This window comes from Phoxinus phoxinus, assembly GCF_949152265.1.
Source record: "Phoxinus phoxinus genome assembly, chromosome: 21".
In the NCBI taxonomy this organism is placed as follows: domain Eukaryota; kingdom Metazoa; phylum Chordata; class Actinopteri; order Cypriniformes; family Leuciscidae; genus Phoxinus; species Phoxinus phoxinus.
In genome coordinates, this window is record NC_136896.1 from 23,439,214 (window position 1) to 23,511,302 (window position 72,089).

A 72,089-nucleotide genomic window follows, 5' to 3' on the forward strand; every position below is an offset into this window, starting at 1 on the left:
TCTCTTTGGCTGACAAGATTATAAACACAAAGAATTGTGAAAGTGAATCCTACGATATTAATCCTCTGTGTAGTTTTTGTTATAGTTGTGGCATGGACTTTCCTATTCTCATAGAATTAGAATGATTATTACAATTTTGACACTTTCAATGAACATACACTAACAAAAACATATCATGGTATTGTCATTCATTCTTTTTTTGGACATTCTTACTGTTGTGGTTATACCATGATGTACTTTGACTTATTTAGCGGTTTAAAATCTACAATGGATGTCTTGGCAAATGTTTACCTTATTAGCTATAAATAACTATACCTGCCCTGTGCTGCAATACATCTCAAATTGAACTTGGTATAATACAGTATACAGAAGTGTTTAACTGCAAATGTTTTACTCAAAACTCCAATACTATAGCACCAGGCTTATAGTCACACAGTCGAAGTCTGGTTTTGGGGTTTGAAGTGCTAATTCACTATAAAAACAGCGGCTGGATGTTGAGAGGCAGCAACTCATATTGTGAAAAAAATAACGAATACTGTGGAAAAACATCAACCACCACAGGAAGGCTGGGCGAGGCCCAAAATTGTTAAACCAAACATTCAGACACAAACAGGCTCATGCACCCTGTATTTGTACACCAATAAATGGTCTTCGTAAACTACAATTAAAACCCTGGGCACTAATTTAGTGGAAATGGCAGCCTGTAAAAAGATAAATATTAGAGAGAGATGCAAGGCAGAGGAATAAAGCACAACAGTCACACAAAAATCATGTTTAAAACTCCCAGACAAATAGATTTTTTACAACAGCGTATAAATTTTTCAATGCAGACCTACCAGAAGTTCAGAAGTTGTTCAGCAATGATATTCATCATTTATACATTTAATCCACAATCCATGTCACTATATTGATGCTCTCAATGTGCTGGTGTTATATACCATGGATGAATTGTGGATAAATGTCAGTGAATGGTAGATATGGTATAATCTGCAGTGAATAAATATATTGCAGTAAAACCAACCTTAGTACTTCCCAGTGACGTACTTTCCTATTCACAAAGCATGTAGAAGTGGAAAGTGGCAACATTTTGTAATATTGTGCAGTAACATGGCCGTGCACAAATTGTGAGTCACGGCTTAAAGGCACACTATGTAGAAATTGTACCTTAATATTACAGCTTCAAAGTCTAATATTACAGCTTAAAACTCCAAGTTAGAGAGGAGCATTACATTACGTCACATACATAACCAACATATGATGCACCGCTCTGTAAGCACGAAGACAATTGCGCGCATTTCAGACGTGATACTCGACAATGGAAAAAGCTAAGAAAACGCGGTCGGAAGAGACTAGGAATAGGAAAATAGAATCTGACCGTGTGAGGAACCGGAGAAGAGTCCCACTCAGTCAGGCTTTCACTCGTTGGCGCGAGTTAAAAAGCAGCACTGGATGCAACAGCGATGCTGACCTGGCGATCTTGTTGATGGACTAGTAAATAAATCTCTTATTTGTAAACTTGTTTGCGTTCTATGTTGTTGCGCTTGCTTGTAGTATGACATTTTTTTAACGTTCATTCATCCATTATATCAGACGACGCTGTTGACGTTGATTCCTGCGATTATCATGAGAACAGTTGTCAATATCTCACATAATTATCAGGACATAAATAAGCTAGAGGTTGTAAATAGTGTAAACGAGCACAATTTGCAAACTATTTTTCTGTCGGTCTTAGTACACAATGTAACTACAGAAGAGTCAAGTTTTAAATAGGAATAATATTGAAACTCTTTGGTCATATTTTTTTTGAGAGATGCTTACGGTCTAATCAGATTCAGTGATCTATGCTAAGCTATGCTAAAAGTGCTACCGACCGGAGATCGGCTGAATGGATTCGAAAACAGTAAAACTTAACCGTTTAACTCTAGGAGAGTTGGAAAATGAGCCTATTTCCAAAAAAAGGGGAGTGTTCCTTTAATATCCAAATTTGTTTAATTAGTTTAATTATTTAAAAATATTGGACCCACTTTATATTAAGTGTCTTTCATTACTATGTAATTAAAAAGCATAAAAAACCTGCATGCAATGGCATCTGTAAATGCATCTCTAATTACACTGTTGACCTTTCACTTACCCCTTACCCATCCTTAAACCTCACCAAACCACCTGTTCCTAACCTTACCCGTGTTTTTTTTTTTTTTTTTTTTTACGTAAGCAGTTAAAGACACCTAATATAAAGAAGGACCAAAAATTATGATGTTTAAAGGGGTCATGCATTTTTCTTTCACTTATAATGTTCTCTGTGGTCCACTTACAATGTTATCAAGATTTTAACATAAAAAAAATTAGATACAATAGACATGTTCCTGTTTTTGACCATCTCTTTGAAACACAATGTTTTGATGGACGTACCAGAGGCTACAGTTTCAGGACCCTTTTTTTGCAGCCATATCACCCTGTAGCCCAAGACTGGTTGCCCACTAAAGCTAAGCAGGGCTGAGCCTGCTAGTACCCGGATGGGAGACCTCCTGGATTGCTGCTGGAAGAGGTGTTAGTGAGGCCAGCAGGGGGTGCTCAACCTGTGGGTCCTAATGCCTTAGTGACGGGTACACAATACTGTAACAAGCACCATCCTTCAGATGAGACATTAAACTGAGGTCCTGACTCTCTGTAGTCGTTACAAATCCCATGGTACTTCTCGTAAAAAGAGTAGGGATGTAACCCCAGTGTACTGACCAAATTCCCTCCATTGGCGTTTATCAATCATCGTCTCCTTATAATATTCCCCATGCTTTCAATTCGGCTCTATCTCTCCTCTCCACCTAGCCGGTGTAAGGTGAGCGCTCTGGCGCCATTGTACTGTGGCTGTCGTTGCATCATCCAAGTGAATGCTGAATGTGAATGGTGGTGGTTGAGGAGAGATCTCCTGATATGATTGTAAAGCGCTTTGGGTGTACAGTAGTGCATAGTAAAGCACTATATAAATAAAGCACCTCATTTAAAAAAAAAAGGGATGTATTAGCAGTTTATTATGGTGGCAGAGAAAGCTCAACGCACTGCAACTGAAGAAAACACATGCAAACACTTGGCCACCGTAGTTTATACTATTTTATAGCACTTCCTATTCAATTCTGTATTTTATTTTTATTTTTTTTCAGGAATGATTTAGTTGTTTAATTATAAAATGTATTGATATATTGTGCTAACCAACCCCTAACCCTAAACATACCCATTGGTAACCCTCTTGAAATATTCAGCCTCATTTGTTTATGTATATATATATTTATATTCAGTTTTCTTGGAAAGAGACTATTTTCTGTGTGAGAGACTTCGGTTCATTAGCTTCACAATTAACATACAAATTGCGATACAAACAAGTGTTTATTGGTATATTAATAAAAATAAAATAATTTGAAAACAAATACCAGTTTACAACATCCAGCAGCACAATTAATTGTTTTTGCACAGCTAAAATAACTGGAGACTGCTGACACCCGAAAGCCTCGCACATAAGTTTAAAAGGTTGAAAGATAATTTAAAAAATGAATAATTTCCTTGGGTCTAGTCTTTGCCAGTTTTAATCAGGTTTCCTCTGTTGGAGTAAAATAGGCTAGGTGACACTGTTGCAAAAATCTAGGGTCCAAAAAATGAAAATGACTGAAACTGCAGTCTCCGGTATTGCAGGAATATAATATTGGGACTTGGAAGTAAAGGCCCACTGCTATGGTTGGGTAACAGTTTTGCATATTAAAATAATTTTTCAACGGCCCTACCATTACATCTTGAAAACTTCCGATGTTGAAAAATATCTTGTTACATACGTAGTTTGTATAGGATACGAAAATTGCTCTTTAGCAGACATCTTAGAGAAGTACCCGTGCTGTCTGATGACAAAAACAGAAAATGTCGCTCAGCTTTTATTCAGGATTACAGAGTATCCCTTAGATCAAAACAATAACAACAGCGTACTTTCTTCCGTATCCTATAATCCAACACATTTAGTTCATAAATGGCGAAGCAAAGGAAAGAATAGCAAATCACAGCAGCAAAGCACAACTATTCAGTTTGACAGTATAAATACTCAAACGATCTGTAACAGACAAAGCAATTGTGACACATGGTAAAAATATTGTTACTCAAACTTGTGAGTTGCGACATTGCTGTTGGATCCAATATAGTTGGCACTGCATCATCTTTTATTTTCAGTCTCTCTGAAAAGCCTGTGTTGATCTGACTGGAACTTTGTTAAATATAAAGTCTATTCAGGCTTTCTGAATGTTAGGATAACAAGGATGGCAATGTTTTGTAATCCTCAGAGGTATCTCTATAATTTTGTTGCTGGAGTAATCCTATGTTTGCATCTGTCGTATCTACCACTACATGACGTGTGAATCGGTGGAAGGGGCTGAAGAAGCAATGATGTAGAAGTAGGCATTGATCTTCTGCAGAGGAGGTCTTTCGTCGCACTATGACGTAATTAATGTGACAAAATCCAAAACGAGTAATTTTCTGAGCTTGGTTTCAATAAAAGCTGTTTTGCGACTAACAATGAAGTTTTGAGTTCTTAACATTACAGGATATATGTATAGTTCACCTCTTATATGTTGAAAGGTCAAAATCTTTAAATCAAGGTCTAATAACACAGGCCAAAAAAAATCACAATTTTAAGGGATGATTTTTAATGTGTTTAAACCAATGGCATATTAATTGTATAATAGTCTAACTTAATAGTAAAAAAAAAAAAAAAAAGCAATGCTGATTAATGCAATAGGCTGTTGATTAAGTTTCGTTTCGTTTAGTTTATTAAGATCCCCGTTAGCTACTGCAAAAACAGTAGCTATTCTTCCTGGGGTCTATAGACTTCAACACCAAAAAAATATTCTTATAACATAAAACCATACATTATGTAGACAAAAATGGAGTGTACACATTCATACATAACAATACAACAACGTACTAAATAATAATAAATAAATAAAAAAACAATAAAACAACAGCTCTACATTATTCATTATCACAATACACAGTTACAGCAATACTACTATAGGGTTCATCATTTTCACAATGTTTATCCTCTTTTCAACCATTCATATCAAAAAAGCAACATATAAATAATAACAACTATTCAAATGTAAATAAATAAAGTCTTAATCTTTTACGAAAATTCATTGCATTCATTCCCAAAATCAAAAACTGCGGAAGAGAATTCCATGCCACCATTGCTCTACAGCACCGTCCTTTGTATAAGGTTAGTTCGACACGGAGGTAACAAAAAACGACTCTCTGTTGACTGACGAGTGGAATATTGATGCACAGCACTAAAAAAAGACACTCTGCTGTATAGTATTTCTGGCATTTTTGTAACAATAATTTTTCTAACAAAGTTAACAATACAATAATTAATCCTACTTTTTACACTTAGCCAAACTAACCTAATATTCAAGTCTCTAACACTAGTCCTGAAAGGGCAACTTAAAACTACCCGAGCTGCTTTATTTTGAGCAACTTGCAATTTTCTTAAATTCATTTCAGTTGTACTTGACCAAATAATTGAACAATAATCCAAATGTGATAAAACTAATGATTCTACTAATATTTTCATCACTCGATTTGGAATAAATTTTCTACAATGCTTAACAACTGCCAGACTCCTGCCCATTTTCAATAATATTTGATTTATATGACTATTCCAATTTAACAAGCTGTCAACAGTCACACCGAGTAGCTTTACCTCCGTAACCTGTTCTATCGCAATATCCCCCACAGTCAGACTCAACACAAGTGGATCTTTTAACAAATACTTGGATCCCAGCACCATACATTTACTTTTCTCTGCATTAATCACCATTTTATTGTCCCTAATCCAATTTTCAATTAGTTTTAGTTCAACTTGTAAAATTGTATTAAGTTCAACAAGGGTTTGCTTGCCTGCATGTCAAACTGGACATGAACGCTTCCAGAACAGCCTCTGGGGGCCCAAAATCTCCTGACTCAAGAACACTTGCAGTAATATCTAACTACATTGCTGATGAAACTCACAGCAAGTGGAAGCAATAATCCTGTTGTGTCTCAGAACCGAGATTGCTTTTGAATTCTTAGCACTGGCTCTCTCTTTGCTTTGTGTGGTGTCAGTAAATCACTGAATCACTGAGTCTTAAATTCAACAACAAAAAATAAAGATTTTGCCTTTGCACTTGTTTCTTGGGTCTTTTTAGAGAAGATCATCAAGTCAAAAACATATTTGTTTGTACACTCTAAAAAATGCTGGGTTGTTTTAACCCAATTTTGGGTCAAATATGGACAAACCCAGCCATTGGGTAAAATTTTTCAATTGCATTTTTGATCCAACTTTTGGGTTTGTCCGTATTTTACCCAAAATTGGGTTAAAACAACCCAGCATTTTTTAGAGTGTATAGTGGTTTTCACAATACATATTGTGTTATGTTAATTAATATCTTGATAACTTCAGGCCTTAGTCACATTTAGAAGTGAACTGGGTGGCAATATATGACATAAGCAATCAAGCAATTGAGATTTGCTATATAGTACAGTACATATTGCTTAAAGTGAATATATTATGCAGATGAAGATAAAGTTAGATATATATTAATCCAAATATAAAGAGCTGGGCAATAAGAAGTTTACATTTTGCAATGACATTTACAGACAAAATTTACCATAATAGTACATTTTGGTTTACCTGACTGTGCTGCATGTATGCGGGTAAGTTGTGTGTATATATCTAACTTTTAATGTATCTCTGGGTGATAATACAGTTTACATTTTGTGACGATATAAACATCAAGTAGTTGATTTGCTATGTGTGATGTATTTCAACTCAGAAGCCTTATATAATACTTAATGGGTAAGAAAACTTTTATTAAAGTCCCTCCTTTTCTAAGGTGATAGTCACGTCAGATAAACCTTAAGAAATACATGTCAAACTCAATGACCTTGTTCGGTGGTTTAACACTTCAAACAGAAAACCGAAAGAGAGGAAGAGGTCAAAGAGAAAGGGAGGTAGTGTGCTTTTTCATAAGCAACTCTGAACATTCATGTTTGTTCTGAAGGTGTTAGAATAACACCAGTGCTGTGCGTCTTTGTGGTTTTGGTGTTTTGAATCAAGGGTTATGTCTTTCATATCCGTGCTTCCAGAGTGATTGCCACACCCTACATTTACAGCAAAAGCCTTCTCAACTAGAAGTTATTTCTCTATAAAGCTTCCTGTTGTGGTGTGTATTTCTGTCAAGAGATATTTTAGTATCATTGAGATCATTCATATTTTCTGTTTTTGTTAACTATAATAACCCTGTTGCTGTTGACAGCCATGCAGAAATACAGTCTCATTAACCTATCTATTTTTTTAGGATTAGGTTTTGTGGTCCACAGTTTAGTTAGTTATGCGGTCATGGAATTCTTTCATGCTATACTCTTTCCACTGATTTTACAAAATCGACACTGTTATTGAACTGATTTGTATCAACATTGAACATGACGTGTCATGAAACTGCTCCGAGACTCGAAGGTGAGATCCAAATGCAGCTTTATTCATGGGCAATCCAAAAGTGTAATCCAGGCAATGGGTAAAAACACAGGTAGGCAGTCCAAACAAACAAACAAAACAAAACAAAACAGGCAGGGAGTAAGAGAGTAATCCATGGAACAGGCAAGAAATCCAAAAACCAAGCGAGAGAAAACCAGGGAAAATGCTCAGAGATGCAGTATGACACAAACAAAACTTCACGATGAGTGAATAAGTGAACAAGGTATAAATAGGCTGAGACTAATAGGGTCATGAGACACAGGTGAATGCAATCAGTGAGGATGAGTCCGGGCAGTGAGTTATGGGAAATGTAGTTTGTGAGGGAATGAATAATAGTCTGATGTGGAGTGTCCTCTGGTGGCTCTCAAGGGCACTCCAGCTGGTGACCGTTACATAGCCCCCCCTTATAGAGCGGCTTCCAGACGCTCCTAAAATTGTCCAGGAGGGAGGCGGATGGAGGGCCAGGCCCGTGGAGCGGAAGAGGACCTGGAGACTGCGGCAAGACGGGACGCCAGGGCGGAGCAGGCAGTGCAGGCAACCAGGGCGGAGCAGGCAGTGCAGGCGACCAGGGCGGAGACAACCCTTCAGGCGGCCAGGGCGGAGACGACCCTTCAGGCGGCCATGGCGGAGACGACCCTCTGGCTCGGCAGGACTGGCGTGAAGCTCTGGCTCGGCAGGACTGGCGTGAAGCTCTGGCTCGGCAGGACTGACGTGAAGCTCTGGCTCGGCAGGACTGACGTGAAGCTCTGGCTCGGCAGGACTGACGTGAAGCTCTGGCTCGGCAGGACTGACGTGAAGCTCTGGCTCGGCAGGACTGACGTGAAGCTCTGGCTCGGCAGACGTGACGAGACCCTGGCTCTGCCCAGTATATTGAAGGCCATTCAGACATGAGATCACAGATTAGTGTCTAGAAGAGCTGGTATCTGAACATACTCTCCGGATTAAAGCGAATGCAGGTATGACCCTGGCACGGTAGCACCACACGGACTGGCATGGATGTTGGTACACAGCTGACACAAGCAGATATAGTGAGGACCGAGGAGGCTCCTGGCTTAAGGAGTGGCACCTGAGCATGACTGAGGGTGAGATTGAGACATGAGAAGGGTGCCGGGTACACCATAAAGTCACGTTTCAGGAATCAGGAGGTTGACAGATGGCACAAGCCAAGCCAAGCCAGGTGAGTGAGTGAGTGAGTGTGTGTGTGTGTGTGTGTGTGTGTGTGTGTGTGTGTGTGTGTGTGTGTGTACTAACATTTACATCGGTGTGGGTTCCCATCGGTGGGAGCACATCCACCTAAGGAGGTCCAAAATCGGAGTGGGGCCCAAAATGGTGGACCCCACTTCGATTTCAATTAAAATAGGCTCAGCAGCCTCCCCTGATCCTACCATTGCTTTTTTTTTCATCTCTAAAAAGTGGCCCGTAAGGTAGCAAAAAGTGGGTAAGTGTGTGAAGGTGTGTATCGTCGAGCCTTTTTGTACCGGAAGTCAGGATATACACTTCCCGCGAAATCGAATACACACCGCGGGAATCTGAAACCTTTGGCCAATGAAATTACTGCACTGTACAATCAGCCGCGAATGTAAGGAAAACCGCGGATATTGCACAAGAAGAAGAAGTAGAAGAAGAAGACTTAAACGATAGAAGATTGAAGACAGAAGAAGACGGAAGAAGAGTGGTATTTTACAAATACCGACCTCTGCATGCAACAGGTAAGCTAGGCATGGTTTTCATTGTGAGTTTATTTTGGCGTTACAGTATATCGTGATTTTTGCTACCTCTTTTGGCTGCCATGTAGCTAACGTTAGCGACATAATATTACTATTAGCAGTTGGCTTAACCTAATAACATGTCACCACGGACATGACAGCGGGGCAGAGACGGGGTGCAGTGAAGTCGTGTCGTTAAAAGTGGAGTTGGTTGTGAATTGTGAGGTTTTTATGGTGAGTTCATATTTTGGCGTTATATCGTGATGTTTGCTACCTCGTTTAGCTGCCATGTAGCTAACGTTAGCGTCATAATATTACTATTAGCAGTTGGCTTAACCTAATAACGTCACCACGGACATGACTGCGGGGCAGAGACGGGGTGCAGTGAAGTCGTGTCGTTAAAGGTGGAATCGGTTGTGAATTGTGAGCAAGACAGGGCAGGACTCGCTGATGGAGGTTAGCCAGAAGCTAACGCGCAGGACTGAAGCTACGGTGCCAAAATGCAGTCGTACAGAACATTTAGACGTCACGTCATTGACCCATATATATATATATATATAAACACATTTTTTAACAAATAAAAACACATTCTTAGCAGGACAGTTGAGAGAAAATAATAGAAAAGACCGCCTTCAAGTTTTTCCAAATTTACATTGCAATTACAGCAATATAGCTGTAGCAATTCAGTTGTGGATGTTTTGGTCACATAATTTTTCAATAAAATGCGCAAAGTATTTAGTGAAAAATCTTTCCTGTTCTCAGTTGTCCATGTCCGTGACAATGTGAAGTGATGCTTGCCATTTTAGCATCTTATCTCAACTTAATTTTATATATATGTAAGGGTCAATGACGAATGAGGATTTTTGACATTATTATTTTTAGTATTTTAAAATTGGCCTGTCGAAAATCCTTATACGTCATTGACCCATATATATATATATATATATATATATATATATATATATATATATATATATATATATATATATATATATATATTTCTGCAACTGCGGGCACTTTTATGTCCCAGCAGTGAAATTTTTTATTTATGTTAAAATTTGTCATATGATGCTTTATAAATATATGCAGAGTGCCAATACACACCTTGACAAAAAATAGAATAACTGATTAATGTGATTTAATATAATATTATGAAGCAGTTATAGCTCAAAACACCATTTTTGTTAACGTCCCACACCTGTGGTCTCAATGTTAAGATACATAAAATAAGCTAATTTAATGTCTTTACCGCAGCAAATTTAGGTGTTGCGGTAAAGACCTTGTGTTGCGGTAGAGACAAATTAAAGGTTTACTGTATATTCAATTACAAATATTCAGTATATTATTAGTACTGAAGTATATATTCTATATTAGTATATATATAAACATGCCATTGTTGAACCCTAGATGAGACTTATTTTTATAGAAGTTTAGAAAGAAAAATGTATAAAATGAACGTTATTGTAAGGACACTTTTTAAGAAGATGACCTGAAAAACATAAAAAATAAACATGTTCCGGATTAAATTCTTAATGACTACATTCAATTTTGTGTACATTTTTATATGTATTACAGACTATGATGATTCAAATTGAAATTCATAGAGGTTGATTTTTTTTAAAATTGGGATAGTCAATAGTGCCCATAGTTGCAGAAACACCCATATATATAACACATTTTTAACAAATAAAAACACATTCTTAAATTTCAGAACATCTCACTGTGACTGATCAACTGATCGACAAATGTAGCAAGATGTGAAACCTTAGCTTGTTTAGACTGAATACTTCTAAGGGAAGTTTTCACCTAGCTTTTTGTCTGGGTGGTACCGGCCTACCCTGGACCCCCCCAAAACCATCCATGCGTGTATGTATGAGGAAGGATGTGATGCTGCATATGTCAGTCAATGGTCATGTGGCAACGCCGCCATGCTGCTGTACCAGAAGTTAGGTTTGACAGCCCTAGTTTAAATTGATTACTGAGTGTCTGTGCAGCACAACATGGTTATCATCTAACAAGTTAACTTCTCGGCTTCAACAGGCTCGGTCAGCTTTCAGTGTGCACATTTCAGAATTTGCATATTTCATTAGCTCGCGTTTGATGTTAAACAATGTGCATCCTGCAATAGCAAAGCTCAGTACACAGCTGTTGCAGCGTCTATGTGTTTGTATTAATGTCTGTTTATTTATTTATTTTACATAATAGATTTTTTTTGTGACTTGCTATTTTTCAAAAACCTTTTTGTGAGATTTGCCTTGACTAAGTACGAATTACAATTATTTTCACAGAGCCATTATGTCCGCAAGGAGGAGGAGAAAGAAGCCTATAGACGATGCAAAGACATACATTCTGTCTTGCACTGACAAGGATGGGTTTATGCAGAGATTCATTGACACTTACAAAGGTAAGTTGCAGAAGATTTTTTTATTTTTTTTGCCTTTGTCAAAGACAGACAGTGATCGAAGTGAGTGTGATACTTTACAGCCCAGGCAAGATTGTCAGAGTGCTTTGTCAGAATATTCTACTGAAGTGTCCAGAGAAGTAGAGCCTATTGCTGTGGTAGACTAGCTGCAGTTTAGAGTTTAAGGCAAATTTTCATCTTGATTGATCCCAAATAAGTGACATGGAAAGGAAAGGGCGAAGTTAATAGGGATAAAACATCTGCATTATAAAACATTAAAAGTAGATGTTATCATTCACATGTATGAATTTCAGTTATTTTCTTGTTGTTTCCCTTGGCCTGTTGGGTCTTATTTTTCATTTACTGAGCTCCTAAGGTTTTTGAAAAGCATTCGTTTTGATTTTTAAAATGATGCAGGAACCATGAAGTAGCACTTTCTTCTTCTCTGTTTCTGCTTCAGCATACAGTTTTTTCCTCACAGTCTCTGGGTGTCAAACCCCAATTATTACAAATTTGTAATTAATAAAGTTATTGCACTTGAGAATCCGAATTTCAATGCACCTTTCGTTCACTGCAACTTAAAGTCCCACTCCGATCATCTTTTGAGCTATTTTAAAGTGTTCTCAGTGGTCTTTAAATTATGATTATGCAGTTTTTAGCCCAAATCAAAAAACATGTGCTCTTTTCCAGGACTTTGCTTCTGCAGAGCGGCAGTAGCTCATTAGCAATTCGCCTCTGCGTTGTGGGCGGAGCCAGCGCTGCGGTAAATTATGAAAGCTAATACCAATATCTCTCTTCTTAGCACTGCATCCCACTAAAGCACACAGGTGTTGATCCGCCATCGTCTTCTCTACTCCTCAGAACCTGAGTGGAGTGGGGCAGGAGCTTGTGGCCCCCCCCCCAGAGTTATTACATCACAACTCCAGTCTGTTTTAGGCTGCCTTATAGTGACTGCCATTGGTTCACAGCCATTTGAATGCAGAAATACTCAAAAATGCAATTTTGGGCTTAATTTTCTAAAGATATGTCCTCTAGCTTTAGAAAAATGCCACAAGAACATGTTAACAACACGAAAAACATGATTTTCATCGGAGTGGGTCTTTAAAGGAACACTCCGACTTTTTGGGACTTTAGCCTATTCACCTTATCCCCCAGAGTTAGATAAGTCCATACATACCTTTTTCATCTCCGTGCGTGCTATAAGTCTGTTTGACGCACCCACCGCTAGCCTAGCTTAGCACAAAGACTGGATGTAAATGGTTGCAGCTAGCATACTAATCCAAATAAGTGACACAATAAAGCAAACATTTTCCTATTTACATGTTGTGACTTGTATAGTCACAGAGTGTACAAAAAACAAAGTCACATGAGACACAGACATATTTTAACCATATAAATACTGGGAACTATATTCTCTGAAGGCGAAGCACTGCTACTTGGGCGGAGTGATAACCGCAGCACATGAGACGCGCTCTGAACGAACTCTCTGCTCCTCACCACGGCGCGTCTCAGGTGCTGCGGTTATCACTCCGCCCAAGCAGCAGTGCTTCGCCTTCAGAGAATATAGTTTACAAATACAAATTTTGCTGGACGATAAATTGTCCAAGAAATTATCGCGATAAACGATAATATCGTCGATCTGAGACCATTTTCATCTATGTGCAGGTGCATGTGCATGTTTACTGTGTTACCGGCCGTGTTGTGCCAGTTCATACTTAAAAAGAACTAGCTCAAAGTTCAGTTCACACACAGATGATAATGAACTAGTTCATGTTCATAGTTCTTTTTTAATTTTTTATAAACTAAGTTCACACATCTAAAAATGAACTAGTTTACGTTCATTTGTTAAATTATTTTAACAAAGATGTAGGCTATTATTAATAATAATGTTATTTCAACACAATATCTCGTTATTTCGAAATAATATGTGTGCGTGCATCTGTAAATCCGGTGACGCGCGTATTGATTTTTATTAATAAACAAGTGTTTTCTCTAAAAGTGTCGACTCGGCTGCAAAGATGAAGTTGACGATCGCCATCTCCGTGAGAACGTGCTTATAGAGAGAAATGCACATAAGCCTAATAATGGATTACATAATCAGAGAGTAGCCTTTTTCTTTTTTCGTTTTGAATTATTTCGTTTAAAGACATTTCAAGCTTTGTGTATTTGATGTATTTGTCATGTCTGTGTGAGGCATACACTGAGTTTCGTTAAGTTAGGATGTGCTCTAGTTCACGTGCAATAGCGCGCGGGCGCCTCCGTTATATTTGTTTCGTCGGCCTATTCATTAAATACAGGCAATTGGTTGATGAAAAATTTATTAAAATTAAGATACAATTTATACAAAACGAAATTCACTTTGTAAAAAACGAAATTCACTTTAAAGAAAGGCTTTCTATAACAACTTCAACTTCAACGGTCAAAATCATGTCTGACCCGCTCCATGTGTCTCATATTGCGCATCCTATCTTACTCGGTCGTGCTGTTCACTTTTCATAAATCAACATAAATGGAAAAATAAAATAACATTATAATATTTTAACAAATATGAAAAGCGCTTTTTTTTTAATGGCTACAACAGTATAGTAGGCCTACATAGCCTACTCTCTATTTGTACAAGTTTCTGCACATTAATTTAATTCTGAATTTTAAACACACAAGTTGAAAGGCATTTGTTCAAAAATCAAGTTCACGGATAATTGTGCGTGCATTTATTAGCCTAATCATTATGATAGGCTACTAAAATCCTAACAAATAGGCTATGCTATGTACAAAAAATCTGATGAGTTCTCTCGAAAAATCTCTCGTTCACGATCATTGTATGAAAAGTGATTCGTTCAGTTCAGCGTTCGGCGAAAATATGAACGTCGTTCATTGAATGCGTTCATGCACAACACTGGGTTTTAGTCGATACTGTTTTACAACAAATGCGACATACCGGCTCGCTCAGGTTAAGTGGTTCACCACGGTCATTCGGTTTGAATCCGAAGTGCTCCCACACTGCAGCTGTCGCGTTTGGCTTTAAAACCAATTCCATGTCACAACTTGCGTCTCGTCTTTTCGCTCTTCTCGGCAGTCGCCTCAAGCACTCCCTCTTCCCACACAAAGTCCATGTGACTGACAAGCGCCGCCTCCCCACACAAAAGACAATGCAACTGACAAGAGGGTTCACTTCTCCTACGCTAAGGAAACGAGAGTTGTCATTCAGTCGCGGATAAAAAACAAGTAGGCTATGCAAATTAAATTATCGCGGCTAGAAAAATTATCGAGGTCATTTTTTTTATCGTGCGATTAATCGATTTATCGACTATCGCGACAGGCCTACCATTTACATCCAGTCTTTGTGCTAAGCTAGGCTAGCGGTGGGTGCGTCAAACAGACTTATAGCACGCACGGAGATGAAAAAGGTATGTATGGACTTATCTAACTCTGGGGGATAAGGTGAATAGGCTAAAGTCCCAAAAAGTCGGAGTGTTCCTTTAAAGCTCATTTGCACAATACATTATTTAACCAGTCTCTCTATTTGTTGTATATACGTTTATTATATTGCTTTTCTGTGTCCTATATTTATTTTGTAAATCAGGATTACTTTCTGTTTTTTATATTGCTATTTAATATTTAGTTTCATGCCTTGCTGCGGCTACAATGTAATTTTCCAGTTTTGGATCAATATAGTACATCTGTCTGTCTGTCTATGTCAAAAGTCTGAGTTGCATGATGTTCTTACGCTTCACTGGTGTTACCTGCACTAAATGGTACACGGCACTCTCAGTTTAAAGGAGTCATAACCTAGTATTACCTTGGATACCCACGCTCTATTATAGTCTTTTCAGGCTCTTCTAAAAAAATTAACACAGAGCTCCTCTGACCCTTATTTCTGAAGGCATTATTGTCTCGCGAGATCTGATGCGATATTTTGGCTGTCGTGGACGGTCATTTTAATAATTCAAATGAGGGGCGCGTTGATTGGTGGCAGGAAGGAGGGGGGTTGACACCGCAGGTAACTTCAGCATATCATTCCAAAATGACATCATGGCGCAAGTTGTGAATGAACCCGACCTGGCCGCAACCTACGGGATTCAACCGTAAATGCACGAGCCAGACTCTGAACCTGAGCTGGAAAGGTAAGATGTAGAGTCGATGGAAGTGAGATCAACGTTTGCTATCATGTGGTGTTTTTGCCTTGTTTCACGTTGTGGTTTTTTAGACATTCAAATTTGTGAACGATTCCGGCGTAAAATGATTAGCACAGACACAGACACCTAACGTTAAGCCAGTGGGAAGGGTTGTAGGAACCGCGTCATTAAAAATTAATTTAATCCACTGGTCCCTGACAGCTTGGTCCGTTCTTGGGAGAGAAAACACATTTAAGTTACATGTTGATTCTGGCAGTCAACAACAGAGCAACTCACGTGTGCGTAACTACGTTTCTGCATCTTTCGCGACTAAATATGAGGGGGAGAGGGCGGGCTTCCTGCAGCATAGGTCTGCGGTGTCCATATATGGTGTATCCAGAAATTAAAATCTCGTGTTTGAGTGCGCGTGCACGTGGCTGGTTTACGAACCCTGGGGTAAACAAACGCTTCACTTTTAAATATCAGGTTCCCGGCCAGTGTATAATCGTTAGGCAATCATAACATACATTGATTCTCGTGGAAAAGTGAAAATTACAGGTAATGACTCCTTTAAGGGAACCGAACAGAGCATAGACAGGACCTCAGTAATGCATTAATGTGGATGGGTCTGCATCAAAAACATTTTTTGGCCACATAAAGTCTGATCAAAAAAGCACTTTACCTGTAGAGTGTGTATCACAACTGGGAGAGTGTTGAGCATTGTCTGCAGGTAATACACTGACTAGACGCAAGAACCTCAACCTCACTTTGAAAATACTGTAGTATCTCTTTTTGAGTCCCAGAATGAAATGTTTAATTATTATATATTATTGTAGGAAGAGGAGTGTTTGCCGCACACCCCATTGAACCCGGGGACTTCGTGTTGGAGTACAGGGGTAAACTCCTCACACAGGAGGAATGCAAGTCAAGAAAATACTCCGAGATTGAAAGCACATTTCTCTTTGACTTTCAGTGGCAGAATCATCACTTATGGTAAACATTGAAAGATGGATGTTTTGTATTGATTTAGAGAAATTATGAGTTAACCCTGAAACAAGGGTTTAATACTTGATGAATGAATGAAGCACAAATACTCTTAAATTCTTTTGAAAATAACTCTTTCAATAAAACTTTTAAAAGAATGTAAAACTATTACCATTTTTCTGATACTTTTCAGCCTGGATGCATCGGAAGAAGATCGATCTCTCGGAAGATTGGTCAATGACAACCAGAAAAATCCAAATTGCGTTATGAAAAAAATCATAGTTGACAACAAACCCCATTTGTGCCTTTTTTCTCTGAAGAAAATAGAAATAGGAGATGAAATTGATTATAACTATGGTGATTCAAAATGGCCTTGGCGCAGTAAGGTGAGTTGGTTAGATGAAGTATAGAGATTTCTTTATTTAAATTTTTTGTTGCAAAAGCAAATTTTGTATTTCTCCAATATTAACCATGTTTCTAATATTACTCTTGACTGTCTATGGAAATGCATTTAATCTTTGATCTGTGATGTGTGTTAAAATGAGTTCTTCTTTATCTGCAATCCAGTTGAAAAAAACCCAAGCTCCAGCCGCAGCAGTAGAGAATGAGACCAGCCCTGTTCCTCAGACGCTAAATGATGGACCAAACCCAGATCAGACCTGCACACAGGTAAAAGTACATTCAAACGCATTCATCTATGCTGACATGTGGTGGTGTTCTATTACTAAAGTGGACCAATGCTTATGTGGCTTTATATTGGCTGCTAAAGGCCAGGTAATGTCACACACACCGGCATGTTTCCAGTCATGTTCTTATGGGGTCCTTCCATCTTCCAAGTACATTTGTTTCTCTAGTCTCTCCTTTACACACTCATGTGTCTGTAGTCTGACCCATGTGGGGCCCTTCCGTCTAGTTCTTACTGTAATTGTTTTTAATGCACTATGGCAACACCTGACATGACCTCAACTGTGATTTTCACATTCGTAATTGTATACTGTATCTGAGCCGTTCGATGTTTTAAAGCAATATTTTGATTTGATCCACTGCAAACTCCTGGAATAGACGTGAGCTGCTTTTTAGTCCATGCTCTCAGTTGAAGTTCAGTGCTGTTTCACCATTAGATGACCTTATTAGCCTGTGAATGTCTCTTCAGACAGTTCTGAGACTCTTCTTGTCTGTCTATTTCAGGTGAAAGGCCTTCAGACTCCTGCCGCAGCAGTAGAGAATGAGACCAGCCCTGTTCCTCAGACGCTAAATGATGGACCAAACCCAGATCAGACCTGCACACAGGTAAAAGTACATTCAAACGCATTCATCTATGCTGACATGTGGTGGTGTTCTATTACTAAAGTGGACCAATGCTTATGTGGCTTTATATTGGCTGTTAAAGGCCAGGTAATGTCACACACACCGGCATGTTTCCAGTCATGTTCTTATGGGGTCCTTCCATCTTTCAAGTACATTTGTTTCTCTAGTCTCTCCTTTACACACTCATGTGTCTGTAGTCTGACCCATGTGGGGCCCTTCCGTCTAGTTCTTACTGTAATTGTTTTTAATGCACTATGGCAACACCTGACATGACCTCAACTGTGATTTTCACATTCGTAATTGTATACTGTATCTGAGCCGTTCGATGTTTTAAAGCAATATTTTGATTTGATCCACTGCAAACTCCTGGAATAGATGTGAGCTGCTTTTTAGTCCATGCTCTCAGTTGAAGTTCAGTGCTGTTTCACCATTAGATGACCTTATTAGCCTGTGAATGTCTCTTCAGACAGTTCTGAGACTCTTCTTGTCTGTCTATTTCAGGTGAAAGGCCTTCAGACTCCTGCCGCAGCAGTAGAGAATGAGACCAGCCCTGTTCCTCAGACGCTAAATGATGGACCAAACCCAGATCAGACCTGCACACAGGTAAAAGTACATTCAAACGCATTCATCTATGCTGACATGTGGTGGTGTTCTATTACTAAAGTGGACCAATGCTTATGTGGCTTTATATTGGCTGCTAAAGGCCAGGTAATGTCACACACACCGGCATGTTTCCAGTCATGTTCTTATGGGGTCCTTCCATCTTTCAAGTACATTTGTTTCTCTAGTCTCTCCTTTACACACTCATGTGTCTGTAGTCTGACCCATGTGGGGCCCTTCCGTCTAGTTCTTACTGTAATTGTTTTTAATGCACTATGGCAACACCTGACATGACCTCAACTGTGATTTTCACATTCGTAATTGTATACTGTATCTGAGCCGTTCGATGTTTTAAAGCAATATTTTGATTTGATCCACTGCAAACTCCTGGAATAGATGTGAGCTGCTTTTTAGTCCATGCTCTCAGTTGAAGTTCAGTGCTGTTTCACCATTAGATGACCTTATTAGCCTGTGAATGTCTCTTCAGACAGTTCTGAGACTCTTCTTGTCTGTCTATTTCAGGTGAAAGGCCTTCAGACTCCTGCCGCAGCAGTAGAGAATGAGACCAGCCCTGTTCCTCAGACGCTAAATGATGGACCAAACCCAGATCAGACCTGCACACAGGTAAAAGTACATTCAAACGCATTCATCTATGCTGACATGTGGTGGTGTTCTATTACTAAAGTGGACCAATGCTTATGTGGCTTTATATTGGCTGTTAAAGGCCAGGTAATGTCACACACACCGGCATGTTTCCAGTCATGTTCTTATGGGGTCCTTCCATCTTCCAAGTACATTTGTTTCTCTAGTCTCTCCTTTACACACTCATGTGTCTGTAGTCTGACCCATGTGGGGCCCTTCCGTCTAGTTCTTACTGTAATTGTTTTTAATGCACTATGGCAACACCTGACATGACCTCAACTGTGATTTTCACATTCGTAATTGTATACTGTATCTGAGCCGTTCGATGTTTTAAAGCAATATTTTGATTTGATCCACTGCAAACTCCTGGAATAGACGTGAGCTGCTTTTTAGTCCATGCTCTCAGTTAAAGTTCAGTGCTGTTTCACCATTAGATGACCTTATTAGCCTGTGAATGTCTCTTCAGACAGTTCTGAGACTCTTCTTGTCTGTCTATTTCAGGTGAAAGGCCTTCAGACTCCTGCCGCAGCAGTAGAGAATGAGACCAGCCCTGTTCCTCAGACGCTAAATGATGGACCAAACCCAGATCAGACCTGCACACAGGTAAAAGTACATTCAAACGCATTCATATATGCTGACATGTGATGGTGTTCTATTACTAAAGTGGACCAATGCTTATGTGGCTTTATATTGGCTGTTAAAGGCCAGGTAATGTCACACACACCGGCATGTTTCCAGTCATGTTCTTATGGGGTCCTTCCATCTTCCATATACATTTGTTTCTCTAGTCTCTCCTTTACACACTCATGTGTCTGTAGTCTGACCCATGTGGGGCCCTTCCGTCTAGTTCTTACTGTAATTGTTTTTAATGCACTATGGCAACACCTGACATGACCTCAACTGTGATTTTCACATTCGTAATTGTATACTGTATCTGAGCCGTTCGATGTTTTAAAGCAATATTTTGATTTGATCCACTGCAAACTCCTGGAATAGATGTGAGCTGCTTTTTAGTCCATGCTCTCAGTTGAAGTTCAGTGCTGTTTCACCATTAGATGACCTTATTAGCCTGTGAATGTCTCTTCAGACAGTTCTGAGACTCTTCTTGTCTGTCTATTTCAGGTGAAAGGCCTTCAGACTCCTGCCGCAGCAGTAGAGAATGAGACCAGCCCTGTTCCTCAGACGCTAAATGATGGACCAAACCCAGATCAGACCTGCACACAGGTAAAAGTACATTCAAACGCATTCATCTATGCTGACATGTGGTGGTGTTCTATTACTAAAGTGGACCAATGCTTATGTGGCTTTATATTGGCTGTTAAAGGCCAGGTAATGTCACACACACCGGCATGTTTCCAGTCATGTTCTTATGGGGTCCTTCCATCTTCCAAGTACATTTGTTTCTCTAGTCTCTCCTTTACACACTCATGTGTCTGTAGTCTGACCCATGTGGGGCCCTTCCGTCTAGTTCTTACTGTAATTGTTTTTAATGCACTATGGCAACACCTGACATGACCTCAACTGTGATTTTCACATTCGTAATTGTATACTGTATCTGAGCCGTTCGATGTTTTAAAGCAATATTTTGATTTGATCCACTGCAAACTCCTGGAATAGACGTGAGCTGCTTTTTAGTCCATGCTCTCAGTTAAAGTTCAGTGCTGTTTCACCATTAGATGACCTTATTAGCCTGTGAATGTCTCTTCAGACAGTTCTGAGACTCTTCTTGTCTGTCTATTTCAGGTGAAAGGCCTTCAGACTCCTGCCGCAGCAGTAGAGAATGAGACCAGCCCTGTTCCTCAGACGCTAAATGATGGACCAAACCCAGATCAGACCTGCACACAGGTAAAAGTACATTCAAACGCATTCATATATGCTGACATGTGATGGTGTTCTATTACTAAAGTGGACCAATGCTTATGTGGCTTTATATTGGCTGTTAAAGGCCAGGTAATGTCACACACACCGGCATGTTTCCAGTCATGTTCTTATGGGGTCCTTCCATCTTCCAAGTACATTTGTTTCTCTAGTCTCTCCTTTACACACTCATGTGTCTGTAGTCTGACCCATGTGGGGCCCTTCCGTCTAGTTCTTACTGTAATTGTTTTTAATGCACTATGGCAACACCTGACATGACCTCAACTGTGATTTTCACATTCGTAATTGTATACTGTATCTGAGCCGTTCGATGTTTTAAAGCAATATTTTGATTTGATCCACTGCAAACTCCTGGAATAGACGTGAGCTGCTTTTTAGTCCATGCTCTCAGTTGAAGTTCAGTGCTGTTTCACCATTAGATGACCTTATTAGTTCCTGTGAATGTCTCTTCAGACAGTTCTGAGACTCTTCTTGTCTGTCTATTTCAGGTGAAAGGCCTTCAGACTCCTGCCGCAGCAGTAGAGAATGAGACCAGCCATGTTCCTCAGACGCTAAATGATGGACCAAACCCAGATCAGACCTGCACACAGGTAAAAGTACATTCAAACGCATTCATATATGCTGACATGTGGTGGTGTTCTATTACTAAAGTGGACCAATGCTTATGTGGCTTTATATTGGCTGTTAAAGGCCAGGTAATGTCACACACACCGGCATGTTTCCAGTCATGTTCTTATGGGGTCCTTCCATCTTTCAAGTACATTTGTTTCTCTAGTCTCTCCTTTACACACTCATGTGTCTGTAGTCTGACCCATGTGTGGCCCTTCCGTCTAGTTCTTACTGTAATTGTTTTTAATGCACTATGGCAACACCTGACATGACCTCAACTGTGATTTTCACATTCGTAATTGTATACTGTATCTGAGCCGTTCGATGTTTTAAAGCAATATTTTGATTTGATCCACTGCAAACTCCTGGAATAGATGTGAGCTGCTTTTTAGTCCATGCTCTCAGTTGAAGTTCAGTGCTGTTTCACCATTAGATGACCTTATTAGCCTGTGAATGTCTCTTCAGACAGTTCTGAGACTCTTCTTGTCTGTCTATTTCAGGTGAAAGGCCTTCAGACTCCTGCCGCAGCAGTAGAGAATGAGACCAGCCCTGTTCCTCAGACGCTAAATGATGGACCAAACCCAGATCAGACCTGCACACAGGTAAAAGTACATTCAAACGCATTCATCTATGCTGACATGTGGTGGTGTTCTATTACTAAAGTGGACCAATGCTTATGTGGCTTTATATTGGCTGTTAAAGGCCAGGTAATGTCACACACACCGGCATGTTTCCAGTCATGTTCTTATGGGGTCCTTCCATCTTCCAAGTACATTTGTTTCTCTAGTCTCTCCTTTACACACTCATGTGTCTGTAGTCTGACCCATGTGGGGCCCTTCCGTCTAGTTCTTACTGTAATTGTTTTTAATGCACTATGGCAACACCTGACATGACCTCAACTGTGATTTTAACATTCGTAATTGTATACTGTATCTGAGCCGTTCGATGTTTTAAAGCAATATTTTGATTTGATCCACTGCAAACTCCTGGAATAGATGTGAGCTGCTTTTTAGTCCATGCTCTCAGTTGAAGTTCAGTGCTGTTTCACCATTAGATGACCTTATTAGTTCCTGTTCGATGTTTTAAAGCATCTTTTTGATTTGAATTTTGATTTTAAATATTTTGATTTGATGCACTGAAAACCCCTGTAATGGTCAATTGGACCATGGACCAATGCTCATGGGGCTTTAAAGTAGTCAGGTGACCTTATTGGGTTGTAAAGGCCAGGTAATGTAACACACACTGGCATCTTTCCAGTGCCATTCTTGTGGGGCACCTTTTAATGCATTATGGTAACATCTGTGGAGAAAAAAGAAGAAAATCTGCATACTGGGTTAAAGCTCACAGTTACCTTTTTTATTGACTAAAAAACAAACGTTTCGATCCAAATGGTCTTCCTCAGGCAACTATATGATAGTATTGTAATACTATAGTATAGCTGTACACTGATTTTAACATTTATAATTGTACACTGTCTAAAAGGGCTGATGTTCACATTTCTGGATTTAGATTTTTAGTCAGACCATGCCATGTTTCTTTGGCCAAACTTTCTAATTCCATACTTACTGAATTTTTGTTTATTTTTAGGTATTTACTGTCCAAGGATTTTCACTGGTTGATTATCCAGATAGTGATGAAACTGATGAGGATGGTATGGAAAACGAACCTCCCACCCCACACCTGGATGTTATTATAGGGCAGAATGATATTGGCCCAGATGTTTCAGATCATTTGTACGATTCAGATGAAACTGTTGTGAAAGAAACTTGTGATGAGGCTTCTCCAAGCAACCATTCCAACAATCAATCGGATGATGAACTTGTTCCACCATTGAGACGCACAAAAAGCATTCTGGTAAGCCCCAAAACACATTTTAACAATATAATTAACTTGTTTATGTGATCAATTTTGTGCCACTAGTAAGTGAATTTGAATTATTTTATATTTGAATGGGAATCATTCACTTTGAACCTGAATCGATTGTTTTGAACAATTGCTTTTAAAATCTGAATCTAAATGGACTCATTTGAAATTGAATCTATTGGATTGGCATAAACACCTTTAGGAGTGATGTCCAGAGATCAGCGCTCAGGTGTGTTCTTAAAAAAAAAAAAAAAAAAAAAAGATACAACGTGCCCAGTGGTGTAGGCTACTGGTCAGCCAGCATACCGGGACAAACCCCGGTAGGCCGACGCTATCACTCCCGGACGCCGCGGCCGGTCTCTGTTGCCAAAATCCGGTCGCGTCCTCCTCCTCGCCTGGTGCATTAATTATCAATTAAATAGAGATCACCAACAATCAATCAGTAATCATTTATTAGAGAGCTCAACTCTTCTTTTCTGACTGATTGCTGATTTTTTATTGATAGGGAGACAATTGTGAGGTGAGGAAGACACTTCGGAAAATTGACTAATCTCTCCCTCTCTCTTGAGTAGTTCCATGTCTACAGGAATGACACCATATCATTATGATGAATCATTTGCTGTGAAGTCATTCAATTTAACAATCAAATGCATTAAAACTGAAACGTTACTCTTTTTTTAATAATTTTGTCAACGTTTACTCCACCTGAAAGGCAGTTTGGACATGGGCCTCAGCAGGTGGATGGAGGGGTAATATTGGTCAATAATTTTCATAGGTGTCTAGCTCACCTGACAACCTCTGAATGGTCTCCCTATCAATTAAAAATACAGCAAAATATCTCCATGTCTCCCTTTTTGCAGATGGACAGAGTACGAGATTTTACCCACAGTCTCTATGATTCAAGTAGCGACGATGCAGAGGAGACTCCTTTTTTTAAGCCTGAAAGGGATTCAAAGAAGCTGAGAAGAAGGTCTTGCCGTCCCGTAAGTCGGGGGGAAATGGTCCATACACATTTTTCTTAATTTAGTATCCTGAGCCTGTTCAATCAGTATACTCAGGTTTTTTATATTTAATGTTGCAAAAATAGTTATTAAAAGATGTGTGTTTGTTTTTAAAGATTCAGATGAATCTCTTGGAATCGGATGACTCAAACTTAGGTAGCGAAGAGGAGTATATTCCAAATCCCATGGATGAAAGCGCAGAAAGTGATAGCAGTATGGAATTAACCCTGGAAAAGGAAAAAAAGAACAAAGGTGCATCATCCAGTCAGAGCAAGTTTAAGCCCAGAGAGAGAAGTAGATCCTCCCGAGAGAGTGGAAGCGAGTCCTCCAGACAGAGCAAGTCCAAGCCCAGAGAGAGAAGAAGTAGATCCTCCCGAGAGAGTGGAAGCGAGTCCTCCAGACAGAGCAAGTCTAAGCCCAGGGAGAGTGGAAGTAGATCCTCCAGAGAGAGTGGAAGCGAGTCCTCCAGTCAGAGCAAGTCTAAGCCCAGGGAGAGTGGAAGTAGATCCTCCCGAGAGAGTGGAAGCGAGTCCTCCAGTCAGAGCAAGTCTAAGCCCAGGGAGAGTGGAAGTAGATCCTCCCGAGAGAGTGGAAGCAAGTCCTCCAGACAGAGCAAGTCTAAGCCCAGGGAGAGTGGAAGTAGATCCTCCCGAGAGAGTGGAAGCGTGTCGTCCAGACAGAGCAAGTCTAAGCCCAGGGAGAGTGGAAGTAGATCCTCCCGAGAGAGTGGAAGCGTGTCCTCCAGACAGAGCAAGTCTAAGCCCAGGGAGAGTGGAAGTAGATCCTCCCGAGAGAGTGGAAGCAAGTCCTCCAGACAGAGCAAGTCTAAGCCCAGGGAGAGTGGAAGTAGATCCTCCCGAGAGAGTGGAAGCGAGTCCTCCAGACAGAGCAAGTCTAAGCCCAGGGAGAGTGGAAGTAGATCCTCCCGAGAGAGTGGAAGCAAGTCCTCCAGACAGAGCAAGTCTAAGCCCAGGGAGAGTGGAAGTGAATCCTCTAGTCATAGCCAATTTGACTTTAGCCAGAGAAGACTTTTGGAAAGATGTCATGATCCCACACAAAGATTTCCAAATAGCAGAGTTGATGGGAATGAAAAGGAAATAGCAACATATTCTGAAAACAATGTTTCAGTGCCCCTGGAAGAAGAGCAGTATATATTTGTCAGTCCAACTTTAAAGAAAGATGATGGATCCAGAAGCTATAACAAGAAACATTTCTGCTTTTATTGCAGGAAGTTTGTCCAGAAAATGTCAAGACACTTGTGGCGTAAACACCAAGATCAATTGGATGTTGCGAAAGCATTCAGTTTTCCAAAAAACTCAAAGGAAAGAAAACTACAATTGGACTACATACGAAATAAGGGAAACTTCGAGCACAACAGTCATGTTTTGGAAACACAAAAAGGAAAACTAATCCCATGTAAACAACCGGGGAAAAAATCAGATGGACATAAATTTGCACATTGCATTCACTGCTATGGGTTGTTCTCAAGAAGAGCGATGTGGCGGCATTTCAAGGTCTGCAGTTTCAAACCCCAAAGTACTAAACCAGGTAAAAATAGAGTTCAGGCATTGTGTGCTTTCGCTGAACCTTCTCCATCGGAATATACAGACGCGTATTGGAAGTTCTTGAGTGTAATGATTCAGGACAAGATTGCAGTTGCAATTAAAGGAGACAACTGCATCCTCAATTATGGGTTCAGGTTGTTCAAAAAGAATGAGAAGATAGTTAGTCAACACCAGTATATACGCCAAAAACTGAGAGAACTTGGCAGGCTTTTATTGGAAGCTAAAAAAATCACGCATGTGAAGACCATTCAAGAACTCATCAAACCTGAACAGTACTCCCAGGTTGTCAGAGCTGCAAAGAACCTATCTGGATTCAGTGAGGAAACTGGCATATACCAATGTCCCTCTCTTGCACGCAAGGTAGGACACAGCCTGCATTCGTTGGCTATGTTTATCAAGTCCGAAGGACTGAAAAAGAAAGATAAAGAAACCATTAAAGATGCTGAGGAGTTCGCACAGTTGTATTTAGAGAGTTGGAGGTTTGATATTGCAGGCCAGGCATTAACCCAGCTTAACCGGGCCAAATGGAATGCACCGCAACTTTTACCTCTTACACAAGATATCCAAAGGCTACATTGCTATCTAGAAGAAAAACAGCAGCAACATCTCAAAGATTTAAAAGAACATCGTTCATCCACAAATTGGAAGGAACTTGCAAAAGTAACGCTGACTCAAGTTATGCTTTTTAATCGGCGGAGAGCAGGTGAAGTGTCCCGAATGCGCCTGTCTGCATACTTATCGAAGGACACATCAGAGGAACAAGGAGATGTAAATTTGGCCCTCACAGCGCTTGAGCAGAAGCTCTGCAGGCATTTTGTGCGAATAGCAATTGTTGGAAAAAGAGGAAGGAAGGTTCCTGTTCTTCTAACCCCATTAATGAGACAATCACTTGATGCTCTTACTGAGAGCAGAGAAGAATGTGGGGTGCTGAAGGACAATGAATATCTGTTTGCATTGCCAAAATCTGCCCATTACCTCAGGGCTTGTGACTGCATGAGGCAATTTGTCAGTGAATGTGCTGACATAAAAAATCCTCAAGCGCTAACATCAATTCAACTGAGGAAACATATTGCTACCCTGTCTACTGTATTGAACCTCAAAACCACTGAGCTTGACCAGTTGGCAGACTTCCTTGGTCATAATATCGCTGTTCACAGGAAACACTACAGGCTTCCAGAAAGCACCCTCCAATTAGCCAAAGTAAGTAAAGTCCTCCTGGCAATGGAACAAGGACGCCTAGGAGATTACAAAGGAAAGAGCCTCGATGAAATACAAGTCGATGTGAATGGTAATTAACTTTATATTCTTGAAGACACAATCATTTGAGAGATGATACTACTGTTGTATACTCTTGCAGATTGCCCATAGTTTCAGCTTTCCAAACTAAATTTTTTATCAATTATCATTTTAGAGACCATTGACATGGAGGGACCTTTAGCAGAGGACATTGAAGGTATGTGTATACCATGTTCCTAAATTGATTCTAAATGATCCATTTTAGATATTTTGTGTATTGTATTCTTAAGTTATTTCCCTCTCCAGATATCAGTATGCTAGGAGATGATGGGACAGACGATGAGGTCAGCATGTCATCCACGGAAGAATGTACCTCCACATCACAAAGTCAAAACCAGGGAGTGTCTGCAACCGGTGAGCTTGAACGCAATTCTTACCTTTCGTGCATTTCACACAGCACGTGGCAAAAATGTTAACATCAACAACTCCACCTCCCTCCTTTGTCCCACCCACCTCTTTCTCCTGCAACTCTGTCAGGAGACCTGTCTGATGCAGAGGCTGCACAATCAGTCAAACACAACCCCAGTTTTAAAACTGAACACTGCGTCAGTACTGCCTGAAATTACAAGTACCATTAACTTTGAGGTTAGCGTGAACCCACCTATTGCTTATAGGTTGCTCTAATCTCTAGGCACAGACTTCATACAGGGATTGCACAGCTACTCCAACACGTCCCTGTCACTACAGAACATCTGGAATGTGCGCGATAAAGTGATGCAGGACAATTCCCTGAGCACATTATTCAAGTCTGCTTCATAGCCGCAAACAGACTCCACGGTTGTCCGCATTGCTGAGCAGTGACCGCACTTGCACTGCAAAGGGTTGCCGACCCTTTCCTCACTGTCATCTCCGTCCGGAGCCGCTGCAGCTCCCTCAACTTCCGCAAAAACGGGCCTCTCAACCCTCCTCCTCATCACTGGCTCAAACGCATATGCCATCGGGTTAGATGACATCAAATAAACTCGTACAGCCTTGTCGTCTTGACATGTTTCCTCCTCGTCTGTGTACTCATACTCAACTCGCTGTAACTGTGTACTCGTCTCGCTGTAACTGTGTACTCGTACACAGTTGAAGAGGAAAAATGTTTGAGTAGCCGTGCAATCCCTGCGTGAAGTCAACCTATAAACAGTAGGTAAGGGCACACTAACCTAAACGTTAATGCTACTTGTAATGTCAGTAACAACAGTCGCTTTCTGTCTGATGAAATCAGTTCATCTTATATTGTCCAACATACAATCTTTTCGGCGCACAGCTACTTCAGCACTAGTGGACTGCGTGGGACGGTCTGTCGTCCGTACACTATATGAGGAAATATACTGCTTGAGTGCCACTATCCTTTAGGTCTTAGATGTTTCCCTGCTGCAACACACCTGATTCATTGTGCAGAGCTTGGCAACAAGCTGTTTGATCTATTTAATTTGAATCAGGTGTGTTGAAGCAGGGAAACATCTCAGACCTGCAGAATAGTGGCCCTTGAGGACTGGAGTTGCCCATACCTGGGCTAACATGACAACTAATATTTTCACGTCTCTAGTCACTTGAAAAGAATTTAGGACGATAGGAGACGGGATGAAATAAACTGTGTCTCTCTTTAAGAGACACATCCCATATACCGACTTCTTGTTAAGTGCCTTGAGACGACATCTGTTGTGAATCGGCGCTATATAAATAAACTAAATTGAATATACTAAATTGTTTTATAAAATAACACAACCACTGTACTGACGGCTATTACATATTTCATGTAGTGTATACTACAATAAAGTAATTTCTTTGTCCAGATGTCAGTATGCCAAGAGAAGAGGGGTCAGAAGATGAGGTCAGCATGTCATCCCTGCAAGAATGTCCCTCCACATCACAAGTCCAAAACCGGAGTGTGTCTGCAAAAAAGAGAGGTAAGCTTTGGGGCTTGCACTCTCTTTTCGGCCAGAGCTGCTCATTTATTTTTAAGGGCTTTTACTTTGCTTCCTTGACTCAACACTTGAAATATGTCTGTCCCTCCTTACTGTCCGGTGCCACAAGCCTGACTGGCTTGAAAGAAGCTGTTGCAGGAACAGACCTTGTGAGCCTGCATTGTTGTAGGGTTGGGGAAAGACTGGCATTATCACCTTTATATCAATAAGTTGTATTTAAAAAAAAAATCTTTAACACTTTATGGAGTTACTCAGGAAAAATGCTTGCATTTCCTCCAACAACGGAGGTGTACAGTGACCAGTTGAAAAACTCGAACAACCTATAATCACCTTAAATACCTCCTAACTGCTAGTGTTCCTTCATCCAAGTCTCATTAAGCCTCCACATGCAGCTGACTTTATTAAATAACCTTTTAAAAGTGCCTTGTAAATAGAAAATATTATTATTATTATTGTTTTTATTATTATTATTTTGTGAAATGCAAGAAAGAATAAAATTGCTTTAAGTGGGAGAGAGAGTGTTTATACTCGAGTGTAGGGTAAAAGCATCCTGTTGCAGTTTCTTTTCCAGAATTATAATGTAATGCCGTCAGAAGTACAATGAGCCACTGCAAACCACTCAGTTTAATAAATACAACACACAAAGAAAAAAGAATGCAATCAAAACAGTTAACTATAAATAAAGTTAAAAAGCAAAACTAAACGGAATGCGTCTGAGCAGGCACTCCTCCGTTGCTTTCTGCCTTTCGTTCACCCGTTGCAGCTCTTCCTTCAGCCAGTTGTCGGTCGTTCTCATGGGGGTTTTGGCAAAAGAGGGAGCACGGGGCTTGGAGAAGCTGCCAGCACAGGGGGGCTGGGGTTTTCCCACCGCTTCATGCTCTCTTTCAGCAACGAGACCCAAACATCCGGAGACTCGTGATCACTCTGGCCAATCACAAGAGAGTACATCCACGTAGCTGCGTTTGCGTAGCTGGGCAGCACGTCAGGTCCGAAGAGGTGCCCATTAAGCTGCATAATTAAGAATTAATGTGCAGTGTTTTTGTTTTTACCAAACCAGTGTATAAAATGAATAATAATCTCAGTCATGTTATTATGAAGAGTTGTTTATTCCAACAAATAAGAACTTTATTTATTTACATTGTTAACAGTGCAATGTCTGCAGTGTTCTCTCACTCTCCACTGAAATCTGTGTGCTCCGTGTGAAGTCCACCTTTACTTATAGTGGTAATCCCAGAAACGGTTCCTGTCCTCTGAAAAACAGAGGCGGACATCACACTTGCTGCATTGGGTATTGGTGTACCCTTTACTGCAATGTCTGCAGTGCCCTCTCTTTGTCTTCAGGGGGAAATGTCCAGTTTGGTCCATGCGCACATCCATGGGCGGTGGTTTGCGTGACTTTTTAGAAGAGGGAGCCTTTGGACTTCCATCATCCATGTGTGGTCTCTTTCCACTATTCGGAGGGCTCCTGTCTCTGGGCTCTTGTTGATTGAAGATGGCCGTCCTCTCTTTGGTGTTTTCAGTGTTGTGTCCACCAGATTAGAATATAAAGAACAAATGTATCAATTTATGTACATCTCAAATACCAGTGTGATTTATCACAAACAAGGTAAATAGCACAAATAGATCATTACCGTAATGAGAGAGGAAGCCAACTGTGCTTGGAACTTTCTCATGTTCAGTATCTCCTTCTTTGGCATCCTGAGAGTATAGGCTGTGCTGCTTGTAGAGGAGCCAGGCGTTGACCACAGCAAGGGTGATTGTGTGCCAGAAGATGTACATGTACCACCGCCAGGATTTCAGTGCGTACTTGTGTTTTGCTGTAAATTAGTCCAACAAATCCACACCTCCCATGTATTTATTGTAGATGCCCACAATGGAAGGCTTTCTAACGTCAATGTACGTTTTGGCGGCTTTGTCCCAGTGTTGAATCTCCTGAACAGGTTCTGGTCCAGCGAAGGATGACACAAGTGTCACCGCCCTGTTGTCGTACCATTTGACAGCACAGATGTTATTTCCCCTCCACTCTGTGGTCAAAGCTTTCTCTGCCCTTCTTCTTCAAGCTCTTCACATGTAAAGATTACAGTTGGGTAGATGCACTTGCCTGGCTGTTCCCACATAATGGATTCCTTGCTCAAGGAGCTTCACTACCAGTGGAACGAAGGTGAAGTAGTTGTCTGCCTAGATCTTGTTGTGTTGACCCTTTGGAAATGTGGAGGCAAGCTTTATTACAACAACACCTGACAATCCAAGTTCAGATTTGACTCGTACTTCATTGTTGCTCCCTTGGTAAACATCAAAGTCAAGCATCATGCTAAAGATTCCAGCTTTCACTCATACTTTAAAGCCCCATGAGCGTAGATTACCTTGCATATACTTCTTGATGCAGCTGAACTTCCCGTTGAAGGGTATCATCATCTTGTCCATGGAATGTGCTCTTCTGGTACCACCTGCAGGCAGTTTTCTCTGGAAACTCAGACCACGGCTTGATTCACTCAGAGTTTGTCCCTCTTTTCAGTCTCTGGCACGGTTAAATTGTTTACAAAATGTAATGTTCCATCCTCAGGTACATGCCCAATGCTGCCTGTATTTCTTTTGTATTAGTGTTGACTAATCTTTTGTCATTTTGAATGCTGTACTCATTCGTATTTGTTGCCAGAGCTTGAACCAAATCTTCTGACACAAACTTTTGGAATATTGCAGTGATGTGTGGAGGGAGGTGACATCATCTGTGAGAGCTTGACCAGAAAAATCAGTGACGTCTGTCATGTGGCATGATGTATTTCTTTGATTGCCCGGGCTCAATATTCACATTAGCTGGACAATCGGTAGGTTCTTGGTTTTCTTTGACCACAGAGACATCAATATCTGATTCTTCATCACTTGCATCAGTGTCGTCAAAATCTATGTCCACATCACTTTCTCCTTTTTGGATGATGGCAATTACATTGTGCACATTGTACCGAGGATTTCTCCTTGCTGGTGGCATTCTGAAATGAAAAAGATAAAATTGAAACAAATGTACATTGTATGTACAAATAGCACACATGCCTCATTATGACGTGTTCACACTTTTGACTGAAGCAGCCTATTCACACATCTCACCGGTCACACTATACCTAATGGCTCACCTATAGTAGACTGTGATTGTAATCCTTACAGGAATGCATTCAGCGTCCAGTTTACAACAAAATCTAACAGTGAGGAACATTTACACCTGTGCCAGAACAAAGCACCAGGAGCATCCCGCACAACTTGGAGGATTGGCCAGGTGTCTCTTGCAAAAGAGATCTTGGATCTCAATGGGACAGACCTGGTTAAATAAAGGTTATAGGCCTAATGATAATAAGCACTTTGACTATAAATTGATAAGAACATTTTGTTTATCAGTAGACTAAGAAAGGGAAGATTTGCACAAACAGAATTTCTTTGTTAGTAAGTCCTGCAGAATTTGATAGCAAATTATAATGTTTAGATATGGCAATATATCTTTCAACTTTAGTCTCTAATACAGTATAGAATATGTAATCCGATATAAAGCTAAAGGGTATAATGTTTAAATCATGTATAATTTGTTGTGAACATTTTCATTTAAGTTCCCCTCAATATGTTCCTCTTAAATACAGGGCAATTATGACTGCCACTCTCATCCAACATTGTAATATTGCAACATTTATAAAACAAGCTCTAAACAAAATTTAGGGCATATTTTCAACATTTACTGTATATGTCCTTGTTCTAGACACTGTAAGAAACACAGAAAAACATATTCCAAGCATTTTACTTACTTGAAGATGAATCCAGTCCAGTAAATCAAAGGGATGTTGGTTGATCAGAAAGTTGTAGGATATGTCACTTCTTGACTTAAGGGTGGGCTTTGTATACAAATCCTGGATCCAATTACATGGTTGGAATAAAATGTAAGACCCACAGATCATATTGATGTGGTTGTATAAATAAACAAACAAGAAAAAAAAGACAAAAGGGGTTTTGGGGAATAACCACAATTGTTGTAATTCTGAAACAGTGGGTCTTACAGGGTTAAGTAAGATTACAATTTCTTTATAAAAGAAAACCTACAATATTTTGTGTTTTTGCCTACATAGGAAAACAAACGGCCGTCAAAAGAAGCTGGACCCCAGACGAGTGTGCTGCAGTGGACACACATTTGAGGAGATTTATTGTAATGAATCAAGTTCCTGGTAAAGAAGAGTGTCAGCGCTGTATTTCTGCAGAACCTCAAGCTCTCAGAAACAGAGACTGGAAAGCAGTTAAATATTATGTTAAAAATCGCATTACAGCCCTGAGAAGAAAAGTATAGTGTGAAAGCACCTAATGGATCTGAGGTAAAACCAAAACATTAGAGGTAGGATCTTAAAATGTTTTGTCTTTGGTTGTGTTCTGTTGTAACGTTGTTGTTGTTGTTGTTGTAAGGGTTTGCTCAGGTTTTATGGCTGTCCAGTGGCCTACAAATATACACATTTCACAGTACTTATTTAATTTTATTTTTAATTTGATGGATGTAGGATGGATGTTGGATGGATATTGAATAGATGTTTGATCGATGGATGGATGGATGTTGGATGGATGTTCGAGAGATGGATGGATGTTTGATGGATGTAGGGTAGATGTTTGATGGATGGATGTTGGATGGATATTGAATAGATGTTTGATCGATGGATGGATGGATGTTGGATGGATGTTCGAGAGATGGATGGATGTTTGATGGATGGATGTTGGATGGATGTAGGTTAGATGTTGGATGGATGTAGGGTATATGTTGGATGGATGGATGTTGGATGGATGTAGGGTAGATGTTGGATGGATGGATGTTGGATGGATGTAGGGTAGATGTTGGATGGATGGATGTTGGATGGATGTAGGGTAGATGGATGTTGGATGGATGTAGGGTAGATGTTGGATGAATGTAGGGTAGATGTTGGATGGATGTAGGGTAGATGTTGGATGGATGGATGTTGGATGGATGTAGGGTAGATGTTGGATGGATGGATGTAGGGTAGATGTTGGATGGACGTAGGGTAGATGGATGGATGTAGGGTAGATGTTGGATGGACGTAGGGTAGATGTTGGATGGATGTTGGATGGATGTAGGGTAGATGTTGGATGGACGTAGGGTAGATGTTGGATGGACGTAGGGTAGATGTTGGATGGACGTAGGGTAGATGTTGGATGGATGTTGGATGGACGTAGGGTAGATGTTGGATGGACGTAGGGTAGATGTTGGATGGACGTAGGGTAGATGTTGGATGGACGTAGGGTAGATGTTGGATGGACGTAGGGTAGATGTTGGATGGACGTAGGGTAGATGTTGGATGGACGTAGGGTAGATGTTGGATGGACGTAAGGTAGATGTTGGATGGACGTAGGGTTGATGTTGGATGGACGTAGGGTAGATGTTGGATGGACGTAGGGTAGATGTTGGATGGACGTAGGGTAGATGTTGGATGGACGTAGGGTAGATGTTGGATGGACGTAGGGTAGATGTTGGATGGACGTAGGGTAGATGTTGGATGGACGTTGGATGGACGTAGGGTAGATGTTGGATGGACGTAGGGTAGATGTTGGATGGACGTAGGGTAGATGTTGGATGGACGTAGGGTAGATGTTGGATGGACGTAGGGTAGATGTTGGATGGACGTAGGGTAGACGTTGGATGGACGTTGGATGGACGTAGGGTGGACGTTGGATGGACGTAGGGTAGACGTTGGATGGACGTAGGGTAGACGTTGGATGGACGTAGGGTAGACGTTGGATGGACGTAGGGTGGACGTAGGGTAGACGTTGGATGGACGTAGGGTAGACGTTGGATGGACGTAGGGTAGACGTTGGATGGACGTAGGGTAGACGTTGGATGGACGTAGGGTAGACGTTGGATGGACGTAGGGTGGACGTTGGATGGACGTTGGATGGACGTAGGGTGGACGTTGGATGGACGTAGGGTGGACGTTGGATGGACGTAGGGTAGACGTTGGATGGACGTAGGGTAGACGTTGGATGGACGTAGGGTAGACGTTGGATGGACGTAGGGTAGACGTTGGATGGACGTAGGGTAGACGTTGGATGGACGTAGGGTAGACGTTGGATGGACGTAGGGTAGACGTTGGATGGACGTAGGGTAGACGTTGGATGGACGTAGGGTGGACGTTGGATGGACGTAGGGTGGACGTTGGATGGACGTTGGATGGACGTAGGGTAGACGTTGGATGGACGTAGGGTAGACGTTGGATGGACGTAGGGTAGACGTTGGATGGATGTTGGATGAATGTAGGGTAGATGTTGGATGGATGTAGGGTAGATGATGGATGGATGTTGACCAGATGTTGGATATATGGATGGATGGATGGATCTTGAACAGATGTTGGATATATGGATGGATGGATGTTGAACAGATGTTGGATATATGATGGATGTTGAACAGATGTTGGATATATGGATGGATGGATGTTGAACAGATGTTGGATATATGATGGATCTTGAACAGATGTTGGATATATGGATGGATGGATGTTGAACAGATGTTGGATATATGGATGGATGGATGGATCTTGAACAGATGTTGGATATATGGATGGATGGATGTTGAACAGATGTTGGATATATGATGGATGTTGAACAGATGTTGGATATATGGATGGATGGATGTTGAACAGATGTTGGATATATGATGGATCTTGAACAGATGTTGGATATATGGATGGATGTTGAACAGATGTTGGATATATGGATGGATGGATGGATCTTGAACAGATGTTGGATATATGGATGGATGGATGTTGAACAGATGTTGGATATATGGATGGATGGATGTTGAACAGATGTTGGATATATGGATGCATGTTGACCAGATGTTGGATGGATGGATGTTGGATATATGGATGGATGGATGTTGACCAGATGTTTGATATATGGATGGATGTTGGATGTGTGGATGTTGATATTCTTATTTATTTTAATTTACCTGAACACTGAAAGTGTGTGGGGCATATGTTAAATATGTCAAAGGATTTTTCATTTCTTTAAATATCTCTGTATCATGATTTCAAAATTTGAGGCTTCACTGGAAAGAACAACTTGTGAACATGACATTATGGATGCAGTGCAATGAAACATAATTTCAATGCCTATATAAGAGAAACTGTTGGGTTTACATAAGTTCAGGCTGATGTTGTTAAAACATTGAGTGCAGATTGTACAGACCTCTAGACATTACATTAATAATTTGTTTTAATCATTTCATAAAAAGTGTATTGACTGACAACTGTGTGGCATAAACTGTGTCATTACAATAAAATTAGTAATTTCAGTTTTGTCATAAAACTGTCTTTGAAACCGTATGTCTTGTAATCTGTAAAGGCAGATGGAAAGTTTCACATATATACATAATTACTCATTACAAAAATAACTATTTTAGTCCAAAATATGGAAACTGGGACTAATAATAAAGGCTGGTGTCAGCAGCTGCAGATAGTGACCTTGGGCCCCATTAACATATAAAAACTTGGTATGTATGTGTGTATGTGGGCGGACCCCACAAGTCGGCAATCCTAGAAATGGTCCCCACAAGGGGCCAAATACCTTTTTTGACAAAACTTTAGAAATTTGTCAAATTGAAGTGATATTAATGATTGAGATTTTTTTTTAGATCTAATGTTGTTTTTTACAGCAGTGTAGGACCACTGGAAAGGGTGGATCCCACAACGCATAAAAAAACTGGTGGGCCCCATGAGAGGGTCTGCGCAAGAATGTGTGTGTGTGTGTGTGTGTGTGTGTGTGTGTGTGTGTGTGTGTGTGTGTGTGTGTGTGTGTGTGTGTGTGTGTGTGTGTGTGTGTGTGTGTGCGCGCGCGCGCATGTGTGTGTGTGTTTTATATTGTGGTTTCAAGCAAAAAGCTTGGCAAAGATCTGATACCAAAAATGTATAATGGTTAAAGGTATACAAAAAGCTAATAACGAAAATAAATAAAAGAGGCTGCAAAAGTAATTGAAATAAAACTAAGATTGCAGTATAGCATAGATTGATTATCAAATGCTATAAAAAGTCTACTGTGCTGAAGAAGAGCAACATTGAAATTAATGCAAAAAAAAATGGAAAAAAGTGCTTAGAAAAATGCATTGAAAGCTAAAATGTATTTAAATGACTGGTTCAATTAGACACATAAACTTTCAAAATATATATTTTGAAAAAATGTCTCAGTGTTGTCCATACAATGAATGTCAATGGTGACCAAAACTCTTTAAAGAAGAACTCCGGGCAATTTTTAAGTTAATCTTGATCGTTATACCTTTGTGAGTACTGTCTATAGAAAAAAAAAACGAACCGGATTGGTGCTTGCAACACGAAGCTGCTACCGCTAATGCCCAGAGCTCCCACTCAGCTAAAACGCCAGTTATGGGGGCATATTCATAAAGAGTGTTTTTGTGCCTCTTAACAGACACAAAATGCAAATATAGCTGCAAGCAGCCATCACCGGGGCCAAGCGCAAAGAAGACGACAAGACATGCCAACATGGCTGGGAGCGTGAGACCAACTGCAGCAAGGAGCAATTGAAGACATTTAAAGATGAATTTAGGCGAAACGGCTGAAAAATCACATACATTAACTAAAAATATGATTTAATGGATTATCACTTTCGACCAATAGGTGGCGTAGTTACAAAATTGATGTGATGTGGTCAGAGTGAAGTGAAAATGACACATACAGGGCCCTATCTTGCACCCAGCGCAATTGACTTTGAACACCGACGCATGTATCATTCCTATTTTGCACCCGCGCACAGCGGACTTTTCCCTCCACAGACGCACGTCGGTAAATTAGGAAATGAACTTGCGCTCGCGGGGGGCGGTTCAGCGCAAAGAGGAGGCGTGTTCCGGCGCAAAACTTCCATGGTGCTATTTTCCAGTTTTAGAAAGCAATTGCGCCATTGACCAGGAAAAAAACAGTCTAAAGACAGTGGCGCGTTGCGCGTTAGTGATATGGTATTTTAAGGGCGCGTGCTTGGCCATAATGTTAACGCGCATCCACTTTGATTCTCTAGGCTAATATAAACAGATGCAGCAGTTTTCATTTTTGCAAATCATACATTATTACAAGGAAAAATATTAACACACAAGGGAAATCATTGTTGTGTCCGTGAAGATGTGAAAACATTTACTACCCAAATTATACGCCTGTTTAACCGAAGCTAATTTGGGTGGGTTTCTCCCATCATCCCCAATGTCACTTCTCTGTGTTTTACAGCCCTGACGAGAACGTCGGTTTCCTCGGCTGTGAACCGCTCCTGGCTTGCGCCGGCAAATCCGCCGTTATAATAGCAATCCGCCATGGAACAAGCGCGTCTGCTCTTAAAGGGAATGTGAGAGGACGCTCTGATTGGTTTATTTCACGTTACGCCCAAACCACACCTATGAATAATGAAGCTACTTCAGACCAACCCCTTTTAGATTTGCGTCGGGCGCAAGAGTCATTTATCCCGCCGGGAAAATAGCAACAGCGCCGGGATCCGCCCACAAAGTTACTTGCGCTTTGCACTTTGACACTTCAGATCGTTAAAATAGGGCCCACAAAGTTTGGTGTCAATATGTCAAGGCATTGCAGATATAAAGCCTAAATAGACATTTTGGCATCATACCTTAATTTTGCCACTGCGGTTTACAAAACCGGTTTCGTTTATCGACACGAAATCCATAACTTTTACTCGGCACGGTCTGGAGATGACACGATCCGATTTTGGTGAAAATCGGACGTTCGGTCTAGGAGGAGTTTGAAAAAGTAGGTTATAAAAGAAAATAAAGATGGCGGACAGAAAGTTTGACTGACTATGGCAAAATCGGTATCTATGTTTTCAGCATAACCCAATGAACCTATCAGTGTCATTACTATAGGCAAATTTATTCAAAAGTTATTAGCATTTTTGGAAATTTCATTATAACTTTTGACCAAAAGGTGGCACTGTCTCCTAATCTTTTGAGTACTTTCAGGACATGGTGTTGATGGCACATACTGAGTTTCATAATGTTACAGCAATGTATTCGTTAAGTATAGCATTTTACATCACTAAACTGCATTGAAGTCATTGGGAATTTCATGTTTTGTTTAGTTTTAGCGCCACCAAGAGGCTCAATCCCACAATTTTTTTTGTGTGTCCTCAGACTGAGCCCATGCATCTGTGTGTCAATTTTGGTGAAAATATCTCAATTAGATTCAACGTTATAGACATTTATGTGACAAAACACGTCAAAAACGACTGACACATGACTTTGATTGAATTGTACTACCCCTTACGATCAATATTTTGAGATTTGGTCATTGGCATATAGCTATCGACCTATGTTTTCAAACTTCTGACGGTGGTTTCGTGTCGATCAGACAAGAGGTTTGGAAGATATCGCCAAATGTTTTTTAAGCGCAAAATTACAATGCTGGACAAACCATATGCCGGAACCTGGCAAGTCTGATATCGTTGGACTTGGCAACGATTCAGGAGTCTAAGGAGATGACTCCCGTGAGAATAAGTCGACTACACCCAAAGTTATAAGCATTTGGGAAAAAAATTATCCACTAGGTGGCGCCGTTTCGAAACTTCTCAGGCTCCTTCAGGGCATCATGAGGATGACCCATACCGAGTTTCGTAACAATTCGTTCATGCGTTCATAAAATACAGCATTTTAGCACATAATTTAAAATGGCCGACAGCCAAAAACGCAGATCTGGGAAAATTGGACATCAGATGATTTGCCATGAAGCCCTGAATCCAACGAGACCGCATTTATGATTTTTGGACAAACCGTTCAGAAGTTATAAGAAAAAATAGCCATTTTTCCTATCTCCGGACTAGTAGGTGGCGCTGCGCCGAAACGCTGCATGTTGCCTCAGATCATGCTTGTGATGACATGTACCAAGTTTGGTTTGAATTCGATAAAGCGTTCGGAGATACAGCCTTACATTTTTTTTGTAAGCTCTACGTAAAATTAGTTTGCGCGTTTAATGAGAACGGTTTGACGAATCAACTTGAATTCCATAACTTGCACAATTTTGGTGCAAATCGGACAAACCGTATAAGACAAGTTTGCAAAAGAAGTTTTTTTGGACAATTCAAAATGGCGGACATATTTGTATGACGGAAAATGACGTCAAAGGGTGCAATCGAATTGTCATTAGCTCAGGAATCAGAGGAAACAATTATTTTGTTGATAGGCCTTACGGTTTAAAAGTTATTAGCATAATATAAGTGAAACTTTGGACAAGTGGTGGCGCTAGAGGGAATGAGTTAGAGACACCAAAATTGGTGCAATTACTGTTGGGACTGTCCTCTATCAGAATGTCAAACCAAAATAAGTTTCCCGCAAACGGTTCTATAGGCTACCATAGACGCCCAGTCGGAAGAAAAAGAAGAAGAAGAAGAACCGGAACAGATACAATAGGTGCCCGCACCTTCGGTGCTTGGCCCCTAATTAAAATGTATGTCGAACATGAACAGGGTCCTTACATGACAACAAGATGCGTTTAGCAACTTAGCCATCGTTTAAATTCACCTAAATAGTGCTTTAGACGGCTAGCTGTAGTCTCGCGCTGAAGTCCCGTGGGAACTCCCGTTGTATTGTAGCCGGAAAAAGGTATTGTTGACTGAAGAGTGTGAGGCTAGTTCTTTTTTTTCTATAGACAGTACTCACAAAAGTATAACGATCAAGATTAACTTAAAAATTGCCCGGAGTTCTCCTTTAAGTACCAACACTCTTCACAAATATATTTTACTAAAAGTCAAACAGGATTTGAACAACATAAGTTAACATTTTTTGTAAATTATTCCTACTTGAACATTCACTCTGCGGGCATTTGGAACATTACTTTTTGGTATCACAAGTGTCGTGTTTTTTTTATGACATTCAACTTTTGAAAATATTTTTTAAGGTAGAATTATTTTTAATTCTATGTTTTACTATTGTTTGAATGTATGAATGCATCTGTGTGAAATAGCCATCTGGTATGGTCACTAAAGGCAAACAATAAATGTCCAATGTAAAATCTGAGTCTTGAAACCAAACGAGAGGAGATCTAATACATGCCTTCATTGCTTTAATATGTCAATATTTACAGATGACCTCAACTGATAGTCATACCATGCTGACATCAGTATGATGTCATGCATCCTGCCCTTCCCGAGGTCTCAGGAGCAGATGAGGGATGCATGGATTGATGTTGGGAGACATGCATCAGAGAGAATGAATCCTGGTCTGCTTAAATGGACTCAATGAGGACAGAGAGATCTGAGAGTAAAGAGGATGAAACAGATATGATGAGATGGTGGGAGGACAGCAGGAATCAACCAGGACAGCAAGAAATCTGGGGGTAGTGTTTGATGACCGACTGAGCTTTATTGCCCACTTTTCAACAATGGCATGGTCATTTAGGTTTGGTATTTTTAAAGAGCTCATAATATGCTCATTTATTCAACCTCATTTGATGTCTGACATGATACACATGCTTTAAAGTAAAAAAAAAAAAAAAAACTTTATTTTTATCATACGGTACATTGTGGCAGCTCCTCTTTTCACCCTCTGTTACTTTTATCTTTAATGCCCGCCCTTATGAAAAGCCAAGTCTGCTCTGATTGGTCAGCTGGCTCAGTCTGTTGTGATTGGTCCACCACTTAGAGTGTGTTCCAGAAATGTAAGACCACTTACCATGATGAATTGAAACCCATTGCTCGGGTTTCAATTATGTAAACGGTATTATATGACAGCTACAGTGTCAGTATTGAAAGTCCAAATTATAATTTTTTTACTCGAAATAGAGTAATCATTTACCATATGGTTCTTTGAGGGCAGGCAAAAGCAGGCAGGCATTATGCAAGTGTGTAACATGGAGACAGAGCTAAGTCACTGAAATAATGGCAGGACTACTGACGACGTGTTTGAAGCAAATGTTTTCTGTTGGAGAGATGAACTCCCTTTGGCGTTGACTTATGTCCTTTGTGCCCTCCAGAAGCTTGCGTTCTGCAAGTGAACGGCGCCTTGTGGTGCCATCCCAAAGCGGAACAAAATCACTTTCACGGACCTTTACCTTGACTGTTCCCTGCTGGTGGAATGACCTGCGTAAACCTTACCTGAGCTGCTGAGTCTTCAGCCATTTTCGAAAAACGGCTGAATACGCACTTTTTTCATCAACACTTGACCCATTAATACTACCACTATCTATCGATTTATTCGATTCTATCTATCGATTTATTTATTTTAATTTGCTACGTGTACTGTACTAGACTAACTGGGACTAGTCACTGGCACTTGCATATTATTGCCCTGTTGGTTTGCTTCTATTGCTGTCCTAATTTGCCAGTTGCTTTGGATAAAAGCATCTGCTAAATGATTCAATGTAAATGGGTATAAACACAGTAGGGAGGTAAAGGAAAGGTAAGACTAAAAATCGAATAGATTTATTTAACAACAACAAAAAAACTCAGAACAATAGAAAACTATTAACTGAACAACCAATTATAACGTGACGAGAAAAGACAAAAACCTGAACGAAACACAGAGCTTAAATGCACAGACCAAAGAAGGGAATGACAGGTGTAACTGATAATCAGACAGTTGCCATTTAATTATTTGTTTTCCTACTTTTGAAGTCGATGACTACTGTCAACTGTCTGGTTACCAGCACTCTTTAAAATATCTTATTTTGTGTTCAACAGAAGAAAGAAACTCATTCAGGTTTGGAACAACTTGAGGGTGAGTAGATAATGACAGAATTTTTGCTTTTGGGTGAACTATCCCTTTAATATTTTGTGCTTTACATGGTTTAATAGATTAATATAGATTTAAGTAATACATTAATGTAATTTCTGTTTGATGTTCAAATTTGAATATTGCCAATAATTGCAAGTTAGCTGAATATGTATAGGGTGTGCTTGTGTGTGTGTGTGTGTGTGTGTGTGTGTGTGTGTGTGTGTGTGTGTGTGTGTGTGTGTGTGTGTGTGTGTGTGTGTGTGTGTGTGTGTGTGTGTGTGCGTGTGTGCGTGCGTTTACGGATCAAGTTGTCTTGGTTTTGTTTCATGACACACTGTTACATCACAGCAGGAGACATTTAAAGTTTAACATCCTGCTCAGAGCAGAGTGTGTGTCACTGCTAAGGAAGACAAGACACCGAGCCGCCCACACTAATACAGTCTCCCAACATCCCCCATCTCTCTTTATCTAACAAATCGTCACCCTATCCCCTCTATCAAGAACTCCCATTATCTCACAATTTCTCTCTCCCTCTGTCTCTTTCTGTTTGGTCTCTTAAGTGTTTTTTCTGGAGTCTGGCTTTCGTCAGACGTAGAAGCTGACAGAGAAAAATCTTAATACACCAGACAAGAGTACCTCACCGACCAAACTCCCACAGGAGTGATTGTGGGTCTGTGTTGCCCCATTGGCTTTAATGTTCTGCTTCTTGATGATCCTATTCTAATCAGGATCGAAGCAAAGATTTCTCATTTCTCTAGTTGAATGAAACTTGCACTAGAGATGAGGGTTAGAAAAATAAGAAAAATAATCAATTATCTCCCCCATGCACTTGGATATACCTCTACCCCCATATTACAGTAATAAGAATCACCAATGAGGGCGACAAACATAGTCAGTGGAATTTTTTCTTCCATTAAGAAAACTAACCTGTCAAGCAACAAGCTACTCATAAGTAAAATAAAGCTACAGTTTTGGAAAAAAAAATAGTTATCTATCAGGCACTTGGGTATATCTTACCAATGATGTCATTTCACGAGTTCACACTATAATCAGATATAGCCTAGTCTAAAATATGCGTATGTGGCATGTTGTCCAAGGAGAGGGCACCAAGCTCGGAATTTGGCCTACACCTAGAGCATCTTTTTTAATGACCATATGTTGAATTATTTAACATTAATGATAAACCAAATCCTGTGACAATAAGCTGCTAAATATGCAAATTTAGATATTTATAAATGTGAATATCATAGCAGACACACAGTCAACTTGCCATCAAGTGTTCATGGACCAGCTTTGACCCCTCCAGTATGGTGTTTTGTGAGATATTGGCGTATGAACAAATTATCAGTTTTTTATAATCAGTAAATTTGCAATATATACACAACAGATGATTATTTTCCAGTTTCAGTTTAGTTCCAGACCATTCAGTAATCATTCCATTTTATTGTATGGAAAAGAGAACTGTTCCACTGAAGAAAGCGAGTCATAATGGTTTGGAAGCACATTAGGGTGAGTGTACAACAGCATATTAATTTTAAGATGAAATATACATGTAAGGTTCTAAAATCCCTATGCGTGGGGAATAGTCAGTGATGTAATGTACTGTACATGTAGGTTTGTTGAGAAAGAGTCCTCAGGGCGAGAATCTCTTTTAGAATGAGGCAGGAAAGTCTGGCACAGGTACCACAATAGTGGACAATAATGTACGATGTAATGAAGATGAGATACAGGGGCTTCGAATGAAAGTTTGAGGGAAAGACGGATGAGAGTACAATATGTAGGGAAAAAGTACATCTAGCCAGTTGTTATCTCAGAATAAAGCCCGACAGGGTGATCAGGACCCCAATGTGAAGCATATGGGTCTTGCATCAGCCTGAAGGGGTTTATTCTGAGATAACAACCGGCTGGATATACATTATCCTGCTTACTACACGGCTACTTACCACATAAGTAAATAATTCGACACGAAATATTGATCTGAGTCTAAATGTTTTATTAGGTCTTCAAACGCAAAGCTTCCGCGGAGAGAGCAGTTGCTAGCGTGGCAAGTTCAAACTAGACGGACATTACGGAATGGGATACGGTACAGTGATACCACTTATTACACATCATTTTGCCACATACATAACTATGGGGAAAAGAGATATTGATTTGAGACTAAACTGTTTTAAAATCATACTTTGTTATCTCATAATCCAACAGTGTACAAAACAATAGTCGCAAAATGGCAGCAGCTGGTTTGTATGAAATGAGAGAGCGAGTCCACGATACTGGATGACATAATTAAATAACTGTACACAAAATATTGATTTGACTGGGTTTTAATATTTTATTAGCTCACCAAAAGCAAAACTTCCATGAAGAAAAAACTTTCCTAGCAAGTGTATAGCGCTGGTGACTTCAGTATCCCGGATGAGCCTGTGTTATCTGTTTTCAGCGGTTGTTATTGAGAAATAACATACCGCTGGATGACGCGATTGACCAATCAGAATAAAGTATACCACAGAGCCGTGTAATAAGAAAATTATAACTTCTTCGTTTGTGAATGGAACAGAACGCTGTAAGAAACCCATACAAATTTGATAAAGAGAGAGAGAGTGAGGAGGAAGAACAATCAACTCTGAAACATCTGAAACTTAAACCTCTAGTGTCAATGGTTCATAAACAATGTCTGGCATTCTTCTTCTTGACCACAGATTGTACAGATGTTTTCATCTTTTTCAAAACTTTTGTCATGTCAATGAGGCCTTCACAGAGGATAGTCTAGTTGACACGGCCTCTGCTGACAGTTCAAGGCTGCGTTGTGGTGGTGTCTAAGCACAGGTCCACCATCTAATCTGGATACGGCCTGGATCCAGCTAAATACAGTAAACTTTGGGATAAACAAAGAGACTAATATTAGCGTAGATGCCATTCTTCTTATGATGTAACGAATACATCAGGTTTTATGGGAAGTGTTCCCGGTTCCGGCTGACCTAATTTATGCAGCCTAAAATGATAATGTGCTATGTGTATGCCAGGTTAAAGAGATGTGTTTTTAGTCTATAATTATAATTTGGGATGGTATGGGATCTGTGTATAATGAGAAATTAGATACACAGCCTGTTACCTTTGTCTTTCCTTAGATTTTTTATTACTTTGAGCCAAAGTAAGAGAAAACAAAAAAAATTCAATTAAATCTAAAAAATTGTTTTAATTAAAAAGAAAAAAAATATATATGTTACTGATATATAGTAACAGAACAGGAAGAAATGGCTCTCAGTGGAAGGACTCTTGTGGCCCGCTAGGAAGTGCTCATCTAAACGTCCACAAGCAATTTCCCATTTCTCATGCGACCAGGTCAGGTTTAACCTGTGCGTGGCGCGAGCCATTACATCCAACAATTCCCGTATGTAGGGCTGGCGGGAGAACAGACTCAATAGAAACATCAACATATGCTTCCCCAACCACAACAAGTTTCTCAAAACTGGAGACTCCCAGCAACATGCTTTCTGCATGATCAGAGGAACCCGCAGAGCGTGCCTCTAGATCAAGCAGATCAGTTGAACTAGCTTAAGGAGATTGGGAAATATACTGTAATGCTATTTAGCTCTGAATTACTCAGCATGTTTGACATGGCAATCAACCAATGAACCCATGATCCAATAAATAGGCCTAGTAGAGACACTCAATTGTGCCTGCAGATGTGTTAGCAACACAGTTCAATGTTTTATACCTTGTGCACATTAACCACAAGAGTTCCAAAACTATAGAACAGTAGAGTTCAACTATATTCAGTGACTGTACACACATTACACAAACCTGGTTACTAGATTTTCTTTTGCTCAGTCATATGCAAAATCTATTGAACACATTGCCACAGTGAAACAGGACTTTCATATAATGTAGCCCAGAAAGATGCTAAAGGATTTCTATAGGGTCAGTGGAAATGAGTTCAAGTTCCATGGGACTATAGTTAGAAAGATATTTAGCAGAAGTGTTTTGTTTGGGGAAGTTGTAGTGACAGATATGGCTGGTTACTGTGAAGAGAGAAGTGAAATCTTGAAGATCTGTGAAGCTAATAAATAATCTAATAACAAATGATATACAGTCTCATTTAGAACAGTTGTTAGAAGTAGTGTTGTTAGGCATGAAGCAAGTCAAGTTATTAACGTAATTTCGGGAGGAGAATGCCCATCTAATCTTCCAATTAATACCAAGGTATAAAAACCAGCCTCTTGCCACTTCTCATCATTAGATCTTTCGGCATCCCTCCTCCTCCCCTTCTCCTCCTTTTGTAGCATATTTTGCCTCTGTATAGGGGGCAATTGGAGCTCGAGTAGAATATCCTCTCTGAGCCCCTCTATAGCAAACAGCAAGCCAAATCCGTTTACGCTAAGATTTTATGGGCACACAAACTCAAGAAGGAGAAGTTATATTGTTGACAAAACCTCATAGTCAAAATTCAATTGAATTAAATATTTACTTTGCATTTACTTTTTTTGTGGTGGTGGTGGTGTAGGGCATAGGGAATAACAGAATATACTACACTTCACATGAAGTGGAGAAGGAAACTGCAAGAAGTTTGACTAAAATAACTGTAATATTATTCTAAACTGAAATTACTTGATGAGTTATCATATTATATTAAATGAAAGTATGGTAATTTATAGTATTTTTATTAACATAACTATATTGTGTCATTATACCTCGAATTCCTCATATATTTGCGACTCAAGTGATGTCTATGTGTGAGGACATTGCGGAGGGTTCCGAATGAACACATTTTGTTGAGTGAACACTGAACAGATATCCTGTGCTCAGGGAGTAGGGAGCAGAGAACACTGTAGAGACCCTATCAGATGCAGAACAGTTCTTGAATAGATTGGTTGGGTGTGTTTGGTTAGAGTTAGAGCTAAACATTTCCTATGGCATAAAAAGTAATAGCTCACTTCTAAATGTCAATACAGTGATTTATCCAAAGCTGAACAGAAATGAGAAACATGGAGTAGAGGGCTGAATGAGAACACAGTTTAGAAAGTATTTTTAAAAATTAAAGGCAATAATATCTTGAGAGGCTTGAATTTCTAGAGAATGAAATGTGTGTGGGGGAAGGCAAAAATAATGTTAAAATAAGGAAAAAATAATAAATGAAGACAAGAGGGCAGTTGGCAAACTGTGAACAGTTGATGTTGAAACTTTTATAAATACCCCACTGATCTGTCTCTCAGTTACTGTAAGTCATCAAGCCAGCCAGTGGGACATGGAGTCGGTAAGATTTTTTAAAATGCTTTTGAAAGAATTCATATGCTCAAGCTGAAATTATTTGATCAAAAATGTTTTCTATTTGAAAATTAATAATATATTTGAAAATTAATTTTATTGATGGCAAAGATGAATTTTCAGCAGACATTACTCCAGTCTTTAGTGTCACATGACCCTTCGGAAATCATTCTAATACGAAGATTTGGTGCTCAAGAAACATTTCTTAATATTGTCAATGTTGAAAACTGTTGTAGGCTACTGCTTAATATTTGGTTACTCTTTATTTTGATGGTCCACTTTAGACATTTTACTACTTGAAAGTATATCATTGCCACTACATGTCAACTAACTTTCATTTAGAGTATTAGACGGTCTTAGGTTTGTAGAATAAGTTGACATGAAGTTGTAAAGTTACTTATAGTCAGTAGATTGTCTTTTGGGGGACCATCAAATTAAAGTGTGAACAGATATTAGCAGGCAGTCTAATACTCTAATGAGAGTTATAGTTCCAAAGTTATTTAAAGTTAGTAGAATGTCTGTGGACCATCAAAATAAAGTGTTACCTAATGTTCAAATGAACAGCATTTATTTGACATATACATCTTTTGTTAACAACATGAAAGTCTTTACTGTCACTTTTGATCAATTTAATGCATCCTTGCTGAATACAAGAAGAAATTATTTCAAATAAATCTTACTGACCATAAATGTTTGTGTGGTAGTATACATACAGTAGCCTATTTTGCAGAGTAAGAAAGTTAAACACTGTACTCTCCTCTCTGAAGACCTCTCCAGCTCCAGTGATCTACTTTCCCCTACCTGCCTAGACATGAATACTCTATCTCTCTGTCTCTGGAGGGCTGTCTGGCTTTCTAGGAGGTTCTGTCAGACACTAATACACTCTTTTCTTCCTTTGTCTGATCTAAACCAGAGCTTTAACCTTGTTGCTGCTTTCTAGTGACAACAAAAGCAAATCTGAGATGATGGTTGATGTCTCTTATAGGGGTCGGTTATACTCAGTCCACCTGTCAGTCAAATCCATGACTCCCATTGCGCTACAGACATAAATGATACCATTACTTCAATAGTACTTGTGTTTTTTTGCCTGGAGAACAAGGAAAGGCCCAGACCTCTTATCTAGAGACCAGAATATCATAAAGAATTGGCGTTGGGCTGTTTCGACATGGTCCAGTAAGCCAGCACATATTACCACCCAGAACAAATAGCAACCACCTGCAAATATGTAAAAGATATATTGTTCTCTCTGATGCTTGTACTGGTAAAAGCTTGAGTCTGAGTTTATATATATCATCTATCTGGTTCCCAAGGGCAACATTTTATAATGTCTTACCCTCATTCACCTGATTTCTTCTTTTTTTGTCTTCCCTCCCTCTTTCCTCAATGTCACATCACATTAGGCAGTGCTCTCAGGGAAAAGGGCAGCATGGCTGCAGATGAGTCAAAGCTCCAGGCTGACAGGCAGACCTGTGGTAAAGGTTACCCAGGGAGGGGGGCCTGTGGCTGGGCCATCACACAGTGCTCAGCAGTTGTCCCCCTGAGAACCTGCCGTCAGTCCTGCATTCATCACAAACCCACCTGCTTATGCACCTAGAAACTCGTCTTGGAATGGCTAGGGGCACAAATCATACTTTTATACATAGGAAAATCGCGAACACACATATGTTGTTCTGAATCTTCCTGCTGTTATATTTCGTAGAGCAGAAATGGAGATGTTATGAAGAATCTTCATGCAGTACATCATACGATTTGAGTGAGAAACAGACGTAAATTTAAGCCACTATATAAAGCGTCAGCAGAGAAGATTATCAGTGAATAACAGCGTACATTATTCTTTGTTCCTCAAAGCTATCACATAAGCCCCTTTCACACAGAGATTCCGAAAAAAAAACACGGATAATGTGACCCGGAATTTGTCCCGGGATTGTTTGATTTTGGTTCACTCACACTGCCAGTCATTTTCCGGGATCTGTGAGTGCGTTCACACACATCCCGGTAAGATCCCGTAAAGACATGTAACGTCAGGATGAGACGTGTAACGTACGCGTCGAAAACATGTACACTAACGCGTCGCGTACCGTTCCACAAAGCTGGCGAACGATCTCTGCTTGAGCACGGATAGTAAGAAGCCCCATGGTCTCTGCTTCGTTCCAGTTTGCAGGCAAATTTTCGTTCTTTCTTTGTTAATGACGAACATAAACTTTCTAGAGTCGCGCGATGGCATATGCGTCATCACTACGAAACACCCCTTACGTCATTGATCCTGGCTTTTGTTCACACAGGGCGCGTTCCGGGACTGATCCCGGCAATGTTACTAGGTCCCCAACCCGGGATCGATGCCGGCATCAATCCCGGGACGTGTTTGCGTTCACACAGAAGGCACAATGGCAATTTCGCTGCAATTTCCCGGGATCAACGTGCTGTGTGAAAGGGGCGGTAACACTTTAGATTACAGCCCGGAAAGTACTGCGTAATTAAAGCGATTTTACAGCGTAACCTTCGGTAATTATTGTGTACCTATAACGTACTTACAATATAAGTATAAGGGAACAATATTTTAAGTTTGGGGAATAAAGGGGTAACAACCAGGAGAATAAAACAAATATTTATACTGTAAGTATTATAGAACGGTACTTATTCTACTATTATGATATAACAATCTTACTTTTGGGAGCAATTTAGCGAGAACATACACTGCGTACCTTTTTGAAATAATGGTGAACCAGTACATACTGTATAGCCTTTTTAAAAATTACAGGGTACATATTTATGCATTTATAAAGTAATATTTTTTTAACAAAAGTGCACTGAAAATTAAAACTATTGCAACTTTTGCTTAAATATTGGGGAAAGATACTCTTGTTTCATGTAGTGGTGCGTGTTACCCTCTTGTTCCATGTAGTTACAGGGTAAATGTGACATTGCGGGCCGTAAATTAAAGTGGTGCTTGTTACCCTCTTGTTCCATGTAGTTACATGGTAAGTACAATAAAAATGCATACACACAATCTTATATCACTGACTCGGAAACCTTTATTTATTATACAAGCACCACTTGCCCTGTAACCACATCAAACAAGATATATTTCCCAGTATTTAAAAAAAATTGCAATAGTCTTAGCTTTTCTTGCCTTGAAACATGTTAGCCCAAACTTAAACATCTGCACTTTTGCTATAATTTAATTTATTTATTTTGTATTGTATTTGCATAGATATGTACCCTGTAAGTTTTAAAAAGGCTATACAGTATGTACTGGTTCACCATTATTTCAAAAAGGTACGCAGTGTCTGTTCTCGCTAAATTGCTCCTAAATGTAAGATTGTTGTATCATAATAGTAGAATAAGTACCCCTTAGTTCTATAATACTTACAGTATAAATATTTGTTTAATTCTCCTGGTTGTTATCCTCTTATTCCCAAAACTTTACATATTGTTCCCTTATACTTACATGCAACTTTATACGTACACTATAATTACAGAAAGTTACACTGTAAATTCCTCTTAATTACACAGTACTTTCCGGGCTGTAATCTAAAGCGTTACCGACTACAGTTATGATGCTTTTATGATACTTTTTATGAACTTTAATTTTGCTTGGCAGACAAAGTCATCATAAATTATCAATGTAAACTCCAAAATAACAGCAGACAAGTTTTGAGAGTGTGAGTAAATAATGACAATATTTTGTTGTTGCTTAAAGGCTGGAACACAGTATGCTATTTTTGCACAGATTTTTGCCCCGATTTGTAGACTGGATGAATCTCGATGCTATTTGGCAAAAGTCAGTGTGCAGATTTTGGGCAGCTGACAAATTTCACAGAAAATTGCGTAGTGTAGGTCTTTGGTTCCATCCAGTTTGAGGATATCAAACATGTTTGATATTTTCAGCCAATTTTTGTCTTTATTTGGCATGTGTCTCCTAGCAATGAGATGCATGTTTCTGTAAGAGTTTGTTGTTTTTGGAATGTGTTTGTGATCCTCAGTCATAAAGTGTATGGTGCCCAGTTTTTCTCTGTAACCATTTACAAAGTCGGCAAGTATATGATGCCTAGTCTTTTAAAACCTGTTCTTATTTTAAAAGTCATGCAGTGTAGTCCAGTCTTTAATGCTCACAGAATCAAATCACAAATCTCTCTTGTGAATGTGCGTTTAATGGGTCAGTAGGTCTACTTTTTTTGACCCACCAGCAGCCAACAACTCCATCTAGAGGCCAGGATGTCTCTAATGGCAAACACACATCAAAACACACAAACACACATATCATTCGTGAAGATCTGAGCCTATCTCTTTATCTCTCCTAGCCACAAAGAAACCTAAAATAAAATTGTATTACTCAAAGGTTGCTCTTTTATGTCTCAGGAGACTTCTCGAATTCTCTATATTGTTTTAAGTACATAGATACAGAAGTACTACAGAGCCATCCAATTAATGTTGATTGTGAAACCTGAAGATCATATCGAGATATCTGACTTTTGTTTGGTGATTTTGGTATCTTGGCATGTCTAAGCACCGTTTGAAATCACTTTTGAAACTCTAGATGAGACACGTGATATTTATGTGATCTTTTTCTCAACATCTTAAAAAAAAAGATCTAGAAACAGGTGATGTAAGTGAATTACAATAATTTATAATAATGTAATTATAATTCATAATTGAATAAAAAAAAAGTTAATTCTTCCTCATGGGAAACAAACATACACATACATATTACAGTTTTTCTCAGTCGCTTTGGTGCATTTCTCACATCACTATTTACATTTGCACAACAGTTAGTTCAACCTCCACAACATTTAGTCATTTGTGCACATCATAGTAGCAGTTTCTCATTCCTTCGAACAAATTGCAAATGCTTTTGGACATGCATCAATTGCTTTCATACAACTCTCTGCTGTTTTCTAACATTATCATTTGCTTATGTCATGTCAGTCAAAATTAACTATACTTGTGAATGCTGAATAGTCATTCCATATAAAACTAATAGTCCTCCTTTCATTGCTTGAGTCATTACATACAAAAATGTTGAACTAGTTGTCAAAATCGGTCAAGCAAATTTTACACATTTTTTTTATCATTTTTGAAAATGTCTCCTAAGTTGAACAATTTATCTTAGGTGAATCTCAACTTTCACTGATGTGAAGGGATGTGTGAAGCATTAGTTGCAACCAATGATAAGCCACTTCGCTACAATCACTGTCAGAGCTGAATCCCATAAACCCCCACTTTACGTACAAGCATATATGAACCAAGCAGGACATAGTGTGTACCATTTCTACAATACTGTGACAGAAATGGAAGGCCAGCCTCGTGGAAGAGGGGTGAGGGTGCGGGTGAGGGTGCGGGTGAGGGTGAGGGTGAGAGTGAGGGTGCGAGTGAGGGTGCGAGTGCGGATGGAGGACGGGGACGGGGAAGGGGACGGGGAAGGGGAAGGGGAAGGGGAAGGGGAAGGGGAAGGGGAAGGGGAAGGGGAAGGGGAGGCCAAGTACATAGGCGGATCCCTGATGAAATCAGGAATACAATTGAGGATCAATTGTGGTACAAATGTTAGGGGTACAACAGGGGTACAAATGTTGTCAATCACGGCCTCAAAATGGCTGAGGCTGGTCGAAGGGTGCAGACAAATGTTGGGAGAACCACTGTAAATTCAATTATTCAAACATTTCGTCGGGAGAACAGGTGTGTATAAATGGCATATCCCCAGTCTTGCTCCATACAACACACAACATCTGCTGACTTTGTTAGACACTCTTTACAGGGACATAATCCCTGAGAATGAGAGGGGTCTAACTGGAGACCATCTGAGCAAGCATGCTGCTGTTCTGGATTGCATTGCAAGAGATGATATTCGCTGTGATGCAGATGAAATTATGTGGCCAGACAGAGAGGAACATCTGGATGTGCATGAATGATTACAGTACTGTGTATGTTGTATGTTCAGTTCCAATATGTACTGCAATATTGTTTACAGTTGTGCACAGCTCTACCCAAAGGGAGTTTATGTTTGTTGTAAATAAGGGTGTATATTTTCTTTTGCACAATGCTGTGAAAAAATTAGAATTGCAAAGAGCATATGCAGTAAAAATGTGAAACATTCAGTGTCTTGTACTCAGTTACCTCACTAAATACAGTAATGTGTAACTTCACTGTATTTTTCAAATGGCTGTGCAAATAGTATATAGTGCCTTCTTGAGCATTTTCAGGTAGTGTCACCAATATCTGACTTTTTTGCATTGGAAAACATTTACAGAATAAACTGTCATAATGAAAACATGACAAAGCCATTTGACTATCTTGTTCATAGCAATGGTGTCAAGACTTTTCATCTTGATGACACTGACACTTTCATTGAAATGAATACTTGCTTTTGAGGAATGAGCTATCCATTTTGAGCAAGTGACACGCTTTTGCAGGTTATCAACTAGGTTTTGCAGTTTGTACTAATTGTTTTGAGAACTGCATTAACTGTTGTGCAAATGTAAATAGTGATGTGAGAAATGCACCAAAGCGACTGAGAAAAACTGTAACATGATTTCATAGTATCTTATTACTGTGGTCTTGAGCTCCTTAACCATCTTAGATAGATAGATAGATAGATAGATAGATAGATAGATAGATAGATAGATAGATAGATAGATAGATAGATAGATAGATAGATAGATAGATAGATAGATAGATAGATAGATAGATCGAGAGAGAGAGAGAGAGAGAGAGAGAGAGAGAGAGAGAGAGAGAGAGAGAGAGAGAGATGGATGGATGGATGGATGATAGATAGATAGATAGATAGATAGATAGATAGATAGATAGATAGATACATAGATAGATAGATAGATAGATAGATAGATAGATAGATAGATAGATAGATAGATAGATGGATAGATGGATAGATAGATAGATAGATAGATAGATAGATAGATAGATAGATAGATAGATAGATAGATAGATAGATAGATTCGCCTTATTCACCTCGAACGTTCCACCGAGCCTGAGGGGTACACTTACCAGTAGTGCTACCACTTCCAGGAGTTCTCACAACGCGATTTCTCTCAGTGCAATGGCGCCTCACGGCTGTGTTTCCCAATGCACTTTTTGCATCTGGTTGTTGAAGCCACAAATGTATATTTTACTCCTAAAATGGTAAAAACTAAACATGCAATAGCGTTTTATAACGGCTCCCGGTACCCAGATATAACGTTAACAGAGCTTAAGTTACGGCAGCACGCATCACAGGAGAGAAGTAGCTGAACATCTCTTCAGCAAGCCGACGCGCTTTGATTTTGATCTTGCTTTCTTTGACGTGAACGCTGTTAAATTTGCATAGTGCAGGCATTAAAGATTAGATTTATATTCGTTTTGCAGAGACCGTTACGTTGGCCAGTGTAAACGGAACAGTTTTAACAAAACGGATAGCCTATCTGATAATTTAAAACGCATGAAAGACCAGGCGGAAACAGACCCATTGTTATTCGAAAATATATTTTCACAACCATCAAACACACTTTATACAGTTTAATTAAGCGACAGGCTAATTTCTGTATTGTTTTCATCGATCACAGAGATATTCGTGCGTCTTTTCTGGCGTCTTCCTTCTAAAATAAACATTTAGGGGGGATGGGGTGAGCCCTTGTCCTTTAATAAAACAAAATGCATTTGATTATAATTAACATGACAATGTGTACAAAACTAAAGTAGCCTAAATTAACGTTATTTTTACGTTTTTGTCAGTCTGAGGTGTCGTTGCCATAACGCGTTGCTATGGGTTGCGTCACTTGCTTCGGACTTGACTGAAGGATAAAACCTTCGATCCAGTTACTGTATCCCTTAATTAACACAGCCCGGGGGATGTTGCAGTCGGTACTCCAGATTTTGTATTGTTAATTCGGGCAGACAGGAAAGATTGGTGGTCCACACTGGAGTTTCCATTGCTGGTGCTGGTGCTGCTGAATCGTATGCGTCGGAGTCAAACTTCCGGGTTTGTGTACCCCTCAACGGCGTTCGAGTTCTCAAAATGGCCGCCAGGTGAATAAGGCGAATAGATAGATCTATGATTGATTGATTGATTGATTGATTGATTGATTGATTGATTGATTGATTGATTGGATTTTAGGGTTCTCACATTGAGTTACTTGCATTTTAAAAACACAATGCAAATGACAGGACAGAACACATACACTCTTCTCCCAAACAAGAGAGACGGATGGCAATCAGGCTCGACTAAACGGATATGCACACTGACCCCAAAAGAGGAAGGATATGAACTAGAAAGAGGATGTTTGAGCTCCATGTCAGAGAATTTCTCCAATCATAGAGCAGAACATTTCTGCTGTCACCAAACCTTCCCCCACCGTAACTATGTCAATTCACCCTGTTTACATCACACAAAGCCATTCCCAGGCCAGCTGGCGGCACGAGAGGGCCACAGAGTTCATGTGCCTGCTGGAGATGTACTGTATTCTCTAAAAGCCTCAGTACATGAAACATGATGTCCTCTTCTCAGACAAAGAGAGAGACACATGTCCTATGGGAGTCAGAGAAAGATTACTGCAGGTGGATGAAACAGGGAAAGCATGGTGGGAAAACCAGAGAAAGACAATACTCCTCTCCAGTGCTTAAGTGGTTCAGATGCACAGACTTTATTCACAATAAAACACGGCTATGACCGCTTCACCCAACGGTTCTATGTATCACTACACAACACCCCCTAGCAACCACTCTTAGCAACTTAAAATGTTTGATCTCATTGATGTTGTTCATTGAAGCTATAGTAGAGTATTGTGAGAGACCGAGTAAGCGAGTGAACCTGCATTTACAGTATGACATAGCATTTTCCTTCAGGTCAGTCCTATATTCATAATAAAAAAAATCTGTTTGAATGTCCGCTGCGATATCTTGTCTTTTTTTAACAGTTAAGGGGTTTTCCCGTGCCTAGAGTCATCTGTCAGTTGCATTTTCCTTCTCCGGGATCAGAAGTTTGAGTCCTTTCAATGTAAAAGTCTTCTCTACTGACTGACTCACTAATAAAGACAGTCTTTACCGCCATCTATTGTATGTAACTTCTGTTGCTATTTACGGTCAGGGACAATTTTTTCCAGTGGAAGGAGGGCTTTTAGTGATTTTATTTCATAAAGGTTGCATAGATACACATTTTCCGGCATTAATATTTGCAAGGTGACTAACAACACCCTTCGGGTTTAGATACAATGATACGTTTATTTAGCTCTTCCTGTCCTATAGTTGTAAAGCACTGCAGTTGTTCGTGAGGGGTGATAATTTAGGCTTATTTGTTTATTTGTTAATCTAGCCACTGTACTAAGCAAGAACCTTGGATTGTTTTGGTTATTTTCTATTAGTTTACGGATATGCTCGGCTTCTTCTAAATACCTATTTATGATTCAAAAGACCTCTAAATGAGTTTGTTTCCATTTGCGCTCTAGATTATAAATTTCTCTCTAGATAGTCTCAAGTAGTGCTGTTGTACCATGGTGCATTACATTTCTTTCTGACCTTTTTTAATCTGATCGGTGCAACAGTTTCTAATGTACTAGAGAAAATGGTGTCCATACTGCTAGTTCATTTATGTGTTTGGGTACACTGAGCTGCTGAGACAGATCAGGCAGGATATTTGTGAATCTATCTATAGTGGTTGGGATAATTGTTCTATCTAGTCGATAGCGCAGCGCTACATGGCAAATTTCAGCAGTACGCAGTATGCACTTTACAAGGTAGTGATGATCAGTGACATCATCACTTTGCAGTAGAATATTTAATGGTTGCATGCAATATAATTAAATCTAATGTATGATTAAAACGATGAGTGGGTCTAGTGACTTTTTGCTTGACCCCAAAGGAGTAGTAAACCTGTAAACGCAACCCCTAATGCATCATTTTTATTGTCTACGTGAATGTTAAAGTCTCCAACAATCAATGCTTTATCGATATTGAATTTTGAAACTATGAAACTTTTTTAGGAAATCAGCATAGGGTCCTGGAGGTTCTTTACACAAATTAGGTCATTTAAAGACAATATCGTGGAGACACTTCGTGTAGTCATAAATTCCAGAAGGACTCATCTCATTTGGGACACTGTTAAAATCTCAGAGACTATTTATTTGGCATGGTCACATGAAAAAAAAAAAAGAAAGAATCCCAGCAAGCACAATTGGATAAAACATTGGCAATATCTTTTCCCTTCAAGGCTGCGTTTTGTCAGGACTTAACTGGAACAGAACATGCAAACATCCACACAGAGCAATGATACAAACTTCTTCACATGATTCACTGTCATAGTTTAACATATAGTGACCAATGGTGCAATAAATCCCCAAAATAATTACACATGCTCAGTATGCATATGTGTTAGTGAATACATTACTGACCTTCATGACTTTACACAGTTATCTTACATGTCACATACAGCTATCATGAGAAGAGCAGAATAAAGTTTAGACTGACAATTCTCTTTCTTAAAAATGTAACTCTTGTTTAATTTGGTTGTATGAGCAAATTAATTAATTACAAAACAAGTACATATTTATTCTCTGGAAGCCGGGCTAAATGAGTAAACACTGTGACTGCATTCCTGACGTGGGCCAGACACTCAGTCACCTCTCAGACACCAAATATAGACATTGCCTGTAACATACCAGAAATGGATACATTGGTTTAAAGAAAACTATGATTTCCAATTCATTATATAATACAAAAAGAGGGATTGTAAATCCACCCCTTTCACATGCCTAGAGCCTCCGCTGTTACATAAAACTACAGCTGTGTTCCAATTGACAGGGTCCCAACACAGGGTACAGTATCTGTAAAAGTTAATTGCACTTGACAAAATGCATTCATTTGAAACTCAAATATAGATGACACATGAGTCATGCATATTAGAGAATGTTTGAAAAGATGTAAATACATTTTCACTTCCTTTATTCTCTGTGGCAAGCTAAATGGAACGTTATGTAAAACTTTGTGTCCTGGAGTCTCATGTAGCCAGACCTTCAGACTGATGGCAGAAGGTCTGGACTCAGCAGCTTTCATTGGCCAATTGGACCACACAAGAGGACGTCTGACCGACATGTAAAGCAACCAATCACAGTTTGTTTTGTTCAGCGTCCTTTCCTGTAGACTTCAACAAATCAGAAGATGACTTCGAAACTCCAGAAGTGTTTTCCATTTTTGTGTGCCTTATGCATCACACATTCAGCCAAATGTCCGAGGGCATGTCTGAGGATGACATTAGTCTTGGAGTATTTCTGCTTTTCTATGAGTGCCACCTACATCCAGAGATTAAATTAGCATTTTCATTCAGGCCATCTGCCATTTTACATGCATTGGACTGAGCAGAAAAATTCCATCTGAAAGTTAGAAATAAAATAAAAGCTTCATCAAGGAATTGTAAGAAATTAATCAAATCAACCAGGCCCAGGAACAATCACTTTTTATGAGTGATTGCAGTTGACAAAATTAAATACAATAAAAATGATTGATTTAGTCACTAATGAAAAAAAATTAATTATAAAACAAACAAATAAATACAATTGTGTCATTCATCATAATGTAACATGGGAGCGATAGTCACTGCTGAGCTATTTTTCATGATTCCTGTTTCCTTGGAAACAGTAAATTCGCTGATTGGTACAAAACGTTTAAAACATTCAACATTGCAAACATTGGCGCATTGTAAACAGACCATTATTAAGCAAATATTGTCTATATATTAGTGCTGTCAAGATGAATATACATCAGCATTGTGAGTAAATGAAAACAAATATGGGGGGGTTAATGTACAGTTTAGTTTGCTGAAATCTGCCTCTCTTCAAGTTCTCTACCCTCATATGTATGCAGAAGAAGGGGAGTACCGGCACCTATATTTTCCCACTGCTCCACTCTGTTCCTTTTCTCCATGCAGAGAATCACTCGTTGAGTGAGTTGACCTAAATACAGATACAGCTCCACACCGCACACAAGCCTGCCGGGCTTCAGAGAGGGAGAGAGGAAAACACTGAGAGTAAAGCAGAATAAAGTTTGAGACGTTAATCTTTTTTTCCTCTTTGGGCAGGAGAACAGTTACGTAAAAGCCATCTATAATTCCCTTCATGCGGATCAAAGGAATACAAGAACCAAATCTGCATACATGTGGCTACATACCCGCAGGCACAGACACACGTGTGTGTGTCCCTATATATGGGAGAGAGAGAGAGAGAGAGAGAGAGAGAGAGAGAGAGAGAGAGAGAGAGAGAGAGAGAGAGAGAGAGAGATTTTTCTTTAAGCAATCTATAAATCCACAATAAACCTATAAATAACCTATGACACTAATCCATTGGATATTTCACACTGCGCTTAACCCCACAATAACATTGTCCTGACCTTTTTAACCCGGGTCTTAACCCGGGTATCATTGCTCTTTACCCAGTATTATGAAACCCAGCTCCAATGCTTTTGCAAAAGCTGAACTACAGCGGCAGATTTATATAAAAAAGGAGTTATAAAAAGGAGGGTGCGGCAAGGCTAAGGAATAGTGTACAGTCAGCAGATTGTTATGCTAAATAAACCTCTTCAGGATGATACAAGACCCCACTGCTATTTATTCCGCTTATTGTCGGTTACTTGCCACAAATTGGAAAAAAATACATTATTTTGACATTTTATTGCCTCAAGATTTTTCGCAGTACCCACTTGATTGGTCTGTTATCAGTTGTAACATCTTAACAGACCGCTAGATGGCGTGAAGAATTGATTGAAGAATCAGAATTGAGTATTGCAGGGAGCTGTGTAAAAATGAATGATCTGCACTAAGCATCGGCAGGTTTGTGAAAGGACTGCCAGTGGCAGGTAAACGTAAAGACAAAGAGTCTACTTCAAACGTCACAACTCAAAACAACGTGTCTACACCAGACATGAGCGGCATGATAAAAACAAACAGAACCCATAAAAACAAATAGAACCGATTATGATTAGTGATTCTGTCAACACTGGATGCGGTGCGATGTGACACGATCAAATTTCCAACAAACTGATGCTCTATCTCTGCCCTTGTGCAACTTCTGACACAAAGGAAGGACACATGGATATGCAACCTTCTCTTTGATGCATACGGTGTAGACAGCCTCATCGAATCTTGCGTCCCAACGCCCGTTGTCGTTTACGAATCCCCACGACACCCTACGTCAAACGAATCGTGCCAAAATCGGGCTAAAATCGTGTAATCTGAACCAGGCATACGATCATGTCTGATGGTGACTTTATGTGGGTGCATGTGTGCAAATCGTGGAATGTGTTGTTTTTGAATTAATTCTGAGTGTTATCAGTGGCAGAAGGCAACAGCGTTCTCTAGGGGCTCGTATACACACTGCAGTGTTCTCACAGACAAACGCTTCCATCTATGGCCTTAACGCTGTTTTGGAGACTCTTCATTTCGGTGAAATCACAAATCAAAATGCAAACAAATGTGTCCCCGCTCTTGATAAAGTCACTGATTAACATTTTTGATTTTAATGAATAATAAAAAAAAAATTATACAATGGCAGATTAAAACCCTGAACCTGGCATGTTTAGCATAATTCTCCCACCAGACCATTAGGACATTTAAGTAATATCAACATATTTATTCACTGACGTGAAGATGTAAAGATTAAACCATCACATTAAAACTTCTGTCAATAAATTAAACGTAATGCACTTGTCACGGGGTGACAAATAATCCCCGGAACTGATTCCACAAGAGAAGTGTTCCCGCCGGGGCACTTTCAGTGTAACACTGTCCCCGGGCCGGTGTGTGTGTCTGTTGTCATGACAACTAAACGGCAGATTGGCAACAGGTGCGGGGACTTCACTTTGAGTGCCTGTTTGAGATGGCGCCAGTGTTTGGAGAGGATAAAACACAAGGGGAAGAGAAGGCTGGGTGTTCTCTCTCCGTGTGGGCTTGTTGTTTCTTTGTCTTCCCCCGTCGATCTGGTGTGGTTCTCTCCCGTTGGGAAATGTTTGTAGAGTGTTGCAGCTGAAGGATCATCGTGAAAGAAGAGGAGTGTCGCTTGTGGGATCCGAGGGCAGTTTGAAGAGTGGAATTCGTCGCCTGGACTGGAAAAGAGTGAGATGAGTGATTGACAAATTGAATCTCATAAACGCATGTTTTCTACACTAAATTGGATACTGGTTTGGAGTGCTCGGATCACGTTGTATACATCGCACTGAGTGAAATATACTGATTCCTTGTCGATATCTTGCCTCCTCCTTGACCATTGGAAACAGCGAAGTGAAGCCCGCTTGTAGTGGTGAGGAAATTATTCACCACATCTGTCCCAACTCTGACTATCATCGGCTCTTCAGATCGAGACCTCCGGGTGAGTGTTGGCCTTATTTTGCACTTGAAGAGTGGATTTGTAGTGCTGGAATTGACGTTTCCCATCACGTTGCATGTTTGGAGTTGGACTGTCGTGTGTGTGTGGAAGATTTATCTTTTATCGCCGTGCACTCCCCATGTGTGATGCTGGTCTACCGTTCATCATAAGAGCCTAGTAAGATTGATTGTAGTCACCTGTTGAATGTCAGAAGGAAAAGCCCCCGTGTGCACACTACACATGAGAACTGTTTACCTCTGCTTGAAGTTTTTATGCTGTCTGTTCCAGTGAAAGCCTCGCTCAGCTTGCGACTCTGTCCCCGGCAGCACATGTGAGAACTGTTCACCTCTATTTGAAGTGTTGATTCCGTCTGTTCCAGTGAAGGCCCGCTGAGCTTGTGACTCTGTCCCGGCAGCACACGTGAGAACTGTTTACCTCTGCTTGAAGTTTTTATGCTGTCTGTCCCAGTGAAAGCCCTGCTCAGCTGGTGACTCCGTCTCCTGCCACCCATGTGAGAGTTGTTCCTCTCTATTTTAAGTGTTGATTCTGTCTGTACCAGTGGAAGCCCCGCTCAGCTTGTGACTCTGTCTCCTGCCACCCATGTGAGAGCCGTTCACCTCGATTTGAAGTGTTGATTCCGTCTGTTCCAGTGAAGGCCCGCTCAGCTCGTGACTCTGTCCCTGCAACACACGTGAGAACGGTTTACCTCTGCTTGAAGTGTTATGCTGTCTGCCCCAGCGAAAGCCCCGCTCAGCTTGTGACTTGAGTCTGTTGCAGCCCTGAAACCCACCTGTATGGTGTGAAGTGCCCGCTGTTACAACCCACGTGAGAACCGTACGTCTCTGCTGGAGGTTCTGATCCGGCCTGTTCAAAAAGAGTTCTGCTCCGCCGACGACCCTGAGGTTGCTGTGGCCCGGAGGCCCTTGTGTGGTGTTCGTCCTTTACCACTGTGAGTCTGGCACCAGCGCCAGAAGGAAGTGAGCCCCGACCGTCTACTCACCTGGGATACCCACCTGTTCGTCCTTTACCACTGTGAGTCTGGCACCAGCGCCAGAAGGAAGTGAGCCCCGACCGTCTACTCACCTGGGATACCCACCTGTTCGTCGCTCACCCCTGTGAGTCTGGCACCAGCGCCAGAAGGAAGTGAGCCCCGACCGTCTACTCACCTGGGATACCCACCTGTTCGTCACTCACCACTGTGAGTCTGGCACCAGCGCCAGAAGGAAGTGAGCCCTGTCCTACCTACTCACCTGCGATACCTACCTGTCCATAACTTACCACGGTGTTGCCTTGGATTCCTGGGAAGAGGAAGGAAGAGGATTTTCAAATTGCTTTTAGACATTAAATAAAGTTGTTATTCTTTTATTCCTGTCTCCTGCCTCCTCCTTTGACGCACTCCTCAGGGTGATCCTGGTCCAGGGGTAGGTGCAGTCTGGCTTGGCCCACCTCGACCTGTGACAGATTTGGCGTAGTCGGCAGGGTTCACCTTGAGTTGAGCGATCAGAGGTTGAGATGGCGGAGGAGGAAGCGCCTGGGGCTCGGCAACCTGTCATGCCGATTTTCATGGGTGCCCCATGGGCCCCGAGGTACGGAGGCCCGGGGTCCGAAGTAAGTCTGTCCCTGTGGAAGACCCAGGTGGAATACCTGGCGGGGCTTCAAGGTCTGAGTGCTCTGCAGAAGGTCCAGTTCGTTTTGAACTCTCTGGAGGGGGAGGCGAGAAGAGAAGTTCAGGCAGCACCAGAAGCCAACCGTGCGACGGTCCAGGCTATTTTTGATTTTCTCACGGGGCAGTATGGGGATACCACTCCGGTAGCGGCTCTGAGGACGAAGTTTTTCAATTCTCGCCAGGGTCCCCGGCAATCTGTTCGGGCATTCGCCTTGCAACTGCGGGAGCAGTTTTCCAGACTCACGGGAAGGCAGGACCATGGCCTGGGGGAAGGAGGGGTGTTGCTGCGAGATCAATTCCTGTTGGGGCTGCGAGAGGGTCCCGTACGTCCAGAGGTGTCAAGTAACGAAGTACAAATACTTTGTTACATTACTTAAGTAGAAAATTTGGGTATCTATACTTTACTTGAGTAATTATTTTTCAGCCGACTTTTTACTTCTACTCCTTACATTTTCACGCAATTATCTGTACTTTCTACTCCTTACATTTTAAAAATAGCCTCGTTACTCCTATTTCATTTCTGCTTGTTTTAGATCTGAGTCCCGCCTCCTGAACACACATCGCTAAACTGATTGGCTTTGTGTTTTCTTTCTAACTTGTGAGAGGCTGTCCGCGCGGCGCGCTGTAGTTACATTTGGTTATGCAAAGCGGCAAAACTCCTCCGAAGGAAACCTACTGTAGATGCGGTAAGCGAGGGAGAAATTAATCAACAGTTTTGTGCTCAAGAATACGGGGCAAATCGCGTCAAATATTGCTTTGGGGACAGCCGTTTTTACAATATTGCCTACTGTATGACAATCGCGGGATAAGTGGCAAACATAATCGTTAGTGTGTGTGTGCGTGCGCGCGTGTGTGTGTGAGAGAGGAGTGAGAGAGAGGAGAGAGAGTGTGTGTGTGAGAGAGAAGAGAGAGATTGTGGAGAGAGAGAAGAGAGAGTGTGTGCGTGCGTGTGTGTGTGTGTGTGTGAGAGAGAGAGAGAGAGGAGAGAGAGAGTGTGTGTGTGAGAGAGAGGAGAGAGAGAGAGTGTGTGTGTGTGTGTGTGTGTGTGTGTGTGTGTGTGCGCGCGCAACCATTATAGTGTCAAAATATCCCCACAAAGATGGCAATATCCGAAATCCTTATATGCAGCTGAAACAGGTGGCCTAGTGCCTCACAAGTTTTTCAACATTTACATTTTAATATATATAACATTATAGTCATTATGGCCTTAGAATATTTTTTTTTTGGGATGCACTATAGACCCCTTTGGCGCGGTCTAAGTTTTTGTCCTTAATGGCATTTTTTGCCTGGCATTACTTTTACTTTTATACTTTAAGTAGTTTTAAAATCCAGTACTTTTACACTTTTACTTGAGTAAAAAGCTTGAGTTGATACTTCAACTTCTACAGAAGTCATTTTAAACCCTAGTATCTGTACTTCTACTTGAGTAATGAATGTGAATACTTTTGACACCTCTGCGTACGTCAGAGCCTGCGGGTACAGCTTCGGAGAGGACCAGACGTGACTTTCGAAGAGCTGAGGCAAGAAGCCCTGGCTCTTGAGCGCGACCAGGCGGAGCATGTGGAAACCCCCAGCTGTTTGGCTACCAATGTCGTTGAATCCCCCTTGGCCATTACGGCACCCGATTGGAAGCAGGTCCTCCGGGAAGAACTGAAGCGAGAGGTTCAGGAACAAATGTCCGAGTTGTCCAAGTCTGTCATGGAAGAGCTTCGTTGAGAGCGCCTGCAGCCACCTTTTCACTCTCGGGAACGGGCTTACTCCGACGGGAATCACCCTTCCGAACGTCGTCCTCCCCGGTCAGTGGGCTCCCGATTCCAGTGGGACGAACATGGGCGGCCCATTTGTAATGGCTGTGGAGAGTCGGGGCATTACTTTCGCCAATGCTCTGCCCGATGGGCATCACAAGGGGGTTTTTAGAGTCTCCGGCCACTGTGGGTCAAGTGGTCGGGACCCCCGTATTAGACCCCTCTTCTTCCACATCCCCCCAGAGTCTCCTGATAGGCCGCTGCCCAGTGGTGGTGGCCCAAGTTAATGGTCAGGAGATACATTGTCTCTTGGATACAGGCTCCCAAGTGACCTTATTCACCGAAAGTTTGGCCCATGAGCTGTTTGGCACCAACGGTAGATCGCCTGTGGAGGCTCCCTGGTTGACGCTGCGTGGGGCAAACGGACTGGACATACCGTACGTAGGATACCTTGTGACCGATTTGAAGATCCATGGAGTTGTAGTGCCTTCAGAAGGGGGTGGTAGTTGTCCGAGACCCGTGTCTAGGGTCCCATCGCGCCCTGATTGGGATGAATGTCATCTCGGACTACTGGGAAGAGCTATTTCAAAGTAGACCGGCACGAGCAGCTGTAACCCCAGCCGGACAGGAGTGGGACCGTATCAGGGCCGATTGCCGCCGGATATGTCTGGCCGAACAACAGCATGACCGGGAGAGCACGGGGAGAGTGGCCTGTCGCTACGCCCTGTCTATCCCAGCTTGAAGTGAGGCTTTAGTCTGGGCCAGGCTGCCCCCTCGACGTTACCATCCACAAGAGTGGGTGATGGTGGAGCCCCACGAAGAGGGTCCCAAGGTGGAGATAGCTCGAGGACTGGCAACTGTTCAGGGAGGCCGAGTCTCAGTAAGAGTGAGGAACACGAACCCCTTCCTTATCCACCTGTATCATCACCAATGTTTGGCCCGGGTGACCTCAGTAAGACCGCAGCAGGTTCGTGAGCAGGGCGAAGTTAACTTTAAGCGGGTGAGTCCTACAGTGGTCGAAGTGGCTTTAGCGCGGGCCGGTCCAGGAGTGGAGGAGGTAGAAGGAGGATTGCCTGCTCACTTAAAGGGAGAGTCTTTACGGGGTGACGGGCTGGAGGAAGAACAAGTGGGACAACTGCAAGAGTTCTTGAGGGGATGGCAACACCTGTTCTCTACTCATGAGGAGGACTATGGCCGCACTGATGTGGTAAAGCACCAGATTCCAACTGGGGACGCTGCACCAAGCCGAGAGCGCTACCGACCTGTACCACCGACCTTGTACACAGAGGTCCGCACCCTGTTGCGAGGAATGCTTGACCGAGGGATTATTCGTGAGAGCAGCAGCCCTTGGGCCGCACCAATAGTGTTGGTCCGTAAGAAGACGGGTTCCTGGAGGTTTTGTGTAGATTACCGCCGGTTGAACCAGGTAACCAAGAGGGATGCTTTCCCGTTGCCGCGGGTTGAAGATTCTCTTACGAGCCTCACTCAAGCTGCCTGGTACTCCACCCTCGACTTGGCCAGCGGCTATTGGCAGGTGCAAATGGACGAGCGCGACCGGGAGAAGACGGCATTCACCACCCCTTTCGGCCTTTATGAATGGGACCGGATGCCGTTCGGCCTCTGCAACGCCCCAGCCACGTTCCAGCGGCTGATGCAGCGTTGTTTGGGCAGCCAAGTGATGGATACCACCCTCGTCTACCTTGACGACATCATCACTTACTCCCCCGATTTCAAGTCCCACCTGGAACATCTTGGGCAAGTCTTCCGCTCCCTAGAGCGCTATGGACTGAAGTTACAGCCCGACAAGTGCCAGCTCTTCCGTAAAGAGGTCAAGGGGCCCGACGAGGGATTAATGGTGGGAGTTGTGGAAGCACCAGGGCAGACGCCTGAGGACACCCCTCCGTGTTGGGGGTGGGACCCACAACACTGGAGACTGTGGCAGGGCGAGGATGGAGATGTGCTGCAGGTACGGACATGGTTGGAGCAGGAGATCTGGCCCGAGGGGGCGGAACATCGAACTCAGACCCGGAGTGTGCGAGGCTTACTGGGACAGAGGGAAAGGCTCTATTTGAGAGATGGGGTGCTCTGTAGGACGCTTCAGGACCCAGGCCGAGGAGAGGAGGTCTGTCAGATCGTGGTCCCCGAAGGTTGATGGCAGGCTTTACTGGAGGCGTACCATGCTAGGATGGGACATCAAGGGCAGGAGAGGACATTGGCTTTGTTGAGACGACATTTCTACTGGCCTGGGATGGAGGGTACCACCAGGACTCACCTTCAGAGATGCCCACGTTGCACCTTGTTCAAATCCAGGAGGGAGAAACGGGCACCGCTGGTCCCGATTCAGGCCAGGGCACCTCTGCACCTGGTGGCAATGGACTTCCTCACTTTGGGACGGCCGGTGGACCAGATCCAGAATATTCTTGTTGTCACCGATCTGTTCACTAAATATGCATGGGCCATCCCCACTGTGGACCAAACTGCCCTGACCACTGCTAACGCTCTCTGGAAGTACGTGATCCAGCCATTCGGATGCCCTGAAATCCTCCATTCAGACCAAGGGGCCAATTTCGAGTCGAAAGTGATTCATGAATTATGCCAACTGTACGGATGTAAGAAGACCCATACGACCCCTTTTCATCCTCAAGGGAACGGGGGGTGTGAAAGATTCAATCAAACCTTGCTGGGCTTGTTGGGAACCTTGGAGGAAGAGCAGCAGGGCCACTGGGCTGATCGGCTCCCAGCAGTGATACAGGCGTACAACAACAGCATACACAGTACCACCGGTTATGCCCCTACCTACCTGATGTTCGGCAGACATGTGAGGCTCCCAATGGATATGCTCATGGGAACTACTGGGGGAGAAGAGGGAAGTAGTCTGTCCGACTGGGTAGCGAATCACCACCGACGTCTCCAGTCCGCATACGAACAAGTCGCTGGCCGGATTAATCAGGCGGCGTTAAAGAGCAAGAGACTGTACGATAGGACGGCCCGAGAAGCCCCGCTACTGCCCGGGGAGAGGGTGCTGCTACGGGACAATCGCCGGCAAGGGAAGGGAAAATTGAGCGACCGATGGGAGGCTCAGCCATACGTCGTTCAGCGACAACCCCATCCGGACAAACCTGTATATGCCTTACGGCCCGAAGGTAAGACGGGCCCCGAACGGGTGCTACACCGTAACCTGATCCGCCCTTGCCCGAATTACCCAAAGCCAGTGGTAGAGGACCCACCGGCCGAGACGACTTGGACGCCCCCGCTGGTAGGATGGGCAGTGATCCCGAGGGGCCTAGGCCTAGGACCACGACCTGAAGCACCCATCTCCCCACCACGACGTTCTCAGCGAGAGAATCGGGGTCAGCCTCCAGCCAGGTACGGAGACTGGGTGTCTGGAGACCGTTCTCGGGACTAGAACGGTTTGGCAGGGGGGTATGTCACGGGGTGACAAATAATCCCCGGAACTGATTCCACAAGAGAAGTGTTCCCGCCGGGGCACTTTCAGTGTAACACTGTCCCCGGGCCGGTGTGTGTGTCTGTTGTCATGACAACTAAACGGCAGATTGGCAACAGGTGCGGGGACTTCACTTTGAGTGCCTGTTTGAGGTGGCGCCAGTGTTTGGAGAGGATAAAACACAAGGGGAAGAGAAGGCTGGGTGTTCTCTCTCCGTGTGGGCTTGTTGTTTCTTTGTCTTCCCCCGTCGATCTGGTGTGGTTCTCTCCCGTTGGGAAATGTTTGTAGAGTGTTGCAGCTGAAGGATCATCGTGAAAGAAGAGGAGTGTCGCTTGTGGGATCCGAGGGCAGTTTGAAGAGTGGAATTCGTCGCCTGGACTGGAAAAGAGTGAGATGAGTGATTGACAAATTGAATCTCATAAACGCATGTTTTCTACACTAAATTGGATACTGGTTTGGAGTGCTCGGATCACGTTGTATACATCGCACTGAGTGAAATATACTGATTCCTTGTCGATATCTTGCCTCCTCCTTGACCATTGGAAACAGCGAAGTGAAGCCCGCTTGTAGTGGTGAGGAAATTATTCACCACATCTGTCCCAACTCTGACTATCATCGGCTCTTCAGATCGAGACCTCCGGGTGAGTGTTGGCCTTATTTTGCACTTGAAGAGTGGATTTGTAGTGCTGGAATTGACGTTTCCCATCACGTTGCATGTTTGGAGTTGGACTGTCGTGTGTGTGTGGAAGATTTATCTTTTATCGCCGTGCACTCCCCATGTGTCATGCTGGTCTACCGTTCATCATAAGAGCCTAGTAAGATCGATTGTAGTCACCTGTTGGATGTCAGAAGGAAAAGCCCCCGTGTGCACACTACACATGAGAACTGTTTACCTCTGCTTGAAGTTTTTATGCTGTCTGTTCCAGTGAAAGCCTCGCTCAGCTTGCGACTCTGTCCCCGGCAGCACATGTGAGAACTGTTCACCTCTATTTGAAGTGTTGATTCCGTCTGTTCCAGTGAAGGCCCGCTGAGCTTGTGACTCTGTCCCGGCTGCACACGTGAGAACTGTTTACCTCTGCTTGAAGTTTTTATGCTGTCTGTCCCAGTGAAAGCCCTGCTCAGCTGGTGACTCCGTCTCCTGCCACCCATGTGAGAGTTGTTCCTCTCTATTTTAAGTGTTGATTCTGTCTGTCCCAGTGGAAGCCCCGCTCAGCTTGTGACTCTGTCTCCTGCCACCCATGTGAGAGCCGTTCACCTCGATTTGAAGTGTTGATTCCGTCTGTTCCAGTGAAGGCCCGCTCAGCTCGTGACTCTGTCCCTGCAACACACGTGAGAACGGTTTACCTCTGCACGAAGTGTTATGCTGTCTGCCCCAGCGAAAGCCCCGCTCAGCTTGTGACTTGAGTCTGTTGCAGCCCTGAAACCCACCTGTATGGTGTGAAGTGCCCGCCCGTTACAACCCACGTGAGAACCGTACGTCTCTGCTGGCGGTTCTGATCCGGCCTGTTCAAAAAGAGTTCTGCTCCGCCGACGACCCTGAGGTTGCTGTGGCCCGGAGGCCCTTGTGTGGTGTTCGTCCTTTACCACTGTGAGTCTGGCACCAGCGCCAGAAGGAAGTGAGCCCCGACCGTCTACTCACCTGGGATACCCACCTGTTCGTCGCTCACCCCTGTGAGTCTGGCACCAGCGCCAGAAGGAAGTGAGCCCCGACCGTCTACTCACCTGGGATACCCACCTGTTCGTCACTCACCACTGTGAGTCTGGCACCAGCGCCAGAAGGAAGTGAGCCCTGTCCTACCTACTCACCTGCGATACCTACCTGTCCATAACTTACCACGGTGTTGCCTTGGATTCCTGGGAAGAGGAAGGAAGAGGATTTTAGATAGGATTTTCAAATTGCTTTTAGACATTAAATAAAGTTGTTATTCTTTTATTCCTGTCTCCTGCCTCCTCCTTTGACGCGCTCCTCAGGGTGATCCTGGTCCAGGGGTGGGTGCAGTCTGGCTTGGCCCACCTCGACCTGTGACAGATTATTGAAATTGTTACCCTCAAGGTGTTCTAAACTTTAAAGAAGTTTCTTCTGCTGAATAAAAATAAATAAATATAAAAACAGTTGATGGGCCCGACTGACTTTCATATGAAACAAATTAAAGTCAAGGGGGCTCATTGACTGTTTGGTTACCGACATTCTTCAAAATATCTTATTTTCTGTTCAGAGAAGAAATAAATTCATACAGGTTTGGAACAACCCGAGGGTGAGTAAATTATGGCAGAATTTAATTTTTTGGGCAAACTATAGGCTTTGATGCTTTAATGAACATAAAGCTGGGTTGCTCTAATTGTTTAAGAAGCTTATTGCTATCTTGTCAATGAAAATACATTTTATTTTAGGCCTAATTAGATTGTCTGTATTGATGTTTAAGTCCTCAATCTGCATATGCAATGGATATCGGCTGGCTATGCTCATCTTTTCTCACTCGTT

General features: G+C 41.4%; 2 protein-coding genes across 2 annotated transcripts; both read left to right on the plus strand.

Moving 5' to 3' along the window:
* Positions 1–11,425: 11,425 nt before the first annotated feature.
* LOC306989673 (uncharacterized protein) lies at positions 11,426–23,885 on the plus strand. Its single transcript, XM_079595586.1, has 8 exons — positions 11,426–11,650; positions 16,599–16,755; positions 16,940–17,132; positions 17,314–17,415; positions 17,935–18,036; positions 18,556–18,657; positions 19,177–19,278; positions 23,371–23,885. Exons 1-8 carry the CDS (start codon positions 11,542–11,544, stop codon positions 23,683–23,685), a joined length of 1,182 nt encoding a protein of 393 aa, XP_079451712.1. The 5' UTR covers positions 11,426–11,541; the 3' UTR covers positions 23,686–23,885.
* An 884-nt stretch (positions 23,886–24,769) lies between these two features.
* Positions 24,770–33,889, plus strand: LOC306989607 (uncharacterized protein; the record flags this gene model as incomplete). Its single annotated transcript, XM_079595456.1, has 5 exons — positions 24,770–27,500; positions 27,624–27,665; positions 27,755–27,862; positions 29,290–29,403; positions 33,525–33,889. The coding sequence occupies 5 exons, from the start codon at positions 24,770–24,772 to the stop codon at positions 33,737–33,739; spliced, it is 3,210 nt and encodes a 1,069-aa protein (XP_079451582.1). The 3' UTR covers positions 33,740–33,889.
* Positions 33,890–72,089: the final 38,200 nt, after the last annotated feature.

Coding starts and splice junctions, on each gene's coding strand:
- LOC306989673 (XM_079595586.1), top strand. CDS start 11,542: ATGTCCGCAAGGAGGAGGAGAAAGAAGCCTATAGACGATGCAAAGACA. Junction 17,416..17,934: donor CAGATCAGACCTGCACACAG/GTAAAAGTACAT, acceptor TGTCTATTTCAG/GTGAAAGGCCTTCAGACTCC. Junction 18,037..18,555: donor CAGATCAGACCTGCACACAG/GTAAAAGTACAT, acceptor TGTCTATTTCAG/GTGAAAGGCCTTCAGACTCC.